The following is a 72,089-nucleotide window of genomic DNA, read 5'->3' as shown; positions in this document are numbered from 1 at the left end:
TCAGATCATTAAAGCACTGAGGAAGTTTTTCGATCTACTTCCGTTATCGGCGAGGAAAACAGTTGCAGTGGCCTTAATAAGTTCTAGGCTGGACTATTGTAGCGGATTATATGTTGGAGCTAATAAAACTGTCCTCCACAGATTACAAATGGTCCAAAATGCGGCAGCCCGCCTTGTTCTGCATTGGCCTCGCAGGTCGTCAGCCTCAGCAGCACTTAACACTCTTCATTGGCTGCCAATAGGTAAAAGAATTTTGTTTAAACTTCTTTTAATTACCTTCAGGGCATTTCACCAACGAGGCCCAAAATATATATGCAATGGGTTTAAAAGATACCACCCGGCGCGCTGTCTGAGGTCTGGCAGCCAGAACCTACTCACTCTCCCCCGTTTTAAGCTTGCCACAAAAGGTGGTAAATCCCTCTTTGTATTGGGCACTAAGGCCTGGAATAAGCTCCCTCTCTCCTTACGCTCATTTTCTCAAGAAGCCCCCTTTAGGAAGGCATTAAAAACTTGGATTTTCTCTTTGCCTGATGCCACATGTAGGACTCTGGTGTAATTGTGGTGTAGAATGCAGGACATACCTTTTCCTTCCAACTCTTCCATCTGAGTTGTGCGAGCGCCAAGATACTCCCTGGAGTGAAAGTTGCGCGATAGAAATGTCTCTTACATTACAGGCCCTGACATGGTCAGGTTGCCTGTAGATCTTACTCTTCACAGGCAGACTGTTACCAGTGTCCACCTCATGGGTGCACCAGTTAGTCTGACTAGGTGTCAAGAAAAACCTATGTCTGAAGGACTGTATAACTTGTCTGCAGTCCTGTTGCTGCTGGCCATTGAGGCTGCCAGCTAAGGCCACACCATCAACTGAACCATCATCAGGGTTCTGAGTCAGCAGGTCTGGGAGAGGGTCACTCTCTTCCTCCTGCCCCTCATCTGTAGCCATGAGCAAGCCCATGTCTGCCCAGTCAACATATGCTTGAGTCTGTTGACATGGAGCACCCTGTGGGGGCTCCTGGGAGTCCCAAGGTCCACCATGTAGGTGACCTCTCCCTTTTTCTCAACAATTGTGTGGGGTCCAGACCATTTGTCTTGGAGTGCTGCTGGGGCCACTGGCTCCAGCACCCACACCTTCTGTCCTGACTGGTACACAGTCAGCACAGCCTTTTGGTCATGCAAAACTTTTTGGAGTTCTTGGCTAGCCTCAAGGTTTTTGGAAGCCTTCTTCATTTACTCAGCCATCCTGGAGCGGAGACGAAGTACCTAGTCCACTATGTCTTGTTTAGGCTTTTTGAAAGGTAACTCCCATCCTTCCTTCACCAGACATAGGGGTCCCCTTACACGATGTCCAAACAAAAGTTCAAAAGGGCTGTAGCCAACCCCCTTTTGTGGGACCTCTCTGTAAGCAAACAGAAGGCAGTGTAGAAGGATGCCCCATCTTCGCCTAAGCATACCCTTTAAGGTCTTGTTGAATCTTTCAACAAGTCCATTGCACTGTGGATTGTAGGGTGTAGTGAATTTGTAATTTACACCACATTCCTTCCACATTGCAGTCAAGTACCCAGACATAAAGTTTGCACCTCTATCTGAGACAACCTACTTCGGAAAGCACACTCTTGAGAAAACTCCCAGGAGGGCTCTTGCCATAACAGGAGCTGTTGTGGTCCTTAGGGGAATAGGTTCCGGATACCTGGTGGCATGATCCACTACCACCAGTATAAATCTGTGCCCAGAGGCTGTTTGGGGATCCATTGGTCCAACAATGTCAATCCCTATTCTTTCAAAGGGTACCCCCACCATAGGTAGTGGTATGAGGGGGGCCTTTTTTGTGCCACCTGATTTGCCACTGGCTTGGCAGGTCACACAGGAGCGACAAAACTCCTTGGTATCTTCTGACATATGGGGCCAGTGAAAGTGAGGGACAAGCCTGACCCAAGTCTTATTCTGGCCCAGGTGTCCTGCTAAGGGAATATCATGGGCTAAGGTAAGAAGGAAACCCCTAAATGCCAGAGGTATGACCAACCTCCTGGAAGCACCAGGCCTGGGGTCTCTAGCCTCAGAATAAAGTAGTCCTTCATCCCAGTAAACTCTGTGGGTACCTGTAGCATTCCCAGCAGCCTCAGAAGCAGCTTGCTGTCTGAGGGGTTCAAGAGAGAAATAGTCTAACTGTGCCTGCCTCAAGTCTGCCATTGAAGGTCCCCCTGTCCCAAGAAACTCAACCTGGTCAGGTTCAAGTTCTTCGAGAACAGTTCCTTCAGGGGTCTCAAAATCAGCTTCCTGAGAAGGCTGATCCTCACTTGCAGGCAGGGGGAAGGCACTGCCTTAACCCTACTGCTCTTTCTCTTGGGTGGCACTTGGTCCATAGTTTCAGGAACCAAGGCCTGTTCAGTTTGGCACTTTTTGGCCTATGACCTGGTCACAGCAAGGACATGTGCTGATATACCTAACATCTCTGCATGAGTCCTATACTCCACTTCTGACCATACTGAGGATTCAAGATCATTGCCCAACGGACATTCAACTGGGAGATCTGCACTTACCACAACTCTTTTCAGGCCAGTTACCCCTCCCCAGGAGAAATTAACAACTGCCACACTATGTGTAGTAGTGACATTGCTAGCATTGGTTACCAGGAAATTATCACCCAGTACAATTTGTCTAGGGTAAGCATGGGCGGAAAATCCGTTTCGCTCGTGGATTTTGTGGATTTTCGGTAAATTCGCAATCCGCGAGATTCGCAAATCTCCCGCAAAATCCGCAAATCCGCGAGCAGCGGATTTTGCTCGCACTGTTCGCGTGAGTTCGCGGCTTCCCAGTACAACTTCGCGCCCCGCGAATAAGCGCTAAATTGCAGAAATACGATCTTAGCAAAACTGAAACTACTTACCAGGTTCAAAAGTTCAGGCTCATCATTAGTAGCCATTTCCTGTAGTGCTTCCTGAGGGGCCCCTCCAGAGTTCAGTTGCCTACTTGCAACTATTATGTGACCCTGCTCTGAACCTCAGAATAGTTGCACATACGCCGCAAAGGTCCTGAATTACAGCTAAGGGAGACAAGCAGGAGCCAGGCTGGAAGTTCAAATCCATTAATCAGCCCCTAATTCATTATTGTCAGTTGGGGCAGGGCAGGTGTTGTAACTAATTTTGCAACAATGAAAGCACTTAGCAAGTGCAAAAGATCACTAATCAGGAAGCACTAAGGAAGCAGGTGCCAGCTAAAAAAATATTCTGTGACACATTAATCAGCCCCAAATTAATTCAGGTCACTTGAGGCAGGGAAGGTGTGCTTTGCTTTGCCACAATAATGTACACTGACTGGACAACCAGAGGGTGCTGTGATGAAACAGAGGGTGGCATGGGTGGGCCAGAGGGTGGCATGAGTAGTCAGAGAGTGGCAGTGGTGACAGAGAGTGGCAGTGATGAAGAAGAGTGTCCCAAACAGGCTAGACACGTAGAAACAACAAGTTCGCAAAACTTGCGACCCGACAGGTAAGTTCGCGTTTGCGAAAATTGTACAAAACCCTCGCGAACTGGCAGAAACCCGCACGAACACAAAAAAAAAATCCGCAAATTCGCGAGAATTCGCGGATTTTGCGAATTGCGAGTTCGCAAATCCTCAAAATTTGCGAACGCGAGATTCGCAAAATTCGCCCATGCTTAGTCTAGGATCCACAAAGTCAGGTGTCACCATAGTGACACTGGCACATGTGTCCGTGTATGCTTGAGCCACTTTGTCATTGATCAAAGGCGTTTGTCTGCATTTGCCCAGAGTACTGGGACTTACAGTAGAGGACATAACCATGTCCCCATTACAGACAAGAACAGCCTGAGTTGGAATCCTGACTAGGCCAGAATCCATCTCAGTACACATGGTTAACCCCACTATAGCCTTGGGTTGGGAACTACCACTGTTAACTGTACTAGGGGGTGCAGATGCCTTAGGGGCTACAGTGGTGGGGGCTGTACCTTTCTTGGTGCACTCACTAAACCAGTGACAGGCTGATTTACAATAATTACACCAAGGTTTCTTTGGACCGTCTTTCTTCTTCTTAGAGTTTTGGGACCCCCTTCATTAGACTTTTGGGGGCCCGTTGAAGACTTCTGGTCTTTTGGTTTCTGATCCCCACCTTTTGGGTCTGCCTTTTTCTGATCACCACCTTGGACCAGGTTTTTCTGCTTAACCCTGGTTCTGACCCATTTTTCTTCCTTCTTATCCAATTCTTGGGGAGAGGTCAGATCTGGATCAATCAGGTGTTGGTGCAACAACTGGTTCTGACAATTGTGAAGTATTTGCTCTCTCATGATCAAATTATACAATCCTGTATAGTCCTTAATTAACTTCCCAATAACCAGCCTTCCAGGGCCTTAGTGGCACAATCAACAAAATCAGTCCAGTCCTGAGTCTGTGTCTTCTGGGTATCTCTGAACATCAACCTGTACTGTTCAGGCATTAGGCCAAACCCATCAATCAAAGCACTCTTCAGGACAGTGTAATTGTTGGCATCATCATCACTAACTGTGAGGAGCTTATCTCTACCTTTTTCAGAAAAGGAGAGCCAAGAGATTGCTGCCCACTGACTTTGGGGTGCCTGCTGTACTTTGCAGGCCCTCTCCAAAGCAGTTATCCATTTGTGGATGGTATCCTCAATTTTGTAGGGGGGCACAATCTTACTCATGTTTCTATTGTCATAGGACCTGTCTTTATCCTTAGGGATATTGCTGCCACCAGTGGGTTCTGACCCACTCACTTCTTTTCTCTAGCAAAAGCAAGTTTTACTTTAGCTAGGGCAAGTTCCTCTCTCTCTATTCTGAGATTGACCTCCCTCATCCTAGCCTGGTGTTCTCTTCTCTGAGGGCAAGTCATTCCCCTCTGAGAACCACTTGAAGCACTGGAGTGAAGAGATTCACCTGAGTGAGATCTATTCCTCCTATACCTCTGGTTAAGCCCACTTGAAGGCCTGAATGGGGCTATCCCATTCTCAGCCCCAAATTGGCTTAGGTTAGCCTGACTAAGTCTTCTGACTGGTACCTGGCTGTCTACCTCTTCCTCAGAATCTTCCTAAACCCCATCCTCCTCATCTTCTATGACTGGGGGGTCAGTGTCATCATCTGTTGAGGGTAGGACCTCATCTGAATTCTATGTAGGTCCTGAAACAGAGGCATTAGGAACTTCAGATTCCTCTAGGAGTTCTATCAGTTGCTGAAGGGTAGGGTTAGACCCTTGTTTCAGCCTTCTTGTGGCACACAAGTGCCTCAGTTGCCTGAAGCTAAGTATATTAAATTTGGAGGGTGCTCTGGGAGGGTCACTCACCACAGGTAGAGATCCACTTGGTTCACCTGTGCCAGACATGATCTAGTGAGGTGTGGCGTGTCCACCTACCTACACTAAGTGTTTTCCTACTAAACCTCCCTAGGAGTTGTAGTCAGGGTGTGTTAAGCCCTTTGGTCTACAACAACTAAGTTCAGTAGAACTTAAGTATTATAAGTATTGTTATATGTACCTATAGGTACCTATGTGATCTTTGAAATGATATCTTAAGATTACAATTGGTAAAACAACAGCAAGCTCTTATCCCAACCGCTGCACACCAATGTGAGAAGTTGGCCTGATACGTGATGTCCACTATTCTAGTGGGCACCCTGTATCAGTCCAAACAACCCTTATGGTGATGGTTGTAGTCAACCTTATAGACCAGCTATCCTAGAGGTAGCATGGACAAAGCAGTCTTAGGCTAACACTTCAGAGGGCATGTAAAGCCAGCTGTTTTACCATATGTAACCCCTTGAATACCAAATGAAAGGACACCACATAGGATATATATATAAAATATATATGTATTTATTTCTAAACAACCCCTCTGAGCTCCTTATGAGATCAGGGGCCCAATCAAATAACGAGATACTCAATTATCATACAATAAGTTGCACAATATACAGTAGCACCCTTGGGGCACGTCAAACCATAGACTAAAATAGTGGTATAAGAACCACGTCACGAACAAAGGATAGGCCTAGGCCCTAGGGAATCACTTGGGCTACACTGTACTACCAAAGGATAGGAAGTAGGAGGCCCACGGGAGGCGTGTGCAGTGTCTTTACACACACGCAAGTTACCATAGAGTTAGAATGGGAACGAAAGAATTGAAAAGTAGTTCTTATAGGTCACTTCCGGATGGACTAGGAGAAAGCTACTTGAAAGTTAGACACTAGGATAGTTAATACCCACAGGAGCACCGGAGTACTCGCGTTACCTCACCCACAGGAAGCGGGTGCATAGGTGTCAAAGTGTGTCGGGTTTTGTCGCTAAATCCTATGGAACCTTGAAGAAAGATGCTGCAGGCCACCAGGAGAGAAGTGTCTGGTTGGATCCAAGGGCGGATCGAGGATGAAGAGTACCTGAATGCAGAGGGGACGGAGTATGGCTCACGAGCCAGTGACCAGGAAGGAACCAGGAAGGAACCAGGCGATGTGGTGAAGCAATCAGGCGTTGTTGTGAAGCTTGTCTCTGCATCCAGGTGGACCAGGAGGAGTCGACGACAACCAGGAGTCAGGCATGGACTGTCCCACAAAGGCTCTCGCTGTCGGAGGTGTCGGCTTCCGGATTGGAGTCAACAAGCCTTGGCTACGGCAACCCATGCAGGAATCAAAGATGGCTTCTTAATCAGACCAGCAAGGTCTGATGGGCTTCTCCTTTTCAGGGAAGCAAGGGCGAGTCTGGAGCAACCATACCAGTGGTGTAGATTCAAAGTTTCGTCATCACAGAGGCCACTAGCCAATGGGCAAGTGACCGGACAGACACGTCAAGCAGGAAAATGCAGAAGGGCCCCACACAGAACTCGTGGAGTGTGGAGGGCTGATATTTGGTGCCGTGAGCTTCTCAATCCCGAATGCACAACTTCGAGGGTGCCTCAGAAGTTGCACGGAAAGCAATTAGCTGGCTTTCCAAGATGGCAGTCCCACGTCTCACGTCGCCTCCACGGGTCTCTGCTTTGCTGTGGCTGTGGATCGGGCTGAAGGAAGTCTGGAAGTCCAGGTCTTGTCAGGCTCTGTGTTCGGGCTCCGGCAGGAGTGACGACAAAGCAAACCGTTGATCGCTTGATTGGGCCTGCTTGTGCAGGGTGGTCACTCCTTGACCACAAGGGAGATTCTTCAGTCTTCTATCTTCAAGTAGAATGTCGAAGGTCCAGAGTTTCGTTTCAAGTTTCAGTCAGGATTAATCTAAAGTCTTAGGACTCAGCTCCTACCTATATACCCAATCTAGGGGCTGGATTACCTGCTAGGTCCCTCCTATGGGTGGGGCCAGGGAAAGGGGTGGTTACACCCCTTTCCCTTTGTCTAGTTTCGCGCCAGAGCTGGGGCTGGAGTGCCCCAGCACCGGTTTGAACTGGATTATGCATGGGACACCTTGTGTGCCCCAGGCAGTGTCTCATTTCTTTCAGCCTTCCCTGCCCCAATACACTAGAGCCTGTCTGGGGTGGTGCTAGCACCTCCCAAGACAGGAAACCTATTGTCAAAGCCTCCCTCCCTGGAAGGACTCCCAGCAGCAGGAGGTTATGTTATTTTATGTTATGTTATGGGATCTTGTATAGCGCATGGCTACCCCAGCAACGGGGCGTCCCAGGGTTGCGGACATGCCTAAAACTAGTGTGACAGAGGGTGTGCTAGATGGACGTAAACAACCAAGTTTTTATGAGTTTTCGGAATAGCAGATGGTTTGAAGTGGCCCGAGCTTTTAGGGGGATGGAATTCTAAAGCTTAGGGGCCAGGTACCTGAAGGAGCGGCCGCCGACTCCGCTCCTCCGAATCTTGATGGTACGCGCTAAAGAAAGATCCGCTGAGCAGAGAGCGTGCGTAGGGATATAAAAGGAGCAAAGTCCTTGAAGAGTTTGGGGGCCAGCGCTGTACAAGATTTTGTGGGTGAGGCAGAGGGTCTTGAATTGGATGCGTTGCTTTATAGGTAACCAATGTACTCGCCGGAGAAAAGGGGATGTGTGACAGGTTTTGGGTAGGGCAAACAGAACACCGGCAGCGGCGTTCTGTGCTCTTTGCATCCTGTCTATTGTAGTCGTGTTAGAGCCTAACATGAGGGAATTGCAATAGTCCAGGTGAGAAAGGACTGACGCCTGGACTATGAGCTGGCGGGTAGGGGGCTAAAAAAAAAAACAGAATGGGTTTGAGAGAGCGCAGACGCCCGTAACAAGTGCCCGCCACTTTTTTGGCATGGGATTCCAAATTGAGCGAGTTGTAAAGCATCACTCCTAGATTTTTCACTGACTCCTTAGGTATAGGAGCTGATCCCAGCGCAGGAGGCCACCAGTGCTCGTACCATGTCTGCGTACCATTGCCAATCAGGAGTACCTCTGTTTTGGAGGAGTTTAATTGAAGACAGTTGTTGGATAGCCACCTAGATATGGCCAGAATGTCTTCTTGGAACTTTATTTGGTCTACCACATTGTTGTCAGAGAAATTGAAGATGAGTTGCGTGTCGTCCGCATATGATATTAGTTGAATCTTGCGTTCCCGAGCCATCACGGCCAGGGGGCGGACGTACACATTAAACAATGTGGGACTGAGCGCAGACCCCTGAGGCACCCCACATTCAAGGGGGAGCCTGCTGGATGAGTACGGAGGGGCGTGCACCTGGAAGGAACGGTCAGACTTGTGTCTGTGGCAGCAGCATCCATTTTGTGATGCTGAGGCTCTGGTTAACTTTAACCAGGATTAGTAGGAACAACATGTCTTCTCCCTCTAGAAGGGTGAAATGCTACCCCCGTTGCAAGAACTAGCGAGGGGGTAGTAGTCCAAAGCATATGACACCTTACACGACATGTTTTGATAAAGCCAAACCAGAGTTAGCATTTAACCGCGAGGTTCATAATGCACTTAAGAGTATATGGTATGGCTATATCCTAGAACAACTATAAGGACATGGTCTCGAAAGCTGCAGACATGCTCAGCTCATTCTAGAGCCTCCTCATCTCACATAAAACCAAGCACTCTGCCTCCAGGATTGTTAAGGCCTGCCATAGGAGTGACTTATAGGTGTATATGTGTCTAGATATAAGGTTAGATATAGGAATACTATATCTAAGCAAGGGGTGATTACACGACCTTGCCCCAGCTGAGTGATCAGCCAGTTGTGTCAATGTGAGTGGCCAGCCAGGGGTGGCATAATACATGCTGCAGCCCCTGGTAGGCCTTGGATGCACCTATGCACTGGGTACCTATAGTACACTGTACAAGGGCTCATAAGGTGACCCAATGTTCAATTGGTAATGTACCTAAAGTACATTGTATTGAATTTAGAGAGAGCACAGCTGGGCTGTGGGTCTGATTAGCAGGCCCACAGCCACATTAAGTCGAAAGCCAGTGAAGCAAAAAGCAAAAAGTGGGGTGACCATAGGAAAGCAGACCCTATTCTCCTACACGCAGGATATGTGCTCCAGACTTTCGGAATGGTAGCCGCATTCCCTGCATTCGATTTTGTGACTAAGGCGCTGCAGTTGTCGTAAATACTTTAAATAGGGCCATTTGCCTAGCCTTAGGGCCATAAATTTGACCTTCCAGAAGAGTGAATAAATACTTGATAGGTAGGATGACTCTACACCCCGGTTTCTAATCGGAGACAACGATCCAAGCGTGCTTCCTTCTGGATAATTTTGCTCTGTCGGAGTGGAAAGACCAGAACCAAAAGCTTTTCTTGATTACACTCTGCAATGCCTGTTGCGGAGGATTTGTTCCCCAATATTCCGAAACTCCGAGGAGCTGTAGGGATTGGTCCAAGTGGTGCCAATGTTTTTGTCAAGATGCACTGGTCGATATTTTGTTCCAGAGTTTGATCTCAAGACTGTTGTCCGGGGATTTGTGCAGTCTGTTGCAGAACTTAATAAAAGCACCAGCCTCGACACCATTGTGATCTAGTAGACCGAGTTCTAGTCTGACTTGTGCTTTCTCTTCCCCCACAACGCTCACTAGGCATAAATTCAATCCGTAACTTCTCCACTAGTGAGAAGTGAGCAGTGTGAGCAGGAGTACATCAATGTACCTGCTGTCACTGCACTCTGGGGAAAAAACAGACCATCTATGCCAGTGCACCAAACATAGCCCGATAGAGACACATTTTGAGACCCCTTAAAAAACTGCTGGTGCTCAGGACCGGTAAGACCCAGCCCACTTAAAGCCCTGAGCCTCTCTCTTCCTAGAGGAAAATAACTTGTACTCAGCAGGCGCATCCGGTCCATTGGGGTCATGCCCCTCTACCTTTTGCCCCTCACAAACAGTGTCTGTCAGGCTCCACAAAGGTCAGCCTGACAGAAATGGTTCACTTTCAGTTCAAGCAGCCAGGAGCCACACATGTGCAAAATGCGCAAGCTTCTGGTTGCCTAAGCTGCACTTTGCTGGCCTGAGGAAGTAACAGCTCCTGTGGGAATGCTCTCTTAAGCTCAGCAAAGGTTCCTGAAGCCCTCCCTTCAGTGACGTGGAGTAGCGTTACTGATTGCCTCGCACCTGGACGCTTCAGTTTTAAGCCCTGAAGCGACGTCCTTCTCCACCGGTAATCTCCCTTCCAGGTAGGCTCCAGCGGGGGACCAGGAAACTGCACTCACCAATCCTGGTGCATCTATCAGCATGAGAGTGCTTCCGGGGGCCGGTTTCTGGCATTACAGCCGTCTTCGGCCCGGCTTGCTTGAATCCAGAGTGGGCTAAAGAACGGTGATGGATTAAACCCAGATCTTTTGACTGGGTGTGAGTGTTTGATTGATTCAGATGCTCCCTCCTTCACCACCCCCTTTTGTACCGCTTTTGGCCGCCATATGTGTGGCAGGGTATGCTCAGACGTGAGTCCCTTGCTCACTTTGCCACTGGATTCAAGCAAGCTGGGCTGAAGACGGCTGGAATGCCAGAAACCGGTCCTCGGAAGCTTGTTTCCGGTCCAGGGAAGACATGGCTTGGCAGTTCGGGCTGGACTGTTCCCATGAGGCACAGGGTCAGACTGATTTGCATATAACCATGTCTGAACTGGGGTGGCAGAGAGGGCTAAAGAACGGTGATGGATTAAACCCAGATCTTTTGACTGGGTGTGAGTGTTTGATTGATTCAGATGCTCCGTCCTTCACCACCCCCCTTTTGTACCGTCATTGCAATGGAGGCTGTCTGTTTTCAAACAGGCTGGACATTCCGTCTGGCTTCTGACGAGCTCAAGGAGCCCATCAGCCAGTCGAAATCTGCATGTAATCCCTATGGACAGCATTTTACACAGTCCGGATTATGATGTCCGTTTCCGGTATGGACCCTTCAGCTGGGAGGGTGAGGGGGCACCTATGGTACCCCCTGTTCATTCCTGCACCTCTCGGTGCCTGCCAAGTGGAGCTGGGATGAACACAAACTCCCTTTTCTTTATGGGAGTTTGTGCTGCTACAGGTTTCGGAAGACAGCAAAAGCTTCCATACAGAAAGGGAGCTTGTGACTGCACCATGTATTGTCTTATCAGAGTCCAGCGATAGGGACCGCCAGCCAGAGGTTAGTCAGACCCATATCGGCAACAGTGTTGAGGGGACACAAGTCTGCCTGACATCTAAATAAGGCCCCTGGTGTGCACAGCACCCATATATGGGCCTACCTGTCCCATTTAGGGCAACATACAAAGTGATGGATGGAATGCTTGAATCAATCTCAGCCATTGGTAATTGCTTAGGGCTGCATCGCAGTCCATTGTCTTTGTGCACAGCATGCCACTTAAGTTTGGACCCAGCTATATGCAAGTCAGTCTTTACCCTGCTCCAAGCCACCAAGCCAAGGGGAAAGGTCCAGCCTGAGCTACAAATGCCAGCTCCTCCCTGAAATAGGACACAAGGAACCCAGGACCAGTTTCATTCTAGTTAGGGCTCAGAAGCTAGGAACAGCTTGGTTCCAGTGACACAGTTATGAACAAGACACAGATCTGGGCATACCTGCTTCACTTAGGGCCACACTTTAGGAGAGTGCAAGCATTCCATCCATCACTTTTTGTATACTTTAGTTTTTTGTACACTCTGGTGCAGCATAAGGCTTGCCACAAAGTGTTTGGCACAGTCTTTTAAACCGCTCCCGCTGTTTACAGAAAAGGCGACACTATAGTTGTAAACCTACACAACCCACAACAATAAATGTGATAGCCTCAAGCTCGAATTTACAGAAGAGATCTTCGGGGCTGTGGTATGAAGTACTATATAAACTTCAAATTAGAGTACATTATAATAATTAATCTAGTTGGCTGCTGAATTAACGCATAGGCGTACATCTGCCTGCTTCAATACTCTACTGCACCTTTTGTGTATGAGCAGCAAGGTGCACTATGAACTGATGGCCCATGTGTCGCAGAGCTGCCAGGTCATAGTCAGGGTCTGCTTTGCCCTATATAGGGCAGGGCAAACATTGCTATATTTCCCTACCCAGGACCAGGTAATGATTCGCTCAACATCCAGTAATTCTGGGCAAATCGCTTAATCTATCCATGCCTAAACAAAATGTAACGTAGTTTGGTTCTCTTGTAAAGCACTCAGGCCAAGATCATGATATATAAAATTCAAAAATAGTAAAAACGTACATAGAGAATACTCCTTGCGAATCATGGTCATGGGCAATTTACCTTTCCAATAACAAACTCTTGCTTTTGGAGTTTGTGAAAAAAACACTTTGCTGAGCTATTGAAAAACATGGTAATTACTCAACAAACTTCTCTGCCTGGTGAGATAGCAGACCACTTACCAAATTCTAAATTACCCCCTTAGCATTCAGGTTCTCCATCTGGCCCTATTTTGTGGTCCGGGGAAACCATTTTTCATCAATGAGCCGCATTTCCTTTGGTGTATAATTTGGTGCACCCGAAATTATTCCGTTTATTATGTACTCTACATAAAACAAAACTCCTGCATATTTTTTTAATGGTCTATATTTTAATCCTATATGATAGTGCGTATTACTTATATGGTACACAAACATCAAAGTGTAATTGTTTTCTGACTCGCTGGTGGACAAATTGTTCAGTAATCATGCATTTGAATAAATGTCCCTGAAATTAGTATCATAATCTAATGCACTGAAATGAAACACATACATATTACAAACATAATTGGTTGAACAAATAGTTAAACATTTGATATTTTTACTAAGAAAAAACAACCAGCAGATATTTCCTGTTTTAGGGGGTCATTTATAGTGTGACTGAAAAAATGTATCCACCAAAAAATGGTGGATTCACCAGTCCACCAAAAGTGTGGTTCCTCTGCCTCCATCAAAGGTGGGTAAACCATTGGGATTCCAAGAGAGGACTCTCAGCCTTCCACACAGTAGAAACATTTGACCTGGCGGTCTGTCCATTACAGAACCACTGGGTCGTAGTGGCGTTTGCCTCACGTTTTTTGGGGTCTGGCGACCGTCACTCTTTTTTCCTATCTGGGACCTCCATGTTTAGTGGCTTTGTTGAAGGTACAGAGATCCCTGGGGAATATGTTTTAATGTTTTACTGTAAGAATATAAATATGTTAAACACTTTGGGGCATATTATCAACAAAGGGCGTTACATTTTCGCCGCTTTTATCGGCAGGAAACTGCCGATAAAGCGGCGATAATGGGCTGGATAATATGCTCTATGAATTCCAATCGAAGCCCATGCGGCGATAATGTGACGCCCTTTGTTGATAATATGCCCCTCTGTCTTATTTAGATGGAGGGCACTCACTTGCAAATGAGGCATCTGCCCGCTGACAATGCACTGTCACTTACCTGCTGTTAGTTCACTCACTGTGAAGAAGAGGCCTTCTGAGAGCAGATTAGGCTTTGAGGGTTAGAAAAGTGTTGGTTTTGGAGTGAATTCTGGGCATGCGCACAACATGCACTATAGCCACGACCGCAGCACAAATGTATGGATGAATGCAACAGGAATGTCTGTAGTAAAAAAACGAATGGCCATATTATCAAGAAAGGGCGATACATTATCGCCGCTTTTATCGGCAGGAAGCTGCCGCTAAAGCAGCGATAATGCGCTTGATAATATGCCCTTGTGAATTCCCATAGAAGCCTAGGTTAACACCAGAACCTGGGCTTCTATTGGAATTAATAAGGTTCCTGCCGATAAAACCTGCGAAAATGTATCACCCTTTCTTGATAATAAGGCCCGAAGTTCCTAAAGTGTCTTTTTTCTCCCTGGAAACACTTTATGGTGTTTCTTTACAACTTAAAAGCAATGGCTATTGGAAACTGGCACGCAGAGGCTCAAATAGCTGTCGGTCTTCCTAGGCAAGCAGCAGGGCCATTTCATATTGTGAGAATATTCAGCCAGTTTAACAAATGCAGCCTAAGTGTTATTGCTTTATTGCACTTCGAGTGTGAAGAACATTCAGAAATATCTAAAGGCATGTGATGTACCGAAACAAAACGACCGACCTTGGTCCCAAGCCTTATGCTAAATGGCAGATGGCCGCCGGTAAGGGTGTTCAAAATGATTGATTTTCCCTATACTGGAACACATTTTATCTTGTTACAAACAGTCGGAAAGAAAATTACATCAAAAGGGTACACGAGGTGATGTGCCTTAACTGAAAACATAAAAATCACTATTTTATTCTTAAGAAATTGACTATTTTTCACAGTTGCATTTTATCTCTTTTAAAATGTAAGAGAGTTGACACGTCTTGATTTCAAGCAGCATTTACCCACTCTCTTATAAGAAGGTCGGGAAAAAAGTATATTGGAGAACATTATGGGCCGATGATAATTCAAAGCCTGGAGCTTTTCCAAATGTGGCAACTCACACGGTGCAACCTTGTTTGAAACGATATCGGCTCCCTTCACACCGTCACCCGGTGAGGAGTCGATATCACACGGTGGCCTGGAATACGAGCTAGAAATCACTGCACAGAGTGAATTTCTAACTCGTCGTTATCGACTCTGATTAGCCGATGTTGATTAAGGGGGGTGAACACACCGCAGACCATTAGAAAGCCTCTGCACGGTTTTTTTTTTTTTTGGAGGGTGTGCATGGAGTAAGGGGGAAAAAAACCTCCAAGGCCCCGCACTCTCCTACACATAGTGAAATTTCGTCTTTTTAGTTGGTAGTTCTGCTATCCCCGTGTAGATACCGCTCAACCCAATCACAAGTGTTCTCGAAATACTACACCGGAAATTACACTCTGCAGGAACACTGGGCAAGGTACCAGGGGGGAAGGTAAATCGAGTGGTGGTCATGACTGGTACAGTGGATATGATATAAGCGTAGCCAGGCCACCAAAACTAGACTCACCTATAAGATGGGGAAGCACGTGCAGGCAGGGCAGGCTTTGGGCCAGCTGAAGGGAGCAGAGAATAATGGTCCCTGTAGTCGGCCCTAACTCTGCCCTGCCCACTGACAGCCTCCCAACCCCTGAATCCACCCCACCCCACAATCCTCATAGTTCCGCCCCTCTCCTATTTTCCATCTGTTCAAAGCAATGGCGGTCGAACTTTTCCCCAAATTTGGAAAGAACGTGTCAAAAAAAGACCTGGGGGCAGATTTACAAGCCCCTTGTGCCTCTTTTGCACCGCCGCTGCGCCACTTTTGTGATGCAGCGGCAGCGCAAAAGATGCGCCATGGTGCGGTGTATTAACAACGTGACGCATCTGGGAGATGCGTCACGTTGTAAAACCCTGCGCCATAAGGGGGCGTTCCTGCGCAGGGGGGGCTTTCCTGCGCAGAAACGCCTCCTAAAAGTGGCTGAGTGAAATCTACAAGATTTCACTCAGTCACTTTTAGGCCAATGCTGCATCAAAACCCTGTGACTGCTTGAAACAGGCGTAAGGCTTGAGGCAGCATTGAAAGAATAGGGCCCCCCAGAGCATTGTTGGAGCTGCATCGCGCTTGCGACGCAACTCCAGCAATGCGCCGCTCTTACGGCACAGATGCGTCACGCATCTGTACCCTTTCGGCCCCATGGTGCGTGTTAGAACCAGCTGTCTCTAGTTGGCAGAGGTATGCACTTCTGACAAATAGGGACACACCTTTTCTAGTCAGGGCAAGGGGATCACACCCTTTGATAACCCCTGCTCACCCCCTTGGTAGCTTGGCAGAGCAGACAGGCTTATCTCAGAGGCTGTGCGTTAAGCATTTATGACCACATACAGTAATAAAGTGAATACGCTACAAATGGACTCGACACAGTAGTATTATAAAAATAAGGATTTTTATATAAGGCTTAGCACAAGACCAAATAACGACAAAAATATACACAATCTTAATAAATACTCTTGGAAGGGAAAATAATAGTTCAAATGTAGTTTCTTCTTAGCACAAAGTCTTTTCGTATCAAAGCAACTCTTCTTCCTGGAAACACAGTTCTTGGCAACAATGTAACCCACACGGGAGTTACACGACGTCGAGGCAAAGTTAATCCAAAGGTTCGGCGTCAACCGCGAGGAGCGCTACGTCGAGCCCGGAGTCACACGGACCCCCTACAACACAGTACCTTAGGAAAATGAAGCACACGATGATCAGCGGCGTTGAGCAATCCGGCGTCGCGTCGTCGGTGTCGATCAGGCCTCCGTAGTCGTCGATGTCGATGATGCTGTTGCAAGTGTGAGCAGCGCTCACGGCGTTGAGAGGGCTCGAAGTCGATGCGATCAGCAGCGGTGCAGACACGAGGTCCCTTGGAGCTGGAGCCGAACTCACTACTCACTGGCGTTGCTGCTGGCGTCGATCGGGCCCGGCGGCCGGCGTCGAGGAAGGGGGACACACGAGCCGTTACTCACTATGTCGAGCTGGATTCGGCGACGTCCGTCGGCGTCGAGATTGCTGGATTCTTTCAGAGGTGTTGGATTCACAGGTTCCAGCAAATAGCACTTTAAGCAGGTGAAGTCCTTTAGCCCTGTGACTACAACAGGAGACTGGCACTCTTCCAGTCCTTGGAGATTTTCTTAGCAAAGCTTGAGAGTACACACACAGTTCCTCTCTCCTGGTTCCTTGGCAAAAATAAAGAAGCAATGCAGGATTCCCCCCCAGCAAACAGCACACTGGCAGAAGGGGTAGGCAAGTCCTTTGATCAGCAGGCTTCTTGTCCTTGGTTTCAGGGTTCCTTGTCAGAAGTGATCTAAATTCTTGGTTCAGGGGTCCTTCTCTTATACCCCTTTTTGGCTTTGATCCCTTTGTCCATGCAGGGGGATTTCCCAACATCCTTGGTCTGTTGTGGGTGGAGCCAGGCAGAGGCACCTGGCCTATTCACTGAGCAGGGCTGGGTCCTCAGACGCCCAGCAGGAGGTGGAGCCAGCATTGTCACTGGCAGGAGCAGAGCTATCGGCCTCCTGGTAGGAGGTGGGGCCAGGATCGTCCATGGCAGGCACAGAGCCATCAGTCGCCTGGCAGGAGGTGGAGCCAGCATTGTATCAGGCAGGGCAGGCTATCAGCAACTACTCTCCCCCTACTCTCAACGCAAATGTCCCACTCATCCCACACTGACTCATCCAGACCTCTGGAGCCACCCAGCTCCTGTCACACACACACCAAACCAGCAGAAACCAGAAATAGTTAGACAAGAAAATAGCCACTTTCTAAAAGTGCTATTTTCAAACCCAGAGTCCAAAAACCATCCACACCAACGGATGCGTAATTAAACCCCGAGTTCAGGGATACCAAACTCGACATTGCACCATGCTCCCCGAGCCCGCTAGGATTATAGCATTAATAATCCTGACAGCCCATTCTAACTAATGGAGAGCAGGTTACCTCGCAATAGTGAAAAACGAATATGGCGGTGATTCACTATTAGGACATGCCAACTTGGTCAGGCCTGTCCTACCTTATACTTACAACGCACCCTGCCCGTGGGCCTACCATAGGGGTGACTAACGTGAAGTTAAGGGAAGGTTTTAGGGACTGGCAAGTAGGTGTACTTGCGCAGCCAGCGTGACAGTCCTAGACTGCACGTGGGTCTGGCAATGGCAGACCCTCAGACATACTTTTACTAGGCCGCTCTTGTGGGTGGCACAACATGTGCTGCAAGCCCACGAGCGGTATTTGTATTTACAAGCCCCGGCACCCCGGGTGCACTAGACTAGGGACTGACAGTAAACCAAATAAGCCAAACATGGAATTCAATCAATACAGTAATTTAACATAGGGAGCACTTGCACTGTGGCACTGATCAACAGTGGCACAGTACCCAAAGCATATACCAGCAAAAACATCGTAAACAGTGGAGGCAAACAGAAAAAATGGAGGAGAGACTCAAGCCAATGATGCCAGCTCTAACACGTGTCCCCTCCAGCTGAAATGTGGGGAGAACAACCCTTGACCTAGGGAGTCCTCATCACTAAGGCGGAAAAATCTGGACAGACCATCAGCATTGGCGTGATCTGTACCAGGGCGGTGTTCCACCGTAAAGTCCATCCCCTGTAGGGAAATGGACCACCTCAACAGTTTTAGTTTCTCACCCCTCATCTGCATCAACCATCTGAGGGGCCTGTGGTCTGTCTGAACCCAGAAGTGAGTCCTAAACAGGTAGGGTCTTAGCTTCTTCAGCGCCCAGACCACAGCAAATGCTTCGCGCTCTATCGCACTCCATCTCGTTTCCCTGGGAAGTAACCTCCGGCTGATGAAGGCTACAGGCAAGACTCGGCCCTCTTCATTCACCTGAGCTAGAACAGCCCCCACGCCATGCTCTGAAGCGTCCGTCTGGACAATGAATTCTTTCAAAAAGTCGGGTGCCTGGAGTATGGGTGCTGTGCACATTGCAGTTTTCAGGGTGTCCAAGGCCGTCTGACAGGCATCAGTCCAGATCACATTTCGTGGCTGCTTCCTGGAAGTCAGCGAAGTCAAGGGGTGCACAATGTTACCGTAATCCTTGACAAACCTCCTGTAGTAACCCGTGAGTCCTAAGAAGGCTCTCACCTGCGTTTGGGTTTTGGGCGGTGCCCAAGCCAGGATGGTATCAATCTTGGGTTGCAGGGGGGCAACCTTGCTGCTCCCTACTTGGTGCCCCAAGTACACCACAGAACCCTGCCCAATCTGGCACTTACTGGCTTTGATTGTGAGGCCTGCTCTGCGCAGGGCCAACAACACTTCCTGGAGGTGGCGCACGTGTTCCTCCCAGCTGGCGCTGAACACTGCGATGTCGTCCAGGTAGGCGGCACTGAAATCCTCCAGTCCAGCCAAGACCTGGTTGACCAACCTCTGGATGGTGGCAGGGGCATTCTTCATCCCGAAGGGCATTACCCGGAACTGGTATAGCCCATCTGGTGTGGAGAATGCTGACCTCTCTTTTGCCCCATCAGTTAAGGCGATCTGCCAGTACCTAGACGTTAGATCAAACGTGCTAAGGTACCGTGCAGCCCCCAACCGATCGATGAGCTCATCAGCTCTGGGGATGGGGTGCGCGTCAGTCTTGGTGACTGAATTGAGTCCCCGGTAATCCACGCAGAACCGAAGTTCTGGTGAAGCACCAGGCGCTGCAGCCTTCGGGTCCAAGACTACTGGGCTGGCCCAAGGACTGCTAGAGGACTCAACCACCCCTAAGGCAAACATTTTGGAGACCTCCTCCTTAATGTATGCTCTGACCTTGTCAGTCACCCTGTAAGCTTTGTGCTTCACAGGAGGGCTGTCTCCGGTGTCAACATCATGGACACACCAATGAGTGACACCCGGAACCAAGGAAAACAGATCAGGGAATTGTCCCAACAGTTGGCGACAATCCTGCTTCTGCTCAAGGGTCAGTGTGTCAGAGAGGACAACACCGTCCACTGACCCATCTTGCTCTTTAGCACACAGGAGGTCAGGAAGAGGCTAACTCTCCTCCTCCATTCCAGCATATGTAGCTAGGAGCATGCCCACTTCGGACCTTTCTAAGTGGGGCTTCAACCGGTTGACATGCAGGACCCTCAAGGGGTTCCTGGGAGATTTCAAGTCCACCAAGTAGGTGACATCGCTCTTCTTCTCCACAACCTTAAACGGTCCAGTCCACCTGTCCTTGAGCGCACAAGGTTCCACAGGGGACATGACCCAAACTTCCTGACCAGGCTGAAGCTCAACCAGAGTGGCATTCCGGTAGTACCACCGCTTCATCTCTTCCTGGCTGGCCTCCAGATTTGCCTGAGCAAGATCTCTGAAGCGCCGAGTCTGGTTCCTAAAGGCCAGCATGTAACTGTATACATCCTGGGGAGGTTTCCTGGGAGATTGCTCCCAGCCTTCTTTGACTAGACTCAAAGGTCCTCTTACCGGGTGACCATACAAAAGCTCAAAGGGGCAGAACCCTAGAGACTTTTGCGGCACCTCTCGGTAAGCAAACAACAGGCATGGCAAGAGGACGTCCCATTTCCGCCTCATTGGTTCTTCAAGACCCATGATCATGCCTTTAAGGGTCCGGTTGAATCTCTCAACCAGCCCATTACCTTGAGGGTGGTAAGGAGTGGTGAACTTGTAGGTTACCCCACATTCCTTCCACAGAGACTTCATATAGTTGGAAATGAAGTTGGTGCCCCGGTCTGACACCACCTCTCTGGGGAACCCCATTCGGGAGAAAACACCCATCAGTGCCCGTATCACCACGGGGGCCGTCACTGTTCGGAGAGGGATGGCTTCCGCGTACCGTGTGGCATGGTCCACCAAGACCAGGATAAACCTGTTGCCCAGGGCTGTCTTGGGGTCCAGGGGCCCAACAATGTCAATCCCCACCCGGTCAAAGGGGGTACTGACCACTGGAAAAGGTTGGAGGGGAGCCTTCTGCTTCCTTCCGCTTTTCCCACTTGCCTGGCAAGTGTGACAAGTCTTACAATGGATGTCTACATCCCTTCGCATCTGAGGCCAATAGAAATGGGTGACAAGACTGTCATAGGTCTTGTCCTGCCCCAGATGTCCAGCTAATGGAACGTCATTAGCCAACCCCAGTAGGAAGGCTCTGAAGCGCTGGGGTACCACCAGCACACAGGCTGACCCAGGCTCAGCAGCCTTAGGCTCGCTATACAGGAGGTCGTTCTCCCAGTAAACAAAATGTGACCCTGACTGATCACCTGAGGTTTGGGCTGAGGCCTGCTGCCTCATACCCACAAGAGAAGGGCACACTTTCTGTTCCGCACAGAATTCCTCCCTGGAGGGACCACCATCCTGCTGCCAGTGGGTCAGCTCGGGCAGGTCTCCCAGTTCGGCCACTTGTTCCCCTGTGGGCTCCAGGGCATCCCCCTCAGGGTCTACCTCCTCCTGGACCACGGGAACTACGGGGGCCGGTTTCCCGCGCCTCCTGCCTCTTCTCTTCACAGCTGGGTCCTGGGCCATACTTTCAGGCTCCGGGACCCCATCAACACCCTTACTTGCTGTCATCGATCGAGTGGTTGCACACACCCACTCTGGCACACCCAACATTTTCAAATGCGTCTCCCTCTCCACCTTAGCCCAAGGGGAGTCTTCTAAATCATTACCCAGGAGACAATCAACAGGCATGGCGGGCCTTACAGCAACTTGAAGAGTACCTGAAACTCCCCCCCATTCAAAGGAAACCTGAGCTACCTCATACTCTTTCTGGGAGTTGTTGGCAGCTATCACAGGGTAGAATGCGTGGGGAACCACCTGCTCTCTGGACACCAAGTGACACTTGACAGCTGTCACACTCGCTCCGGTGTCTCTAAGAGCTTCCACTCTATGGCCATTAATGGTCACCCACTGCCTATATTTCTTAATGTTACTAGGCAGGGGGGGGTGGAGGGACCATTTCCATGACTCCTTGCGAGACCAGGGACATTTCTGCGGGACCCCTCCCACCAGGGACAATCATCTCCTCCCCACCCAGGGCTACACTCGCCAACTGATGGGGGGTGCACGCGGCGGTGCATTCGAATTCTTCATGGGACACTGAGGGTCATAATACCGGTGTCCCACCTGCCCATAAACGTAGCAGGTTAGGGGGCCCCTATGAACAGGTTTACCCGTCGGGGCCCCTGGCTTCTTCTCAGGGGGAGGCTGGGAACCTTTCCCTTGGTTCCCTTGGGGATTACTTTGGGGCCCTTTCTGGGACTCCTTCTGTTTACCCTTGTCCCCCCCACTCTTCTGCTGGGGACCCTGCCCACCTTTGGCTGAGTCTCCCACTGGACCCTTGTGGACCCTGGTACTGACCCAGCGGTCCGCCTCCTCAGCAAGTTTTCTAGGGTTAGATATCTTGCTATCAATAAGGTGCTGGCGCAGCTCTGGAAAACAGTTATTAGACAAATGCTCCCAAGCAAACAAATCATAAAGAGCTTCATAACTTTCCACTTTGCTGCCCTCTACCCAACCATCCATGGCTCTGCAAAAATAAGACACATATTCAACCCACGTCGTACCAGGCAACTTCTTACATTCTCTAAAAGCTTGTCTGTACTTCTCGGGGGTTAAGCCATACCGCAACATTAAAGCATCTTTCATATGAGCATATGACATCCTATCCTCAACAGGCATGTCTAACAGGGTATCTCTCCCCTCATTCACAAAGCGGCCCCACAACCCCGCTCCCCAATTCTTCTCAGGGACCCAGTGGGCCAACACTGCTAACTCATACACTTTAAACCACTGACCAATATCTTCGTTCCTATGATAATCTTTTATCACATCTTTGGGAAAATAAAACCTACTTTCTGCAGGCCCAGATGGGATGCTGCCACCTGAGGGATTCAATTCTAACTTCTTAGCTTGGATGTCCAACTCCCTCAATTTGGTATCACGCTCCAAAGCTAACTTCTCTCTTTCAAACTCCAACCTTTTGGTCTCCAAATCAGCTTCTCTTCTACCTCTTGCATTTTCTAACTCCAACTGCCCATTTATCTCTAGCCTTGCCATTTCCATGTTGTATGCACGCTCCTTCGCCCTTTCTTCTCTTTCTTCAGGGGAAAGACCTTTGGAGGAAACACTGCTTCTGGGAGAGGACACAGGCCCATTCACTGGCGCCTCCTCATCCTCTTCTCCTGGCGGTACCACCACCGCATCAGAGGGATCTCTGGCCTCTAACCAGGCCTGCAATGCTTTGAGATATTCCTCTTTTCTCGAGATGCCTTTGGTAGGCACTTTCAACTGCTTGCAAAAGGATTTCAGCTCCTTTAAGCCGTAGTCGTTTATCTTTGCTCTGTCAAATTCCTCCACAACAACAACAGGGGTAGTGACTCCTGTGTCACTCATGGTCAAAACTGGCAGTGTTCGAAAAATCAAGCTTCAGAAAAGCGAAGAACAAAAATGAAATCCTTCCAAGTTAGATTGTGGCTGCGCTATGGTCTGCTTTCACTATGTAGCGCACACTAATCACTGCACATGGGTCATAAATGCAAGGTTCAAATCCCACCGCTGCCGCCAATGTTAGAACCGGCTGTCTCTAGTTGGCAGAGGTATGCACTTCTGACAAATAGGGACACACCTTTTCTAGTCAGGGCAAGGGGATCACACCCTTTGATAACCCCTGCTCACCCCCTTGGTAGCTTGGCAGAGCAGACAGGCTTATCTCAGAGGCTGTGCGTTAAGCATTTATGACCACATACAGTAATAAAGTGAATACGCTACAAATGGACTCGACACAGTAGTATTATAAAAATAAGGATTTTTATATAAGGCTTAGCACAAGACCAAATAACGACAAAAATATACACAATCTTAATAAATACTCTTGGAAGGGAAAATAATAGTTCAAATGTAGTTTCTTCTTAGCACAAAGTCTTTTCGTATCAAAGCAACTCTTCTTCCTGGAAACACAGTTCTTGGCAACAATGTAACCCACACGGGAGTTACACGACGTCGAGGCAAAGTTAATCCAAAGGTTCGGCGTCGACCGCGAGGAGCGCTACGTCGAGCCCGGAGTCACACGGACCCCCTACAACACAGTACCTTAGGAAAATGAAGCACACGATGATCAGCGGCGTCGAGCAATCCGGTGTCGCGTCGTCGGTGTCGATCAGGCCTCCGTAGTCGTCGACGTCGATGATGCTGTTGCAAGTGTGAGCAGCGCTCACGGCGTCGAGAGGGCTCGAAGTCTATGTGATCAGCAGCGGTGCAGACACGAGGTCCCTTGGAGCTGGAGCCGAACTCACTACTCACTGGCGTTGCTGCTGGCGTCGATCGGGCCCGGCGGCCGGCGTCGAGGAAGCGGGACACACGAGCCGTTACTCACTATGTCGAGCTGGATTCGGCGACATCCGTCAGCGTCGAGATTGCTGGATTCTTTCAGAGGTGCTGGATTCACAGGTTCCAGCAAATAGCACTTTAAGCAGGTGAAGTCCTTTAGCCCTGGGACTTCAACAGGAGACTGGCACTCTTCCAGTCCTTGGAGATTTTCTTAGCAAAGCTTGAGAGTACACACACAGTTCCTCTCTCCTGGTTCCTTGGCAAAAATAAAGAAGCAATGCAGGATTCCCCCCAGCAAACAGCACACTGGCAGAAGGGGTAGGCAAGTCCTTGGATCAGCAGGCTTCTTGTCCTTGGTTTCAGGGTTCCTTGTCAGAAGTGATCTAAATTCTTGGTTAAGGGGTCCTTCTCTTATACCCCTTTTTGGCTTTGATCCCTTTGTCCATGCAGGGGGATTTCCCAACATCCTGGGTCTGTTGTGGGTGGAGCCAGGCAGAGGCACCTGGCCTATTCACTGAGCAGGGCTGGGTCCTCAGACGCCCAGCAGGAGGTGTAGCCAGTATTGTCACTGGCAGGAGCAGAGCTATCGGCCTCCTGGTAGGAGGTGGGGCCAGGATCGTCCATGGCAGGCACAGAGCCATCAGTCGCCTGGCAGGAGGTGGAGCCAGCATTGTATCAGGCAGGGCAGGCTATCAGCAACTACTCTCCCCCTACTCTCAACGCAAATGTCCCACTCATCCCACACTGACTCATCCAGACCTCTCGAGCCACCCAGCTCCTGTCACACACACACCAAACCAGCAGAAACCAGAAATAGTTAGACAAGAAAATAGCCACTTTCTAAAAGTGCTATTTTCAAACCCAGAGTCCAAAAACCATCCACACCAACAGATGCGTAATTAAACCCCGAGTTCAGGGATACCAAACTCGACATTGCACCATGCTCCCCGAGCCCGCTAGGATTATAGCATTAATAATCCTGACAGCCCATTCTAACTAATGGAGAGCAGGTTACCTCGCAATAGTGAAAAACGAATATGGCGGTGATTCACTATTAGGACATGCCAACTTGGTCAGGCCTGTCCTACCTTATACTTACAACGCACCTGCCTGTGGGCCTACCGTAGGGGTGACTAACGTGAAGTTAAGGGAAGGTTTTAGGGACTGGCATGTAGGTGTACTTGCGCAGCCAGCGTGACAGTCCTAGACTGCACGTGGGTCTGGCAATGGCAGACCCTCAGACATACTTTTACTAGGCCGCTCTTGTGGGTGGCACAACATGTGCTGCAAGCCCACGAGCGGTATTTGTATTTACAAGCCCCGGCACCCCGGGTGCACTAGACTAGGGACTGACAGTAAACCAAATAAGCCAAACATGGAATTCAATCAATACAGTAATTTAACATAGGGAGCACTTGCACTGTGGCACTGATCAGAAGTGGCACAGTGCCCAAAGCATATACCAGCAAAAACATCGTAAACAGTGGAGGCAAACAGAAAAAATGGAGTAGAGACTCAAGCCAATGATGTCAGCTCTAACAGTGCGCCGCATTGTAAATGCAGCGCATCATGGGTGGCGGAGCTGCGGCGCACAATTACTGGCGCATTCTTGCTAATTTGCAGGGATGCGCCAGTAATTGTAAATCTTCCCCCTGGTAATTACAGATCCTCATGTTTCTTTTCCATCTCAGGGAGAGAAAAATCATAATTTCACAGTATTCACAATATACATGGTAATTTTAGCATCACCCCTGTGCAGCTCGCAATCGAAGGCTAAATCTAGTGTTTCGTCTTGTAAGCAATGATATTGCAAACATTTTAAGCAGGCAAAGCCTAGAACTGTAAATCTTGCATAAAAAAGTTTTTGAAGGACAGGTAAGTGCAACGTTTTCAAATGTTGATTTTCCATGCTTCCAAAAGTGTAGGAGCGAACTGAAGGGGTTTGTGGAGTAAAGACTCAACCAGCAAAGGAATGTGAAGTTTACAACATGTGCATTGTAAGAAGATGTTAAAATTATGAATTTTGCACATCTTGCCTTGGAACAAATCAGTGTTTCCCTGCAAAATAATGTAAACAGTAATTTTCTCTCACAAAATCTATTATTAGTAGTTTTTACCCAGTGCTCAGCACAATTTGCAAAGTTCACTATTTTTACAGAGTTGATGAAGGTTAAAAATAACTTGCGCAACAGAATTTCCATAATTTCGTGCAGTCACTATAAAATAAATTACAAACCTTTGGGTGGTACGCAAACGTTTTTACTCTCTGTACAGTCAATCCACAAATATTTGCATTCCAGCTGTATTTAGACAGTGTTAATGTATGATGAGATGTTGAAATAACCAGCACACAAATATGAATTTGGCCCTCCTAGTTTTTAGGTCGAGCATTCAAGACCTCTCATATATACTTCAGTATATACTTTAGAATATACTTATATATGTATGTACTTTGTGGGCTCTGGAGATCAGCCCTAGGACTGGTCTGCTTCCGCTTAGGGACTTTTTTTTACTGTTCAACTGCCTCTATTTAACTGTCTTGATAGAAAACGACCAGCAGAGGTCAGTAAAACACCAGACTTGCTTTCTGCTGAGCGGCTTCCTTTTTTTCTTATTCTGGCAACTGCCTCTATTTAACTTTCTTGACCGAAAATGACCAGCAGAGGTCAATAAAATTCCAGAATCACTTTAGCATTCTCTAGATTCCAGTCAATAGAAATCGTCTTCCACGAGCACCTGTAGACAATAATATTTTTTTCAAATCTTGCATTTCTATGATATGACCACCGAAGGCCCTGCTTTTATATTAAAAACAGAGCTTTGGACTATACCATTTCCCACTGAAAGGCAATATTTTTCTCCATGTGTTCCCACACCTGGCGTGTCATGGAGTTTGGTACTTACTATCCCTCCATGTTAAAGATCAGTAGATGTTTCAGCACCCAGGCTAATGTGCTGCATAGCTAAATACATATAAGGTCCCAAAGGTGAGACCAATTGCATTGCAAATGCTTCCTTTGTTTATGTAGCCTAGGACCTCCTGCTCCCACTATGTTGCCTCTGGCCCTTAATTTTAGTGCAGACTTTGCTGGTCTCTCGCCGCTCAAGCCATGCCGCCATGTTTTGAAGTCAAGGAACAACCAAGGGCCTTGACTCTACTCAGTAAGGCTGAGCCAATATAATACAAACCGAAACAAGTGCCAGTACTGAACACTATTTGCAACTCACTTTAACACTAACCCTGGGCGAAGCACTACGCTACTTTTGCGTAGTTTGCGAAGTTTGCGCAACTTTGCACTACGCGAGCTGCACGTAGCACAGTGCGAACACGCGTAGTGCAGCGTAGCGTAGTGCAGCGGTCATTTTTTCTTGTTCGCTGTCCTCAACGTCATGTTCGGGACCGCGAGCAAGCAAAATTACACCCCGGCGAGATTCTCAACGTGAGGAGGTCAGGTTTCTCATTGCGAGTTGTTGTGCGTGCTCGCGACCGCTCGCGATGAGAAACTACCAGTTTGCGTTGAGAAAGCTGCTGTTTGAGTAAAAATCTACTCGAGCAGCAGAGAACTACAGCTCGCACTGTGCAAGATGCTGTTTTCGATGATTGCACAGTGCCGGATGCTTGTCCACACTGTGCAGTCATTGAAAACGCATCTTGCACAGTGCGAACATGCTACTACGCAGTTGGCGTAGTGATACGTGAAGTTCGCGTAGTGCGAAGTGCACTTCGCGTAGCGCTACTTCGCGAACTACGCCCACCCCTATTTAACACTGGTCCTATTACAAATTCGTCACTGGTTACATGAATACTCAATTTCAGAAAAACGTTTTATTTTTATTTTAGTCTTTACCTTATTTTGCAAATACAAAAACAAAATTAATGACAAATATAAAGGATACAAAAAAAAACCTTCCCAATTGCACAACTTATCAAGAGACACCACAAACACTCAATCCTCTCCTTCATCAACAAAATCAGCAGAAAATCATGTTAAAGTGCATTACAGACAACAGCTTAATTTTAAGTATGTTTGTTTGACTCGAAAATGCACAAGGTCAAAATGTTTTGAAGTGTCGCATTGACAACTTCTGTCTGCTGTTTCCAAGATGCCAGTTATCCTCTGGTTTGGTGAAAATCTTGCTAGTCTCTCTACATAGCCTCCATATTTACCCTCATTCATCAGTGTATTAGCTACTTTTGATAGCCCCTCTCTGCTGTGTTCATTTTCCTTATAACCATCTAGCATGGTGCCATCACTGGCCTTCCTTTTTAGTAACTTTCCTTTTGTCCCTTGTCCCAATGCTCCAACCATATCCCAAACCCTATATTTTGGAGCATCCATTTGTCTTCCACTCTTCGTTTCCACCAAGTTACTCAGATATTTATTTCCATGCTCCCCTTTCTTGTCCCTCCCATTATGATGCCCCTTATCCTTCAATTTGACCCTACCCCTTGCTGATGCCATCGTCTCCTAGCATGCATCTCCAGTCATGCCTTTTCTACTCAGTATCTCACAGGCTGCAGCAGGCAATTCCAGACCTTAGCTTTGGTAATCCTCTTGCTGGTCCCTGTCTAAAACTACCATGCTGCCTCTTACCAGTCATTACGTTGAATCGCCTTGTAAGTACATTCACACTGTGACATTATAATAACACTGTCCCTCCGTTTTGATACTTACCTTTGCCTGTACCCCAATCTATCACCAATGTTTTTTCTTTAGTGACTATACAGTGCTTCCCTATGCTTTGCAAGGATCAAAGCACTTTCAGGGTGATCTGATTGTATTATTTACGAAGCGCTTCAGTTGAGAAACATCAAATTTCTGGATGACCTTCAAGGTGCATGAATGCAAGGTTAATTTGGGCTTGTTTGTAGTTTGTTCTCCATGGGCATGCTGGATGAGGTGATGGTATTAGACAATGTGGTAAAGAAACAATGGGGCCTCAAAGACAAAGATTTCAGGGGTGAAAGGGGTGGTTCCACAGACAAGCCAGGGAACATTGGGTCATGGAGACAATGAGCCTAGGGTAGGCTACGAGCCAGGAATTCCTTTTCAAAATTGAGCCCCATTTCTACCGCTCGCAATTTGATAATCCACTGTGTCTCTGTTCTTCTCAAGGTTAGTGTTCTATCACCCCCCCTCGGCCCACTCATAGTGTGTGAAACACCGTGAAATCTGATTTTTCTCATGTCCTCCAATGTATGACTTTGATTGAAGTGTACCGCAAATGGGTAACTACAGTCGTTGTTTCGCACTGTCCTTATGTGTTCCTGTATTCTTTCCCTTAGGGGTCGAATGGTACTCCCCTCATAGCTGAATTTGCAGCAACAAATAATGCAATAAACCACATAGTTGGCATTACAGTTCATTCATTGGTTAATGCAATGTCTGACTGCTGTATTGTATTGAAAATCAAAGGTCTTATTTGCTGCAAACTGGCGGATGCTGCAGTTAGTACATTTGAAAAAGCCCATTGGTTTAGATGGCAGAGTGGGCTAAAGAACGGTGATGGATTAAACCTAGATCTGTTGACTGGGTGTGAGTGTTTGATTGGTTCAGATGCTCCGTCCATCACCACCCCCTTTTGTACAGCTTTGTTCGCCATAAGTTGGCAGGGTATGCTCAGACGTGAGTCCCTTGCTCACTTTGCCACTGGATTCAAGCAAGCCTGCCTGAAGACGGCTGGAATGCCAGAAACCGGACCTAGGAAGCTTGTTTCTGGTCCAGGGAAGGCATGGCTTGGCAGTTCGGACTGGACTGTTCCCATGAGGCACAGGGTCAGACTGATTTGCATAATGCCATGTCTGAACTGGGGTGGCAGAGTGGACTAAAGAACGGTGATGGATGTAACCCAGATCTGCTGACTGGGTGTGAGTGTTTGATTGGTTCAGATGCTCCGTCCATCACCACCCCCTTTTGTACCGCTTTGTTCGCCATAAGTTGGCAGAGTATGCTCAGACGTGAGCCCCTTGCTCACTTTGCCACTGGATTCAAGCAAACCTGGCTGAAGACGGCTGGAATGCCAGAAATCGTTCCTAGGAAGCTTGTTTCCGGTCCAGGGAAGGCATGGCTTGGGGGTTCGGGCTGGACTGTTCCCATGAGGCACCGGGTCAGACTGATTTGCATATGGTCATGTCTGAACTGGGGTGGCAGAGTAGGCTAAAGAACGGTGATGGATTAAACCCAGATCTGTTGACTGGGTGTGAGTGTTTGATTGGTTCAAATGCTCCGTCCATCACCACCCCCTTTTGTACCGCTTTGTTCGCCATAAGTTGGTAAGGTATGCTCAGACGTGAGTCCCTTGCTCACTGTGCCACTGGATTCAAGTAAGCCTGGCTGAAGAAGGCTGGAATGCCAGAAACCGGTCCTAGGAAGCTTGTTTCCGGTCCAGGGAAGGCATGGCTTGGCAGTTCGGGCTGGACTGTTCCCATGAGGCACAGGGTCAGACTGATTTGCATATGGCCATGTCTGAACTGGGGTGGCAGAGTGGGCTAAAGAACGGTGATGGATTAAACCCAGATCTGTTGACTGGGTGTAAGTGTTTGATTGGTTCAGATGCTCCATCCATCACCACCCCATTTTGTACCGCTTAGTTTCAGGATGTGCCAGTGTTTTCGGAAGATATTGTAGATTTGGTGACTATGTGTATTAAAATCCGTCACCAATGCAATTTTGAGTTCCCTGTTCTTTCTCTTGTCATTATTTCCTGATTTTAGTAGACATGATCTTTGTTTCTGCTGTATCTTGTTCTTTGCACAATCCAATATTTCTTTCGAGTATCCTCTATTTTGGAATCTTGACTCCAGTTTTTGTAACTCCATTAGGAACACTGTGTTGTCACTGCAGTTCCTTTTGAGTCTTGTCAATTTTCCCAGGGGGATCGAATTTATTTGAGACTTAGGATGAGCACTACTTGCTTGCAGCACTGCGTTGCAAGTTGTGGACTTCCTAAATATTCTGTAAACGCTCTTATTTTCTTTAGTGTATAAGATTACATCTAAGAATTCTATTTCCAGTTTGCTGATCTTATGAGTGAATCTGAGATTGTATGTGTTAATATTTAGATGTTCCAGCAACTCTTGGAGACATTGGTCGCTACCCGACCAAAGAATGGAAATATTATCGATGTAGCGACCCCAATACACTAATATGTTCTGTGAGTTTGGTATTTGACATTTTCCACAAGTGTTGCTGTTCAAAAGAGCCCATGTAGAGGTTAGCATAGGACGGGGAAAACTTTGATCCCATAGCTAACCCTGTCGCTTGTCTGTACCAGTTTTCCTTATGTAAGAAGACATTATTTTCTAGAGTGAGACGTGTTAGATCTAATAACATCTGGGTATGTTCAAAAAATGTTGCATCTCTATTTGATAGGCATTCTGCTAGAGCTTGTAGGCCTTTATCCAAGGGTATACAGGTGTACAATGAACAAACGTCCATTGTGACGAATGAGAGATCATCAGTCCATTCTACATCTTCTAATTTACTTACAAGATCCCCTGTGTCCCTTATGTAAGACGGTAGATTTTGTACTAGGGGTTGAAGGAACACATCTATATATTCTGAGATGTGTTCCGTATGGGAACCAATGCCGGATATTATCTGTCGACCCTGGGGAAAAGTACTCGGTTGGTGTATCTTGGGTAAGATATACATACAGGGTGACCTAGGCGTAGGATTATATAGATACCTAAATTCAGTTTCTGAAATTTGACCAAGTTCCCTCCATCCTGTAAGTTTAGTACGTATCAGGGATCTGATTTCTTTTAAGGGATTCCCTTTAATTTCACATAGGACTGATCTCCAGTTAGTTGTCTCTCAATTTCTTTAATATAGTACATATCTTGCATAATGACTATATTTCCCCCTTGTCTGTCTGCCTCCTTAAAAATAACACCGGGAACTGCTGCTAGGTTTTTTAGAGCCTTATTTTCCTCCTTGGTTAGATTGTAATGTATGTAGCCATGATTTGAGTTATACCTATCCTCAAGTTTGTGCAAATCTGATGTTACAGCTTTATAAAAGGTGTCCACCAAGTTGTCTGATTGCAAGGTAGGGGTGAACACAGACTTACGTTTGAGACCACTGTCTAAAGTGTGGTCTGGCATAATATTCAGATGAGTGAGTATATCAGTCATGGCAGGAGGTGCACTGAAGCACCTCCTGCGATGAATACACAGGAACAGATTGGTTCTAAAAAATTTTTTTTTAGTTTAAGTTGACGGACAAATTTGAACAGATCAACATGGATACTCGTGAAATCAGGGAACTTGGTCGGACAGAAACTTAGTCCCTTATCAGTACATCAGTGTCAGAAAGGACAAGGTCAGACAAATTCACAATTGAAACATCTTCCATGACAGCAGTCGAGCGATAACCTGCACCCTAAAAGGGATGCCAGCCCAGGGGCACACCTGAAGAACAACAGATGCCATGGAGCTACTGATCATGCAGCTCGGAGCCCCAAGAGGGTCACAACACCCACCGCCAACACCCCCAGGCCCGCCCCCGCTGTCTCCCCTGGACTACCACAGAGGCAGTTCAGACAAAGACAGCATGCCTTCAGAAAATGTACCAGCCTCACAGACTTAACACCAGAGGATGTCATTGCCCACTACAGGCTCAAAAGGACAACCAGCCTCAGCATTCTAAACATCGTTGCCCACAGGCTGACGGTACCAAAACAGCGGACAACCAACATCCCTCCGCAGACAAAGCTGCTGGCTGTGCTGCATTTGTTGGCCTCTGGTACCTTCCAAGCAACAACCATGAGAGTCAAAGGAGTCTCACAGCCAGCCCTATCATAACCACTGTCTTGGATGCCATCATCAGCTTGGCACCCCATCACCTTCACTTCCCCCAAACTGCGCAGGAACAACTGGAGACCAAGCAAGGTTTCTAGGCTATAGCTGGCTTCCCGCACGTATTGGGGGCAATTGACAGCACACATTCTACTTGTGCCCCCTGCCCCCCTGCTAACACTGCACACAATTAACGCAACAGAAAGCACACTCATTCCATTAATGTGCAGGCAATACCGGACCACCGTGGACTCTTCACCAATGTCGTCGCCAACTACCCAGGCAGTGTGCATGATTCCTACATCTTCTGACAGTCTATCATCAACCAGCACTTCCAGGATGGCACCTATGGGAATGAACTGCTCGTTGGTAAGTACCAACTGAACACACCCCACACCTCAACTCCACAATCCTGCAACTTACAACTCTGGGGATGCACATGTTACAAACTCACATACAACAGACAAACAACGTGCTCACCTACCAGACAAGATAGCACAACTTACTGTGGTAACCTGGGCTAGAGCGGCAAACCCTGATGCAGATGTCTGGCCCGGACCAGGGTTCAATTCCCGCCTCAGCGGGTCTTGGGCTCAATTTCCCCGGACCTGATCATTCTCGCCTCGGTGCCTATTCTAATCATGTGTCCCACTCTGTGACTCTGGGCAATAGCTTGCTTAATCTCCACAACGGCCCCAACAGCGCTAGGATGCCTGGCCTCACCTTGGGGGTGCCCAGGAGTGGGCACTTCACAGGGAAAGGCCAGGAAGGGTTCCACAGCGGTATGTGTACAGCGCCCTGAGACCCCTTCGGGGGTGATACGTGCGCTAAATAGGCACTACATTTACATTTTTATGTACATAAGCCATCAACAGCATGGCACCTCAGCCACACAATAGCAGATTGTGGGGAGAGGTGGGTACCAGGCATGTGCGAAGGAGGCAAGTGACCCATGAATGAGAATGTACACAATGCCAAGTGTGGCGTGGATGTGCTGGACAGACTGCAGTATGCAAGCCACAGACAAATCCATGTCGACATACACTGCTGATGTTTGGAGTGTAGTAGACAGAGGACACAACCATGTTACCTCAGTGGGGAAGATCACGGAAATGCAGCTTGTTACATCCCCCCCTGTAAGCGTGAGCGGAGTGGGCTGGCCCAGCGTACGCCAGGCTAGCGTAGGGGTATGAATAAAAAGCGCATTGCTCTGGATGTCGTTCTCTTGCGGAATGGCCAACGTGTCTGCCAGGTCGGCGCCTCTCACCCCGCCACGAGGCCAATGCCATGAGCGATGTTGCCTGCGATCCTGTGCGCCTGCTGCACCCCAGCCCGCTGGTCCCCAAATCCGCTTTGCCCATCCCTGCACAACCAGGCCTCACTGCTCACCTGCTGACACCGGCGTGTGTTAAAGAGGGCCCACCACGTGCCGGTGCAAGCTCCAAGCCCATGGCCAGCGACCTTGAGAGCCTCCTCATACCATCACGGCCTCTGCGACACAGGCCCCCAGCATTCCTTTCTCAGTGACGTACTCCACCGCTGCCTCCAGCCTACACTGTGGTCTAGTAGGTCACACATTTGGAACTGAGTCTTGATTTTTTTATGGCAGAGTTCATATGTTAATGAGACGTTTGAAATCACTGTAGTCCCTTCGATGTGGTGCCATCAACTCTGTGCATAGCATTCCAACGACAGCTGTCTGTGGTCCCTTGCTGACTACTTCCTTCGGCCTACACTGCGGTCAAGTAGGTCACACATTTGGAACTGAGTCTTGATTCCTTTATGGCAGAGTACATATCATTGTATGCAAGGAGAGGAGTAAGAGGAAGACAAGGTTCAGTGCGGAGGAGAAAAGGATAATCATTATTGAGGTGATCGAACACTACCAACAACTGCTCTGGTGCCACTAACTCTGTGCTTCGCAAGTCAGCGACACGTGGCTGTGGGCACTTGCTGACTACTGCCTTCGGCCTACAGGGTGGTCGAATAGGTCACACATTTGGAAGTGAGCCTTGATTTATTGATGGCAGAGTTTATATCATTGTACAGGTCTCATCACAGACTGTATCCCCTTTCAGCTCCGGTGCCACAAACTCTGGGGGTTGTCTTCATTATCATGTAGGGTACACAGACAAAATATCGATTTTTAAATATCGATATACAAAAATATCGAAGTTTAAATATCGATGGGACAAAATATCGAAGGTAAGTAATATCGACAGTCTAAATATCGATATTAATATGATATCAGTAATATCGAAGTTGTAAATATCGATGTCAATAATATCGAAATAAATAACTTCGATGTTACTAATATCAATTTTTAAATAAATTTAGTGTATATTATATTGTATTTATTATGTTTCATTATTTATTTTTAATGTAATTTAATTAAATATTGTCTTTTACTACTGTAGCGGGTTGTGGGTTTATAGGGGAATAGGGTGGGAAGTAATTTAATTATGTTAAATTAATTATTAATTAGTAGGAATTATTACTTAATTAATTGAGAATTAATTTTTTATTAATTTTAATTATTGATTATTTGATAAATATGTTCTGTAGCGGGTTATGGGTTTATAGGGGAATTAAATTAATACTTAAATGGTAATTAATTTATATTAATTAGTTAATTAATTAATATAATTTTGTACATATTTTTGATTATTAATTAGTTGGTAATTAATTAATATTAATTAGTTAATTACATTAATTATAGTAATTTTTTATATATTTTTTTTATTCTTAATTAATTAATTGGGAAAAATAATATTAATTATTAAATTAAATTAATTACAGCTAATGTGCTAATATATTTACTTTATTGTTATTGTTAATTAATAATTAATTGGTAATTAAATAATATTAATTAATTTTGGGTAAAGGAGTATTTTTAGGGTTCAGGGTCAGTTTTCAGTTTTTGGGTAAAGGGGTATTTTTAGGGTTCAGGGTCAGTTTTCAGTTCTTGGGTAAAGGGGTATTTTTAGGGTTCTGGGTCAGTTTTCAGTTTTTGGGTAAAGGGGTATTTTTAGGGTTCAGGGTCAGTTTTCAGTTTTTGGGTAAAGGGGTATTTTTAGGGTTCAGGGTCAGTTTTGGGTTTTTGGGGTACAGGGATATTTTTAGGGTTCAGGGTCAGTTTTGGGTATTTGGGGTACAGGTGTACAGTGTAAAAACAAAAAAATATTACATTAAATCAATTAAATAACATTAAAAAAAAAAAAATTACATTAAATTATTAAGTGTTTTATTTATTTTAAATGTATATGTATTAGTTTTAATTTTGTTTTAATATTTTTATTTAATATTTGTAAAATTATATGTATTTTAAAATTATTTTTACATTATTATTAATACATTTAAAAAAACGATATTTTTAATTCCGATATTTTTGTACTACGATATTTTTTTTCCGATATTTTTGTACTTACCTTTATGAAGATAGGATTCCGATATTTTTGATGTCGATATTTTTGTTCCGATATTTTTGTAGTTCGATATTCTGTCTGTCGATATTATGTCAGACATTCATCATGTAGCTGATATTGACATGGTGTTAATAATTAGTCTGTAGCATTCATCTCCTCCTATATTGCCTGTTTCTGCTTGGGTCTGCCCTCTGCATCATGCCCTGGAAGGACACCTTTCACAGTCCCCCAAAAAACTCTACAACATTCTCCTTTGACATCGACGAGGATCCGCTCAGCTCTCGTGGCCCTACCTCAGTGCACCGCAAGTCTACGTCCTGTGGTGGTTCTGCCTATGCCAGCTGCAGTGCATCGGTGGCCACTAACTCTGTGCAGCTCAAGTCATGGACCCTTGCTGTTTGAACTTTGAACTTCTGCTTGTCTGATCACTATTGTATTTGTTGCCAGCACCAACCCTCCCTGAGGGCTGGCTTACACTCACCACACACCCATCCAGCACAGGTGTCACTGGACATGTGACTCTGGCAATAGAAGGGGCCGGGCGCAAGTGCCCGTAGCCAGTTCCACAAACTATCTAAGTGTGCCCGTGTGGTTATTATGTAAGCATGAGGGCCCGGGCCCTACCACATTACATTGTGCTGTGTACAGTGGATGCAACCATGTCACCTTAGGCAGTGGGGTAGACCTGGGATATGTAACTGTGTCATACCCCCTTTTAAGTGTAAGCGGAGTGGACTGGCGTACAACAGTCCAGCGCAGAGGTGTGGTTCATCAACGTGTGGCTCTGGGCGTGTTTACTTTTTGGCCTTGCCAAGGAAGTAACTAATGTGTGTGTCTCTGTTGTAGTGTCAGCTCCACCCATCCCACAATGAAAATGTTGCAATGTAGCATGCCCCAGGAGTGCCGGCTCAAACTAAGGGGTAAATGAAGGAGCGCAAGCTCGCTTAGGGTCTGGGATCATTCATGCCAACTGTTGTGTGTGTGTCTATTACCGCAGCATGAGCCAAAAGTCTACCCTCAACCGCATCGCAAGTTCAGCCAGCCATGAACTCGACATCTGTGTCCACCCCATCCTTACCAAAGGCCTTCACACATATGGCCGCCCACCTTCAACGCACAATAACACAGTGTCGTTGTCAGGCTTGTGGACATGTGCAGACAGGCATGACAATGGTGTGCCATAGGGGTGCAAGTGATGTAACCGCGCTGCGCACACTAGTAAATAGAGGGAGGAGCAGCAGTGAGGCTACGTATTACACATTGATGCCTCTCATTTGCTACACGCGGTACAAAAGGGGGTGGTGATGGACTGAGCATCTGAATCAATCAAACACTCACACCCAGTCAAAAGATCTGGGTTTAATCCATCACCGTTCTTTAGTCCACTCTGCCACCCCAGTTCAAACATGGCTATATGCAAATCAATCTGACCCTGTGCCTCATGGGAACAGTCGAGCCCGAACTGCCGAGCCATGTCTTCCCTGGACCGGAAACAAGCTTCCGAGGACCGGTTTCTGGCATTCCAGCCGTCTTCAGCCCGGCTTGCTTGAATCCAGTGGCAAAGTGAGCAAGGGACTCACGTCTGAGCATACCCTGCCACACTTATGGTGGCCAAAAGTGGTACAAAAGGGGGTGGTGATGGACTGAGCATCTGAATCAATCAAACAATCACACCCAGTCAAAATATCTGGGTTTAATCCATCACCGTTCTTTAGCCCACTCTGCCACCCTAGTTCAGACATGGCTATATGCAAATCAGTCTGAACCTGTACCTCATGGGAACAGTCCAGCCCGAACTGCCGAGCCATGTCTTCCCTGGACCGGAAACAAGCTTCTGAGGACCGGTTTCTGGCATTCCAGCCGTCTTCAGCCCGGCTTGCTTGAATCCAGTGGCAAAGTGAGCAAGGGACTCACGTCTGAGCATTCCCTGCCACACTTATGGCGGCCAAAAGGGTACAAAAGGGGGTGGTGATCGGCTCATTTGCTACAAGCAGTACATGTCAAACAGGAATCACTAAGTCATATATAACACACACACCAATAAACCAGTGAGCCTGCCAACACATCATGCAGAACCAACTATTGACTCATGTCTATCTACACTGTCACAGGTGATGAAGGATATGCATTCTGCCCTTGGATGATGACACCCTTCCGAGCCCCGAACACACAGGCCCAGAGGCAGTACAATGCGGCCCACAAATGCACCAGGGGCATCGTGGAATGCACATTTGGTGTGTTGAAGTCACGTTTCAGATGCCCAGACATCGTGTGCAAGATGATCGCTGCATGCTGTGTGTTGCATAACATATGTGACTCATCAATGCCCCATGGATACAAGTGCCACATGCACCGGACGATGATGAGGAAGATGAGGCAAGTGGACCACACCCCACTTCAGCCGCAGCAGGAATAGCCCGTAGGAACACCATCAATGACAATTTCTTCACATGAGCACGTCACATTTTCACAGTCCTTAGCAATCATGGGGCAGTACAAAATGACCACAGGCATAGCATGTGCAAATGAATACATTACAACACACATTCCCTAAGTGCATGTCACTCCTCTGTACAAGCACATCGCTCTGACAAGCGTAAGTGCAACATGTAGTGCTAACAATCTCAAATTTGAAAATAGATGGTGGGTGTGTCACCTATGTACAGCCAGGCTGTTTAGGGTGTCACGTATGAGAAATTCCATTTCTGTGTGTCAAAGATAGTACAGAATCCCAATCATCAGCGTTTCACATGCGTCCCTAATCATTACATATTGGCTGTCATTTGTGACCTAAAATTGACAACAGACCTTCTTTTGGGGTCAGATATCTACCACCATGATGCAGGGATGCACCCTGCAATTCAAATCCCATGAGCAGCATGGACTTAAGGGGGAATCACTGCCCCTACATTCGTCCATGCTTTCATACCTCATTAATTATAGACATGACACATCTGTGTGTATTATTATGTATTATTCACGTTCAGTGGCATGTTGAAGCTGTCTTAGTACTGGGCCATGCAGACAACACTTTACAATGTTGCCCTGTGGAGGGCCAGCCAGGGACCTTTACGAATTGACAAGTTACTCGGAAGGGAAGAGTTCAGTCCGCAGGCTGATTGCTCTGTCATTGTTAAGCAAACAAAACATGTCAGTCCATGTCGAGGTCCAAGGTTAGTGTCGCAGAGTTTATCGGGGGACATAGGAAGGTGTTATTCCAGTGCATAATGCAGAGGGCATAACCAAGCAGAAACAAGCCATATGGTGAAGATGGGTGCTGCTGCTTCCTTCTTACCACTAAGGCAGATTCATCCTCGTCTTTGTCCTCTGATGTTTCATATCCCTCACATGTGGTTGGTGGTGTTTGGTCTGCAGCACTGTGTGAACCTGACACATCAGGGGCCAGAGATGTGGGTGTAGAAGTAGCAGCAGCATTCATATGAGCAATGTCTTGTGGCATCGCTCCCATGATGAGGATCTGCAGGGCATGGAAGATCCCATCTACAGCTTTCTTGTGTGCAGCAGTGGTAGCCATTCTTTGCGCCTGCATCCGCTCCATGTTCTCCATGACCCTCCTTATGTGTCCCAAATCATGGATGTCATTGCTGTAGCCACTCTGACTAGACAGTTGTTGTTGTCTCTGAGTCATGACTCCAGCGACGCCAGCCATGGATTGCTGGAGGGCAAGGGGCGGACTGGGGGTGTCCGTTTGGAAGTGTAAGTGGTCCCTGATGGGACTTAGACACCCACGTATGGCATCTAGTTTGGCTGCCATGAGGTCAAACCCCACCCGCACCTGTTCATCCAGCTCCTTCTGGCGGTCTAACACACGGCGTTACAACGCCATGTGTTCTTTGGTGAGGTGCTGGGCGCCAGACGTGGTGGCGGGTGCTTCCTGCTGTGTGGTCTGTGCAGGGGGTAGGCTCACCTCGATGGTGCTGGACTGCCCTGCTACCGGAGGTGGGGTGCTATACAAATCTTGACTTGACTTGACTTGATAAACCGTTGGGGTTTGTTGGAGACATTGTCCTGGGGATCGTCTCCATCATCAATGACGTGAGCTGGGTCTGCTCTGCAGGAGGCGTTAATTGCCCCTCTGCAATGTAAAGGGGAGATGCAGTTTCACAGTATGTTCCATGTATGTTTACGCATTGGCGAAGTTTACATACAGACTGCATGACAATGTACATTGTGACTGTTTTGTAAGGAGATGCCTATTTGATGCCGGACAGTGGACATTTGTACTATATCACGGATGTGAAGTTGTACTCGTACATTGTCATTTCACAGTTTTTTTTCTATGCTTTTCAGGTGCATTTTCCTGCATGACGTGTGGGAATTGCAGGCCTGTCGCTGGTTATCGCAGATTTTTTTTTCGTGGTTTAGGACATCGATGCTCCTGTCGGATTTATTATAAAACTCAACATAGCGATATGTGTGCTCTAATAACAGTTACAGCACTTATCACAATTAACAGGGCAGCTCGTAAAAAGGGCGTAAACATGTAATTTATAAAGGGAGGCTTTCTAGTTTTTAACATTATAGATGTATTTGTACCATGCTCTTGTTTCTGTAAAAGTGTTTGCCTCATATATAGCCAAGTTATCTCACGTTTACATCACACATTCTTTCGTTGCTAGGCAGTGTATCAAGCCGGCCGCGTTCTGAGAATGCTGGCTGGAGTAAAGTGAGATTATCTGGCTGGTTTCTGCAAGAAATCTGTCTTAAAACGAAAACCTTTTCCTGAGCACGGTGTAAGGTGAGTTGCTAGTCTAAACCACTTCACAGCAGCTTAGACTTGCAAATATCCTTGGGGCAAACTTCCCCGTGACTCAGTTTGATCTTGTGTTCCATGGCTTGTCACTTGATGTGTCAGGTGCAGGAGTCATAAGGAACAGGTGACCTTTGTGCAATAAGCCAAGCGTCTCAGAGTGTACACAAGACGATAAGTTATTCTCATAATATTCTGTATAGTATGAAAAGTGTGTATGCACAAGAAAAATATCGCGGGCCGGTCATAAACTATCACATGCTGAGATGAACTACGATATCTTCACCAAACAAATTAATAGCACAGACTAATCACACTTCACAAATGAAATAATTTATGGGAGGCATCACTAAAGAAAATTTATATTTACTTAGTGGCGTAAGGAAAATTGAGGGAGCCCCCGGTAAAGTACAGGGAACCCCCTAAGCTTCGGACCCAGTCCGATGCTCTCTGGCGAGGGACCTGCCAGAGGGGGCCCCTGGATCTGGGGGACCCCCAGACCACAGAGGCTGCAGGTGCGTTTGTTGCACCACACATATAGTTAATTCTATTCCTAAATGTAGCTCTACACATTTTTGCTATTCGCCATTTCTAGGTGTGCACCTACGTTTAGTTTTACTGGTATGTCTCCACTACTTCAAATAAGATGTGGCAAATAAGATGTGGCCACTGCTTAGTACAAGTAACTTTTCACACATAGGTGGAGACGGACCTCTGTCACCAAGGTGGCACACTTTGCACTGAAAAAATATGGAGGCAGAGGTCTTGCACATTTTGTAGTACATGAGTAGTACGCTTCTACTACTATTTTACACACTACAAAAATGCAGTTTTCAAATAGGCCCTTAACTGTACATCTTTTTCTTGAAGCCAAGGCTGTATTGTTTTCTTCCTCCTTATATTAATCATTCACTTTCTCACCCGACTCACTCTCCTCCTCCTTTCAGTCAGGATCAGGAAATTGAAATATCTGGTTGTTCCCCACTTTCCTCAATCTTCCTGACTGCATCTCTTTTTTTTGGGCCTGGTGAAGGACGGTACTGAAGGACTAAAGAAACCAGCTTAGCCATAACCAGTGGCGGGTGAAGGGTTTGCATTTGCATGTAAAGTTGAAAATGGTCAGGAAAACTTTCTCATTGAAGACAGGCAAGATTGCACCTAACTTCACCAAGATGAAGTTTAAAACGTAGTCAATACACCACGAAAAGACTGCTAAAGGAAAATAAATTAGTAGGCTATTGAGTAGAGAGGCAACATTCATAATGTGAGCGTTGCCTGAGATCCCATATTGTTGACCAAGATTTCCGAAGAGGTACATTGACTTCTGATACAAAACTCTAATCTCATATTTGATAGCTTGACCTGAAATAACACATGCAATGTGTTGTGTTTAACAAGTAAAACAACAACATTACAGAGTAAAGAAATAAACAATTTAAAGACACACACCAAGTGTAAGTAAAAAAGGAATAAACAAATACAAAAATTAAGAAAAACGGTTAAGGGGTTAACATTTTTTAAAATCAAAAATGGGGAAGAGGAGTCCTAGTTTTAGCACTCTGAATCTGAGTCACATAAACAATTTGAACAAGAGGGCAGCAATACACAAGCGGCCAGACTTCCAAACACTACCTCACATTAGTGTTAATTATTTTACGCAAACCTCACACAAAGTGTTGTGGTGGGATTAACAATCCAACGCAAATAGCAACTTTTTTTGGATTGCAACCTAAAGTAATGCAAAGCTTTGCAATGGGGATGCTCAATGGGTCGTGCATTGCATAACCATGGGTTTCGATGCAAATCCCTGTCTACAGGTAACTGCAGACAAGGATGTGCACCAGAAACGTGTGCATCCTGGAAACAGGCATAAGCAGAAGAAAAGTTTTAATTTCTCCTCCTTTTTCTCTCTTTGCATGTGTGCCAAATTCTACAGTACAAATGCAAAGTTGGAAATCCCTTAAAGCATAGTTTTTGTACTGGAATTGACCATTTCACAGCACGTGACCCCTTCACAGCACAACAGTGCGATTGTGTCTGCATTGGCATATGGCAGCCAAAAGTGAGCGAGTGCAGAGAGAGAGCAGAACAGGGCTATTTCTTAGTAGATATGGAGCTGCTCTGCTCTCTCCTGTTTACAGAATGTGTTGCAGCAACTTCACTTTCTGCACTGTGTTGCATGAACTGTATTTATATCTGGGCCAAAGAACATTACCTAGGGAACCTCGATGTGGGGCCATCAAACTAGTGGGAATGATAACCACCTGCAAAGACAGCATCTCAGTACTTAGAAGCAATATCTACTCTGCCATCAGGGTGATTACTTAAAATGGTTTATTAAGTTGGTATTTTACAATTAGTGTTTGAGATATCACTCATCTAGAAATCATTTACAAGGGCTCCACAATCCTCTTAATAGAATAACATTTAACTAAGATCCAATTAACTGTCCAGCAGCTCAACTGCCTCTTTTGTTAGAACAGCTTTTAAAAAAAAGCATTTTATTGGCATCTATAACAAGAAAAAAAAATACAGACATTCCATCTGCATTTCATCATCATTCAGAGGCTACCAAAGCAAATAGCCTTTTGAATCACTTGAGTTCCAGCAATATGTATGGATCCACCCTCTTCAAGGCAGACACTGATACTGCATATTGCTTTCCCATATCTTGTGATGTATTTAGGAGCATCCCTTGAATCAGTGCTTTCCAAACTTTTTAGAACGATAACCCACTTTTTAGAACACCAAACTTCCATCTCCCACTTACCATTAAAGGACATGAGGCTGGTGATTTTTTTATGTAACTAATGCATTGTGTGGTAGCGCATTTTGATTTACTTAAAGTACAGCTACCCTTGAAAGTGCCACTAACTTTGTACAGACATACAGTTTATACCGAGAACACTACATAGCACACAAATTATAATGTGTGGAAATCAGTTTTCTGTGAATATTTATCATTTGTATATCATCAAGTAAAGTGTCTTGATTCCTTTTGATCCAATTGAATTTACAGATATTTTCATTTTGTTGGGTGATGCATAAAAACAACATCCTACAGCCTTTCCTTTTACACTCCATGTACCCCAGCAAAATTGTCACATAATTCTCTTCAAAACTCCTCTCACTTTGCAGTCAAAGAAAGAAAAGTAAACACAAATCGGCATGCTGAAAAAATAAGCAGAAAATTGCCGGGAGAAATAGCCTGACATTTGACATCTGTCTTTGTAGCACTGGCAAATGTCATATGATAAACACAGAATTTAAAGGTGTCTTTATGTATTATGCATATTTACCAGACTCACCAAAATCATCTAGCCACCCATAGATTGGATACATGAATTGGTGGTTTCAGTATCATATTGTTGACCTTGTCAGCTCTCCAATTGTTGACATAGGTGCTCTGGTTGCCACCAGTTTTGTTAATTTGTCGGTTAACCAAAATATGTCTCAACCCTAAGAATGGTTTCGCATATCTGTGGATACCCAATTGTTCCAGGATACTTAACAATGCTGCCTGTGGGGTGAGTGTAAAGTGCCTGCCAAGTACCCCTGCTACAATATGTGCACAGAATGCTATATTATGTTGATTTGTAGCACACACTAATCATTCACAAGGGTATCCAGGCACTTAAGTTATCCAAAGAGACAGATCTTGAGGTCCTTCCTGAACTGGGGCAGTGTGTGGGGTTGCCGGAGGTGGACGGGGAGGTCGTTCAAGGGGTTTGCTGCGAGGTAGGAGAAGTACTTTCCTCCTGTTCTGGTCTTGTAGATTTGTGGGATGGTGGCCAGAGAGAGGTCCACTGATCGGAGGTGTCTCTTGGGTGCGTGGAAGGATAGGCAGTTGTTTAGGTATGATGGTCCGATTTTGTGGAGGGCTTTGTAAGCATGAGTGAGGAGCTTAAAGGTTATTGTTCTTTTGACGGGGGCCAGTGGACATTGCAGAGATGTTGGGTGATGTAGTGGTGGCTGGGGATGTCTAGGATCAGTCTGGCTGCAGTATTCTGGATGGTCTGGAGCTTGGGAAGTAGTTTCTTGTTGATTCAGGCATAAAGAGCATTGCTGTAGGCCAGTCTGCTACTGATGAGGGCGTGCATGACAGTTTTTTTGGATTCAGGTCGGATCCATTTGAATGTTTTTTAGAGTATGCGGAGGGTGTTCAAGTTGGCAGAGGATACAGCATTGATCTGGCAGTTCATCGTAAGCAATAAGTCTGTATGATGCTGAGGTTTCATGCATGGTCCGACAGGGTGAGGGGGTTTCAGAGAGTAAGTGGCCACCAGGTCTCATCACAGGCGGATGGGATGGACCCAAGGATGAGGCCTTCTGTTTTCTTAGGGTTGAATTTCAGGCAGTTCTTCGTCTTCCAGGTGGCGACGGCTTTAATCCCTTCTTGGAAGTTGTGCCTGGTGATGTTGGGTTCTTTTGTGAGGGAGAGGATGCATTGGGTGTCGTCGGCGTAGACGATGATATTGAGCCCATGGTGTCTGATGATGGTTGTAAGGGGGGCCTTGTAGATGTTGAAAAGGGTAGGGCTGAGAGGGGATCCCTGAGCCACTCCACATTCGGTTTCTTTTGGTTCCGAGCGGAAGGGCAGGAGTTTAACTCATTGAGTTCTGCCTCTGAGAAATGAGCATATCCAGTCAATGGCCTGCCGGTGGATGCAGGTGTCGTGTAGTCTGGTGGTTAGTGTATGGTGGTAGACGGTGTTGAAGGCAGCTGAGAGGTCCAGGAGGATGAGAGCTGTTGTTTGGCCCTGGTTGAGTAGGAAATGGATGTCGTCGGTGGTGGCAAGTAAGGCGGTTTTGGTGCTGTGGTTGCTATGGAATCCAGATAGCGAGTTATCCAGGACATTGTTGGCTTCAATGAAGTTTGCTAGCTGAGTGGTGATGGCCTTTTTGATGAATTTGCTGCGAGTGGAAGCAGGGAGATGGACCTGAAATTCTTGAGGTCTGTCATTTCTGCAAATGGTTTCTTCAGGAGGGGGTTGACTTTAGCATGTTTCCAGTCTTCGTGAAATGTGGTGGTTTTGAGGGAGAAGTTGATCTTCCGGCGTAGTTAGGGTGTGAAGGCCGTGGCGGTTGTGTTGAAGATGTGGGGTGGGCAGCGGTCTGAGGGTGCTCCACAGTGGATGCTCTTCATGATCTTTAAAATGTCTTCTGTCGTGACTGGGGTCCAACTGAGCTGGGACTCTGGGGGTAGGAGCTAGAGCGGTGCAGCGGTCTTGGTTGTCGAAATTGTCATAGATCATCTTAATCTTGTGGTAAAAAAGGTGCTGAATCAATTGCAGAGGTCTTCGGAGGGGGGGATGTCTGTTGTTTCACTGCCAGATGTGGTCAATTCCTTGATGATCGAGAAGAGTTCTTTGTGGTTGTGGGTGTTGGTGAGGATTCTGTCTTAGAGGAAGTTCTTTTTAGTGCATGTGAAGAGGTGGTGATGTTCTGTGGTGGCTGCTTTGTAGGCAATGCATGTGTCTGGGGTTTTGTTGTTCCTCCAGGTCTTTTTGAGTCATCAGCAGGAGCGCTTGGGTTCTTGGCATGCAGGGGTGAACCAGCTTCCTTACTTGATGTGACGCCCTGACACTTTCTTGAGGGGGAGAGGGTGTTGGCGCAGTTAGTTATCCAGCAGTGTAAGTTGCATGCTGCGGTGTTAGCATCTGGCGTTGTTGGTGGTGGGGTGCTGGTGAGGGTGGAGGTGAGCTGGTCTTCTGTGACTGTGTTCCAGCTTCTACTGGGGCAGCAGAGGGCGTGCTTATGTACAGTGGGTTTTCTGAAGGAGAAGGGGATGCAGTGGTGGTCTGTCCAGAGGAGTTTCATGGTGTGGCAGTAGGAGACACTGTTTCCTCCTGTGAAGACAGGTTTGAGTGTGTGTCCCTCTGTGTGCATGGGGGCAGTGACAGATTGCTTCAGTCCCATGTTGGGGAGGTTCTACAGGAGGGCGTGGGGCTATGGTACTCATGGTTTTCCAGGTGAAAGTTTAGGTATCCGAGTAGGATATAGTCTGTGGAGGCGAGGGTTTGGGGTGCAATGAGATCAATAATGATGTTGGTGAAAGGAGCTCGTGGGGTGGGCGGCCTGTAGATGAGGGTTCCACAGAGAGTCATTTTAGGGGTGATCTGAATCTGGAAGTGGAGATGCTCAATGAAGGTGGAAGTGTCATCCGGGCTGGTGGTTGTCATGTGGAGGGAGTTTTTGTGGACAATGGCGATGCCTCGTCCTGGGGGGGTGGGGCGGTCTTTTCCCAGGACCGTGTATCCATCGGGAATAGCAGCGTGATGTCAGGCGCGGAGCTGATGTTGGTCCAGGTTTCTGTGAGGAAGGGGACGTTTGGCATGTGGGTGGCAGGTGTTGGTGTGGGTACCAGTTCTGTCAACCACCAGGGGGCATCCTATAGGGAGTAGTGTTTTTCTAACTACCTGTATTTCAGGCTTTTTCAAAGATCATTTTCAAGGATGTGGTTTTCATCCCTCCACTACCAGGGTCATGCAGTTGGTTAATTTGGATCTGGTGGTGGGTGTCTTGTCGGTCAGGGAGGGAATAAGGAGGGTGTCATCTGTATAGTAGATGATGGTAATGCCTTGAGACCTAATGATACTGGTGAGTGAAGCCATGTAGCCATTGAACAGGGTTGGGCTGGGAAATTAACCTGGAGGACTCTGTATGCATGTTTCTTGGCCTCCGATGTGAAAGTTGGCAGTCTGACTCTGGGCTCACCCTGTGAGGAACAAACAGATCCAGTCGAGTGCTGGTCCTTGGATGCCACTCTTGCGGAGCCTTCTAATGAGTGCGTTGTGGGTGACTGTCTCAAATGCTGCAGAGAAGTCAAGCAGGTTGAGGGCAGATGTTTCTGCTCAATCAAGAATGGTCCTGATATTGTCAGTGGCTGTGTGGTTTCTGTGCTATGGTTCTTTCTAAAGCCTGATTCTGTGTTGTCCAGTAGGTGGTGGAGCTCGAGGTGGATTGTGAGTTGTTTGTTGATGGTTTTTCTGATTTACTTTCGCTGGATAGGAAAGCAGGGTGAAAGGCTAAAACTTGGCCAGTTGGCTAGGGTCGGCTGAAGTTGTCTTGAGGAGGGTGTTGACTGATGCATGCTTCTAGGCTTCTGGAAAGGTAGCAGGGGGTATGGAGGTGTTCATGATATGGGTAAGTGCTATGCTATCGTCCAAGGTTACAGATGTGGTGGGGCAAGGGTCCAATGATGCCCCACAGTGGATGATCTGCATGATTGGGGCTGTTACCTCGCTGTTGAGGGTCTTCCATCTGATTAGGTTGCCTTGATTTGTGATAAGCAAGTTAGTGATGACTTGGCTGGAACCTGTTTAGTGCACAAAGTTGCTGTTCATGATTTTACTGTGGAAGAAGCTGTATTCTTTGTTGCAGAGTTCTTGAGAGGAGGTAATGCCTCGTGAGAAATGCGCATGTGCGGGCAGCCGCACATGCGCATTGGTTATCAAGACGGCGGTGTGAACGAGCAGAGGGAGCCCCGGGACGCAGCGGACAAGGTAAGTGCCTTTTATTTATTTCTCTTTGCCCATTTACTAAAATTAGGTATGTAGGGGAGGGGGGAATGCGGCGCGTAGTGGGGCTACGTGAAGTGCATAGGTGGGCATAGTTTCTCACCCACTTTGCGTAGCTTCGCGTAGCCCCACTACGCATACTACGCCCAGGGTTAATTTTGGATGGACTCAGAATTTCTGTTAGAGGCTCAATGAACAGATTGAAGAGAGTGGGTTAAAGTGAGAAGCCCCATGAGACCCTAATGAGACCGGAGTGGTCTGTGATAGTGAGTGGTTAACCATGACTCTATGAGTCCTGTTTTGGAGGTAGGAGGTGAACCAGTTTTAGACTTATCCTCTTAGCCACATACAAAGTTCCAAAAGGTCTAGTAGTTTGTCATGCTTAAACGTATTGAATTGCGACAACATGCGTCATCTGATCGGATCATAGAGGCAACCATTGGTGACATTCAGACGCATGGCATTTTCATCATTTAATATACTGAACTTGCAATGCTTGATGAAGGAATCAAGCCTTTTGACAAACTCATTCATCGTTTCGCCAGTTTGCTGTCTTGCCTTTTTGAAAATGTTCCTTTCATTATCGACATTCTGCATTGGATTGAACTTGGCTTCCAACTTTTCTTTGATTTGATGGTACAATACTTCATCAGCTTGTGATATTTTCTTTATCAATTATTACACTCTATCACCTGCATGGTTCTTTAAGTAAGTAATGACATTATTGTCATCCACTTCTTCTAGAGCATCTTAAAAGTCATCAATAATCTTTATTTGGTTTCAAATATTGAACCCATAAAAGCACACAATAAATAATAAATCCAACAATAAATCGGAAGAAACAGACCACACCTGGTGCAGCCGATAGGTTAAAATAACTTGAGCCATTGGAAATACAAGCAGACCATGGGCTACGTATTGCATAAATTGTACATCATTAAGAACAAGACAACATGTGATTTGCAAGTGGTACTATTATGGGAAACAGGGTAGTTAGTCACAACTAGATCTAAGTCTGATAGCAGATTAAAAAAATTAAAGTAATAAAGAACACAATGCTGTCTCCCAACATCTGTAGATAAATAAAAGCTGGGCGTACTTGCGTAAAATTAGCTATTTTCCAGATTGGGATTATAAAAGACTTTCTGGGGGCTTCATAAAAATTACAAAACATCATAAAAAGAGTTATGTCCTGTGGAGATTGACCATCGCAGTCACAGGTCAGCATGGTTTGGCCCTTGTACAGCCCCTAGGATGATTAAAAAGAAGATGGAAAAGGTTCTACCGGAACCTCGAGAGCAAGAATCTATCATGCAAATTTGTGAATCCCAGTAGGTAAGGCTCATCTGTCTTGGTAGTTTTGAACATGTATAAAGTCATTGAACATTTTGGTCCACGCATCTGGCACCGATATTCTACTTTTGGAGAGGTCACATTTTTGTTGGAACTTATTGTGTTGAGAGTATATGCTGTCTCAACAACAGCTGCTTCTCACTTGGACATGCACCTTCTGTAAGCATCAGCTGTGTGCTTAAAATCAGGGTCATCGTGCCCAGTGTGATGTCGTATGGTGACATCTTTTTTCTTGATCGTGAGTAACTGTTTTGTCTTTTGCAGATGTTCATCACCACTCTCAACTTAGTGCATCATACCTGGTTATCGTTGTCTGTGGCACATCTCTTTGTGCCTTGTTGTCACTGCCTTTAACACTTTCTTGCACCTGGCTGTCACTGCCTTTCTTGTTTCTACTTTGTATTGATGATGGCTATGTGTTACACTGTGGCACAGTATCTCTTATTTCAGCCTTACCAGTAGGCTTCTGGCAGGCTTCCTAACTGTACTCCTCTGTATGGACTTCACATTCTTCGAGGGCCTTGTACAAGCGAAAGGTGCACTTTGACAGTACATATGCCAACTGTAGCTTGCTTCTTGGGGCGCACGTGGCATGTATGAGCAGTTTGCTGGACCTCAGCAGACTCTCAGGAAGAACAGTCTTTTTTCTTTGGGGCATGTATCCCCTACTCGTCACCAGTTGTAGCATCCACCCAAGTTCTGGAGCACGTTAATGACTATGCCACACACGGAGCTCTTTAATACAGGTCTTTATTCTTCGGCATGCAACTGTTAACTGAACACACTGCATCATAGACTTTATTGACCACACCTAGGTGCACCCAAATACCTCCCAACTGGTCACATAATTTGGAAGGAGTCTACCTCAGAACCCAAGGGTCCTACTGCACATGATCATACAATACTACAGTAACTCGTTACATATTTCTGCCATCCTTGCTTGCAGGGGGGTTATGTGCTAAAGCTGGGCTTGGTTTGCATTTCATGATTGCTTGGTACCTCCTTTTCCCAGGGGCTCTTTTGCTTCCACTCGTGAATGCATTTTTTATTTTACATTGCATTATGCAGTTTCCAATCCACACTGTGTACAGTATAATATTAGCTACTGTTTGTGATCTCAAGCAGTTTACTATTGAGCCCGTTTATACCCACAGGTAATGTGCAATTCTAAAAACGTCTGGGTGGAACAAAAAATGTGCATAGGGTATCAGGTTTGTTTTTCCATCCAATTTACAGGAGTAATGGGATTGAAAGAATAAACAGCATTGGTGCAATTTTTCACATAAGTAGTACTGCATTTGCACCCCTTTAACAGAAGTGCTAAAACAGGTGCAAGTACCATAATTAACAACTACAAAGTCGATATTTCTGAAGGTGCAAGCTGCACAATCTCGCTATTTACAAAATCATCCCGCTGATTTTTGTTTCCACTTAAAGATTGAAATATATGAATATTACAGCTGTTCCTCCATTGCTTGACACAGATATTTGAATTTTTCAATTACATCAGTATCAAACAAGCCCTGTTTTTAGACTTAGGCAGCACGCATGATCTGTCTGCTGTATTCGGTAAACGACTTTGCTCCCACCTGCTGCTTATGATTTGTTATATCCAGTCTTGCTTTTCTTTGCTGCCTCAAAACTAGTTTTTGCAGTGACACCTCACTTCCATTTTTTGCAAAGGAGCCCTGGCCAAGTACAGTTTCCTTCCACTTACATTCTTCATCTTTGTTTCAGGAACTCTTTTTTGTAATTGTTGCAGCGTGGAACACTGTGCTTTATTAGGCCCGCATTTTATTCAAGCACTTCCATTAAGTGTCTGTATTTATTTGGCTTAATTACCGCAGCATCCTCATCACAGATGCCGCGTGTCGTGAGCCTTTCTTTTATTTTATACTTTTTTTGTTCAAATTTGTTATGAGTGTTTCACACTCAGCGCAAGGAAGTTTTCTTTTTTACATTTTGAACGAGCATTTCCAGGTCTCTCATCTCCCACCTGCCTGGAGAACAGGTGCTTCAGCCATGATGACCTGGTGACATATATCCCAGAATTTCTCTCTAAGCAGAAATCGTCTTCCGCGCTCCTCTGGGTGTTGCCTCCACCCCCTCTGCTTCATCACGACACAAGGTCCATCGAAGGAACCTTTGTTTTGCCTGCTCTTTCAAAACAAACAAGGAACTAAGGGGCATATTATCAAGGGCTTTATCTCCGCTTTTTTGGCGTTAAAAGCCGAAGAAGCGGAGATAAAAATATCGCCCTATCAAACAACAGGGTGCTAACATGCAAAATCGCATGTTAGCACCCTTTTCCACTTCGCTTCCCTTTCCATCTCTAATGAGATGCAAAGTGGGCGTCTCAGAGCAAAATAATAGGAGAAATGTCGCTAAGCTACATTTCTCCTATTGTCAAACTTCACGCTAACCCTGTTAGGGACAAAAAAAGGAGCGCTAACCACGGTTAACTATGCTTTTTTACGTCCGCTAATTTTCAGACTTAGCCACGTAATCCAATAGGAGGTGGATTACATGGCTAAATCCACCATGGGCTATAAACAAGGATATCCCTATCCTTGTAGTTTTATTGCTGGATTACCAGCGACAACCTCCCAAAATGCCGCTATCGCTGAATTTTTTATCGCCTAGGCGGTTAGCGTTGTTAATAACGCGATAACCAGGTGATATTATCCAGCGATAGCGGGCGTTAATAAAATTAACGCTAATCGCCCTTAGAGTTAATTTTCCCTGTTCCTTGTTAATATGCCCCTAACTGTTCCCATCAGTTTATAATCAAACATTTTATTATGCGGCAAATTCCATACACAGCCCAGCTGTTCCCATCAGTTTAAGTCTCTCTGACTGCATTTGTTTAATATAATCAGGAACAGCAGACACAGGCAGCAAGAAACCTCCATCTTCCATTCTGCGACCCTGGAGAATCTAAGTACAGAGCAGCAAAGTGCTGAGGCCGAAGTTAGAGGCAACTGTTATTCACTTTCACTGTACAGTACACGGTATGATTTAGAGCTCAGAAGCATCCTATCCGTAATGTGCAGAGCTCTAGCTGCCCATGCTTAGTATCTAGGTAATATTCAGAGCTCCTGATCCCTATGTTCAGCTTATGGAAAATCCAGAAGCGACACCTAGCAGCACATGGTATCTTTCTGTGGATTGGTGCGACTCAAGCCTCTTTGAAGCAACTTCTTTGCACATTGATCAGGCTGTGTGTGCCTCTAATTTTTAATTATGTGTACAACTTGACTGCAAAACTCCACTACTCATGACACAAACTCTATCCTACCCCTTTACCTACAATGTATGGTCCGAAGGGGAATTTGCGGCTGCAGTGTTCCACTTAACACTTCATCTAGGGACCAGCAGTGGTATTACAGCAAGCTTTACCTTTTCCAGAAGGGACACTTAGTGGCGAAGGGCCTCCCTAGCAGCTTTCAGAAGGGACATCTACTGGTAGATTGGTGCCCTAGAAGCCTCTTTGAACAGATATATTTGTACACGGAGTAGGCTGTGTGTGCCTCTAGTTTTTAATTATGTATACAAATTGACTGTAAAAATCCATTCCTCATTACACCAATTCTAGCCTACCCCATCACCTACAAGTTATGGTCCAGTAGTGAAATATATTAAAGATTTTTGACTGTTGTGCTCCACTTAACACTCCATCTAGTGACTAGCAGTGGTATTTCAGCATGCTTTACTTCTTCCAAAAGGGACACCTAGCAGTGAAGGGTCTCCCTTGCAGCTTTCAGAAGACACATCTATTGGTGCATTGGGGCCATTGCAGCCTCTTTGGAGGGACATCTTCGTACACTGAGCATGCTTCGTCGGCTCCACTATGTTAGTCAATACTCCATCTGCAGGGAACCTTCAGATCTGTGGGTGTGTGTAGAAGTTATGGATGGGCCACCTAACGTGGAAGGGTCTCCTTTGCAGCATTAAGAAGGGACATCTATCAGTAAATTGGTGCCATTGCAGCCTCTTAGAAGGGGCATCTTTGTACCCTGAGCAGGCTGTGTACACATCTAGTGTTTAAATATATACACGAGTTGAATGTAAAACTCCACTCCTCGTGACTCCAACTCTGACCTACCTCTTTACCTACACTTTATGGTCCGAAGGTGAAATATATGAAAGATTTGCAGCCCCTGTGTTCCACTTAACACTCCATCCAAGGGACCAGCAGTGGTATTACAGCGTGCTTTACCTCATCCGGGAGGGATACCTAGAGGTAAGGGGCCTCCCTTGCAGCTTTCAAAAGAGACATCTATCAGTGGATTGGTGCCATAGCAGTCTCTTTAAATGGACATCTTCGTACACTGAGCATGCTTCGTCTGCTCCAGTATGTTTAGCAATACTCCGACTGAAGTGCACCCGATCTGTGGGTGTGTGCAGAAGTTATGGATAATGTGCTGCATGGCTAAACACTTATAAGTTCCTAAAGGTAAAAACACATAGCTAAAAGTCCTAGGCCTAGATGTAGGTAATTTTATTTTACCACTTCTTAAATATCAAATTTTACCGATTCGGTATTTAAGAAGTGGTAAAATAGAAGGGGGGATGTAGGTATTACAGAATCGGTAAATACCGAATCGTTAAGATTTGGGGCCAGATGTAGGTAAATCCGATTTACCGACTCTTAAATACCGAGTCTTACCGATTCAGTATTTAAAAGTCGGTAAATTGGAAGAAGGCAGATGTAGGTAAAAAATTACAGAATCTGTAAGAGTCGGTATTTACCGATTCTGTAAACACCAATTCGGTAATGCCCATTGATTCCTATGGGCATTGAAGCCCATAGGAATCAATGGGCATTACCGAATCGGTATTTACCGATTTGGTAAATACCGATTCCAGCAAGGGTGCAGGGGGTGTCACTTTGACACCCTCTAGCACCTCAAATACAGGCATGTGTGCCATGTGGCACACAGACATGCCCTAAAAGCATGTCTGTGTGTCACATTGCACAGGTATGCATGCACAGATATGTATGCACACCTGAATTCAGTATTTTACCACACAATAGGATTGTGTGGTAAAATACCGACTCTTAGGGCCTGTGGCACTGTAAACTGTGCCACCTACATTTGTAATTACAGAATCGGTATATTTACTGATTCGGTAATTTACCGAATCGGTAAATATACCGATTCTGTATTTTTCTGCCCCCTACATCTGAAAACCCTAATACCGGTCGGAAACGGACGAAATCGGCCGTTTCCGACCGGTATTAGGGCTCCTACATCTGGCCCATTATCATTTACAATGCCAATAGCTCTTATTCTCCCAAACGCGAGACCTATTGCACTGCAAATGCTTGATATATTTGTAGATAGGTCACGAGGAGCCTTTGAATTCCATCTTAACTTAAACATTGATCTGAAAGCTCTTTTGACAGGCAATGCTGAGCTACCTACTCCTCTTTATGTGGAAGCAGTAACGCACTTCTTAGTTGCGCGTCCCGCTGACAATTAAATGAACACAAGTCATGTCAGAAAATGTCACCCCGAGGGCCTTAACTTTATATGCTTGTTCCTGACGCTCAAAGTAATGCCCTCCGAGGCAGAGTATTTGAAGTCCTTGCTTTGTGGTACCTTACCAACTGCCTGCACATGTCTACGTTTGAAGCACTGACATTTAATACAGCAGCTGTCTCTTTAATGCCTTGACCTGAAATTGTATTTTCAAGCGCGCGGGATTGCTTGTCTTTTTTTCTTTTGGAGTCAGTTTACAAGCCAATTCCCCCAACTACTCTGTTTCTCTTCATTGTCACAACAGTCTTTGTGCTGTTGTGTGGGAGCAGGGTAGGTGGGAAAGGGGGGGAGGTTGCTCGCACAGGTGCTGCACACAGGCCCAGAGACTGGACGTGCGGGTGACCCAGGACCCACTCATCCCTCTCCCTACCAAGCATATAGCTTCCCCTTTTTGTCATAAACCCTGTGTGCACTTTAATGTCCTCCTACCTCCCTGCACCTACGTTGACCTCTTCCTCTCTCACATCTGTATCTCCCTGTCACCCCCTCTTCAAAATCTTCCACCCTTCACTCATGTGAAGAAGTGAAGATTTCGTGTTATTAACCATCCCGGAGAAGTCCCAACCAGACCGAAGTTTGGAGAGGCAAGTTCCGTTTGCTGGGTTCACAGCTTATAAAGTGTACTGTGGTCGTTTGGAAGCAATTTAATGGGATAAATGTGGACGAGAGGGCGAGCGCCTAGGGGAAGCTGCGTGCCAGCACTAGTGTATTTTATCAACAGTAAGTAGGGATTAACAGTCCAGTGCTCAAGAGGAGACATTGCTAATTGGACCCTAAACCCACCCACGTGCACAAGTCATATCATGCAAATGTCTGCTTAACCAATAGGTTCTACGAGCAGTGCATCCAAATACTCGGGAAATCGCCACTAGTGACATGTCTGATGCACCTGTGTTACAACTTCATGCATGGACACTCACAATAGATATGCACGAGTGTGCATCCTCACCGTACCTGCACTCACTGCTCACCCTCGGGAGCTGAACATATTGGTATCTGCACACATGGAACCCGCTTCGGCTGCATCCATTTCCATTTGCTCCTTCACACACTGGTATCAGTACTCGCACCTGCCTCCTCTGAACCAGCAACCATTACAAACACTGCACTGGTTTCCTCTGGGCCCTGTTATTGACTTACATCCAACAACACCTACACTGAGCCTGCACTCACTGTATTTTAGTAAACAGCAACTCGAAACTCAGCCTGGCACACATAGACACATCAGCACTTGTAGGTACAGCCTTTTAACCTGTGTCACTAGAGTGGGACCTACTGGCCCATTCATGTAAAGTTCTGCTCCTGTGTCCTTAACTCCCCATTGGCCTACATTAGGATGAATATAGTGCTGCACAGTGCACCCATGTCTGCTTGTGCATACTGAGATGTATGACTACCTTTGAGTGGTGTCAGTCTTAGAAGATAGTTTACGTTTATGTGAGGACTCTTAGATATATGTGTACCTGTGAGTAGTGTTGTGCATGGAAGACAGTGCATGTCTCCGTGAGATTGCTGGGATGTATGTGTACCGTGAGTGGTTTCGTACATTGAAGACAGGCAGCACATGTCTGTGTGAGTATGCCAAGATGTGCATGTGCCTGGGAAGTGGTGCAATAAATGGAAGCATGTGCACGTGTATTACATATCCGCGTCTGGATATGTGTGTGTTTGTGTGTGTGTGTGTGTGTGTGTGTGTGGGTTTGTGTTACTATCATTGTGGGGACTTGGGTGTGATAACACACTCACGCTGTTGGGACTTGATTGCACTGTGGGGACCTGAACCCAGGTCCCCACAAGGCAATGTCCTTTAAATGATAAAAAATGGCATCAGGAACATCTGTGCCAATTTTTACAACTTTTTAAAAAATTGTGTTGTGGGGACCTGTGTTTCATAAAGTGTGTTTATATTTTTGCTCGCTCTGCCCCTGTAGACAGGAGGCTGTACTGCAGCCTTAAACACACTTTGCATTTTATTTCATTTCATTTCATAAAGCTTTATTCGGAACAAGAAACAGGTCCATAAAAGCACAACATACAAGAATACAGTTAAAAAGCGGTGGCCATATTAGCGCAAACTATACAGATAAGTTAATACTGGTTAAAACTGCATACTTTTCCTGGCATTAATTGATTTTAAAAGGAAGGTAGCTGTGTAAAAACACACATCAGGGTGTTGAAGGTTAAAAAGCAGTCTCATGGAGTCCTTTACAGTCCTTACTCCAAACTTTACAAACACAGGTTTAAGATAAGCAATCCGCAGGTGTTTATACAGTTGACAAAACAAAAGGAAGTGCATAGTGCTTTGTAAACTGATGTTATCACATGGGCATGGGCCAACAGGGGGTAAACGCTGTTGTGGGAAGGCCACTAGGTTGTGGGCTATCCCAGTTCTCAATCTAGTCAGCACATACCTGTGGGACTTCCAGGTCACCTGCGATAAATACGGTTGAAAGCCCGAAAAGTCATTTAAATCATGATATAAAATGCAAGAGGAAAGTTCAACATTGTCTTGGTGCCGTCTGTTGGCTTGGTGATTTAAAAAAGAGTTCTTGATTTCATGTTTAGCTAGGTCAGAGGCACCACAATTGTTAGTAAAAATATCCAGGCCAAAAATCTCCTGGAAACTATCCACATTATATTTTATCCATGGTATCCTTCGATAGTTGTCCAGGGACAAACAGTCAGAAATAATTGATCTACACAAGGACGTCTCTTCTTTCATCCATATCGAGCGCCAGAGCATAAGTGGTCTCAGGAGAACTAAATCGGAGAGATGGAAAATACCCAACTCTTTGTGCACTAAAACGTTGGAAACTGAGCTGGGTAGACACAAAAGTCTCTTTAAAAAGGTGTTCTCCTCTACCTGGAGCGATCCCGCCGGGGCATGGCCCCAGACACCTGCCCCATACAGGGCCGCGGAAAGACATCGGGACTGAAATATTTTAAGCATATCATAGACACGCCTGTCACCCAACTTCGTAGCCAACGTATATATACCGCTTGAACTCCTGGCCATCTTAGACCTTACGTTATTATGCTGACTAGACCATTTGTTATATTTATTGTTTGAAAAGGTTACCCCTAGATAGGAAAATTTATCAACAAGTTGAACCTTGTGCCCATCGATGAAATATGAAAAGGGCTTCTTTCCGTTCCTCTTCCCACATTCCATTACAAAGGTTTTGGATTTATTGATCACTAGCTTTCTTCCTTTGATAAATAGGGAAAAACCATCCATCAACCGTTGGAGGCCTATGGGGGTGCGTGAAATTAGAACCGCGTCGTCCGCTTATAATAAAACTGGGATGCCATCACCGTGTATTGTTGGAGCATCCACTGCCATAGATTTTAGAATGGAATCTATCTCGTTGATGAAAAGAATAAAAAGCAGTGGGGCCAACACACATCCCTGTCTGATTCCACGCCCGATTTTAAACTTGGTGGTACATTCCCCTTTGGTACCGTAACGTACACAAGCCCGTAATTTGGAATACAGTCGTGCCAAGAAAAATACGATACCCTCAGGAGCCCCCATTTCAATAAGCTTGGCCCACAGGATGGCGTGATCCACTAGATCGAAGGCGCTACTTAAATCCGCAAAGCAGAGATAAATAGAGCCTGTTTTAGCTAGGGTATATTTGTCGATGAGCAAGTCTAGATTAAGACATTGCTCAATCGCACCACGGGCTTTCCTGAAGCCAAATTGACTATCAACCAGTATACCGTTTTCCTCCACCCATTCTTCTAATCTTAACATGAGAACTCGGCTCATGACTTTTATGGAAGAATCCAACAGGGAAATCGGGCGATAGTTCTTAACATCCCCACGATTGCCTTTCTTGAATATTGGGACAATTATGGATTCTTCCCCATGTTGGAGGCACCTCATAGCGGACTGTAGCATTAAAAATATTGGTTAAAAGTGGGCCCCATACCTCGGATACTAATTTATAAACATCGATTGGGACCCCATCCGGACCCTGAGCTTTCCCCCCTTTACTAGCCTTGATACTATCTAAGACCTCTAGAACAGAGATGTCGAGTGGCAGATGGGGCCATTTACCCGCCGTGTCCTCCCTTACACTGCCTGAGTCAAAGATTTTAGAGAAATGAGAAATCCACTCTTCCCTAAGAACATTGGTTGTTAGTTCAGGGATTTTTTCATCTTTAAGGAAGGGGGAATTAATTTTTTTCCAAAACAGGGTACAATCATTCAATTCAGCAGCCTGGGCCAGGTTATCCCACGCATCCTGCTGGAGCAAATATATTTTAACCTTAATTATTTTAAAAAACTGCTGAACGGATTTAAACCTAATCACACTTTCTGGACAAGATCTAGTTTCTTGTCACATATGGTGTAACCCTGGTGTGTGTGTGTGTGTGTGTGGGGGGTGTGTGTGTGTATGTGTGGGGTGGTGTGTGTATTTTTGAGGTGGTGTGTGTGTGTGTGTGTGTGTGTGTGTGAAGGGCACAATACATGGAACCTCCGGGTTCCAATTTGGACATCCAGGACCTGTTGGCATGTTGAGGCAGAAGAGCCCCCCAGACAGATTTGTGGATTGCTGAATTTCTGGGATTTGTGAGCGACACACACTGGAACAGGAGCCAGGCTCTTTAATACACTTACAAATGACTCATAGAAAGAGGTCAATGGTTAAAGTTGCATGGACACATCCAAGAAAGGAGGTGGTACTGATAAGTAACCCTGGGCAAAGCACTACGCTACGCTCGTGTAGTTTGCAAAGTTTGCGTAACTTCGCACTATGCGAACTGCACATAGCACAGTGCAAACATGCGTAGTGTAGTGCAGCGGTCATTTTTCGCTTGCTCGCGGTCATCAACGTCAAGTTGGGGACTGCGAGCAAGCAAAATGACATCGTCGTGAGACTTTTTCCTTGTTCGCGATCAGCAACATCAAGTTGCCGATTGCCAGCATGGAAAATAAACCTCCTGGCGAGATTCTCAACGCGGGGAGGTCAGGTTTCTCATTGTGAATAGTCGCGCATGCTAGCGACTGCTCGCGATGAGAAACTACCAGTACGCGTTGAGAAAGCTGCAGCTCGAGTAAAAATCTACTTGAGCAGCAGAAAAGTACAGCTCGCACTGTGCAAGATGCCATTTTCAATGATTGCACAGTGCCGGATGCTTGTCCACACTGCAATCATTGAAAATGACATCTTGCACAGCGCGAATATGCTACTACGCAGTTCGTGTAGTGCTACGCGTAGCTCGTGTATAGTGCGAAGTGCACTTTGCGTAGCTACGCGTAGTGCTACTTCGCGAACTACGCCCACCCCTACTGATAAGAGAATCATAAAAGGTAGCGCTGGGATGGGGTAGTAACTTTTGGATAAATGTATAATTGTGAGGCTTACATCCAGGCATGATCCTCTACTCACTCCCATGGCTTGTTTTTTTGGGGTTGTAAAGTGTGGAGACCTTTCAGCTGTGATACACTGATTACTGAAAGGAAGAGGAGTGGTTTCTTCAAAGTGGGCAGCATTGTAATACAAATTTCAAAGATTCAGATTCTATATTACATTCACACAGGCTGTAAAAATAAAATGGGAGCTTGATAATCCCAATTGTTTCTAATTTAAGCTGTTCATCAGAATGGAGAAGCCCAGCATTAATTCTTCCTGTTGTGGCAAGGACTTGGGACTGGGAGTCGGCCAGTCTCTGTGCTGGGTGAGGGGACTTCATCTCAAAGAATCAAGAACACTAACTCCAAGCCTGGAGCCCCCCCTTCTGCCTGACCCTAGACCAGGTTCAGTGGAGAGCCTGTTGAGTGGATCCCGGGGAGCGAAGTGTGAAATTGTGCCCGTCAGAATCACTGCTTGCTAGCCATGTATGCTGTGTCAACCCTGTATGCCAGATGGGGGCCACGGAGAATATTGTACATCTGCAGCAGACCATTCTCCTGTGCACATAGTCTGCAACCTGTGTGTGCCAAGTGGGGGCCACAGTGAATGGTAGGGGTCATTGCCCTAGTGCTGTGCTGTGGCAAGAGAAGAGCAATCTTCTTGTGCAGCATCATGCACCAAAGTGGACCACTGCTCTACTGTGCTGTTGCAACTCCTGTATATCAGATGGGATCTGTGGTGAAAATTGAGGGCCATCGCTCTGGTGCACTGATGTAAAAAGAAGTGTGCCATAGACATCTGCAGTGCTGTGACCTGAAGGGACTGTCTTCACATGTGCTACTGTGTGACCCCCATATGCCAAAAGGGGGATGTGGTGAAGTGAGAAGGCGGTCGCCTGTAGCAGCAAGCAGCTGTGAAGAAGTGGGTTGTGACCCACAGAGGAAGAGCAGCAAGTCATCCACCTAGTCCAGGGATGCCCAGGACCTGCTTCCAAATTGCGAAAGGCTTACTGCAAGACTGGTGGTGTGCTGTAGATCCCTGGCACCTCAACTGCAGCATCTGGACCTCTTATCATTGCTGAGTCACAGACACATGTCCAAACCAACACTCCATTGAGACAGGGTAAGACTGAGTGGCAGGCATTTCTCACAAGAAATGCGCATGCGCGGGCGCGCGCATATGCGCAGATCACCGGGAAAAGCAGAGGAAGAGGAGGACGTCAGGAACAGTAAAAGTTAGTATTTATTATTTTACCTTTAATGTATATTTATGTAATTCTTAATAGGGGGGTGGAGGCAGGGACTGGCCAACTCTGCTCCGCCACCGAGTGTGCGGAGATTTGCCTACTCCGTGTTCTCTGCGGAACGCGGAGTAGGCAAATCTCTGCATACTCCGCGGATGGAACAGAGTTCTGGGCCCACGGTTAGTCCTCACAACTGCAGCGACAAGGTCACCATCAACATGTCAGAATCATCCAGCATTGATGGGCATAGCTCTTCCGTGCTCCCTGGTCACTCCTGAGTGGCATGGACTCTGCCCCCTCTGCTTGCTGAATCCATCATTGGATTCCATCGGACTACTTCACCTTCTTCTCCTGAGGCACTTTTCTCTAAGTCTTCCATTGTCGTCTACATAGGTTTCTCACATCTCTCTTCACCCCTATGCACCTGGCTTCCCTGGTGTAGGTAACCTGGTTCCTGGGGCATTCACAAGTGGGCTGGCTCTCTAACCTTCTGCCCGCCAAAGAAAATCTTTGTGGTCCTCTGGGAATGGTCCTTCTTTTGCAAAACTGCAACTGTGACTTCTCCATTGACTTCCAAAGGGCACAAGGTTGTGTTGCCTTGGGTGGTTCCTTGTGTCCCGGGTTCTTCTGGGTCATCTGGTCCAAGTCCCATCCTCTTCTGCAGTTTGTATTCCACTTTCTTCATGTATGGTTTGGTCTTCTGCTGGAGTCCACTGTATTTTGTGCTACTTACCTTATTGCAATAGTAGTATTTTTGTATATTGTGTTATTATTTCTGGGTAGGAGACACACTAATGTGTTAGTGAGTGTTTTTTTTTTTTTATAAATACAGTGTGGTTATTTTTCTTTTAACCTGTACTGCATGATTAAACTGGTAAAACGAGATGCTTAACATGCCTTCAAGATATGCCTGGAGGTTGCTCTCCACAGCTACCAACTTTGAGAGCTTTTTATGGTTATCAAAGACCACTAAACCCCCCATAGGGTTGCCTGGATTAGAGCAAGGTTTATCACTTAAATAATTGTGCACTTTATACTAAGCCAGCCTCCTACAGAGGGCATATGTGCAGACCTGTACTCTGTATTTCCCAATTTACTGTTAAATGGGTATGTTTCAACTTTATGTATGGCATACACATTTATGTTGGGTTCTGGAATAAAAAATGATTTCAGACCAGGCATAAAATTAAGCACATGCCCTGAGAACAGACAACCTAACTTAACCACGCCTCCTGCAGAATCTATGTCCCAGAGCAGTGCTCACCGTGACTCACCCCTCTCATGGGCTTTTATAACATACCAAGGAAAATTAATATCTACTGAGTTCAACATCAATAAGGGAAAGCCTAAAACCTAGGAGTTTTGTGCGTGCCTTTTTGCCATTTTAGGCACTAAGGGGCAGATTTACAAGCCCTTTACAACACTTTTGCACCGCCATTGTGTCACTTCTTGTGACGCAACAGTGGTGTAAACAATGCGCCACATTGCAGTGCATTTACAACTTGACGCATCTAGGGAGATGCGTCATGTTATAAACCCCTGCGTCACATTATACCTGCGTCATGTATGATGTATGGAGGGTGGGTGTTCCCACGCAAAAATCCATGTAGAACTGAGCAGTGAAATTTGCAACATTTCACGGCGTCAATCTACACCTTCACAGCGTCAAAATCCCTACGCCTGCTCAGACCAGGTGTAAGGAATGACGCAAGGCTTTTTAACCCTTTGCATGCTGATGACGGACCCCAGCCGTCATGCACTACGGCGCTCGTGTGCTGATGATGGCATGGGGCCGTCATAAACCCTTGCGATTTTGCCGCACAGGCGCAGAATCGCGGCCGCATGCAAGGGGTTAAATGGGACTCACCTATCTGTTGTGGTGCAGTGCTGGAGTTGCATCACTTTCAAGAGCAACTCCAGCAGTGCATCACTTTAGGATCAAAAGATGGGTCAGTATTTCTGACGCATCTGTTAATCCTTGCGCCATGGTGCGCTGTATTGTAGATATGGCACATCCATGGTGGAACGATGGTTTCGTACACAGGCGCAGGGAAACTGATGGATCGGTACAGATGCGTCAGTTTCTTGTAAATCTGCCCTTAGATATGTAAAGCTTTTTGGGAGAAACCACAAAGAAAAAGCAGAAGACACTCAAAACACTGGCCTCAATTTGTTCGGCTTTGGCTTCGTAGAGACTGCAACTGTACAAAAATAGTAAGTGGTCGTTAGATCTGGATTTTTGCAGCACAAAGATGGACTTGCCCCCACTGTCCTGACCTGGGAGGATGATGACTGTCTGTTTTCCTTTGGAAACGAAACCTGAATCCATTCAGTGTGAGTAAGACATCTTTCTCACATATCAAAACAGAGGGGAGCAGGCATATCGTGTTGCGTCAGAAGTTCATCAGGCAGATTGGTTTCACTGAATAAAAGACACTACAAAGAACTGTGATGCTTCTCATTCGGCTTCACGGACATTTATGTAAAGTGAATTACCAACGCCTAACTGTGGCTAAGGTCTGCCTCCATTTGAGCAACGAAAGCCTTTTATGGTAATACTCAGAATTACCCTAGCTGCAAGGGCCGCACCAGCAGCGACAAGTGGGCAGAAGAGTCTAAAGGTCTCTCTTCCAAAAATATCCCCCCCTGAGGCGGTCTATGTTCATGAGGAAGAGCGTGGATTCCTGGAAGACATTAGATCACTCTCCGGAGAGCGGTCCACGCTGCCATTCAAAGGACGTCACATGTGAAGCTTCTGCCATCAAAGGCCGCCGAAACCAGAGTCCCACGCCGACATAAAATAGACGGCTCTTTCAAACAGGTAAGTCCTAAAACACAGACCTGCTCCGATTCCAGGAATTCTTTTCAAATTGATCGCTACAGTGATCACAGGCGGAGGGCCGTAAATAGGTACTTTTTGTTGAATGGAATATTTGAAGTCCCCTCCTCACCTGGGAGATAATAATTGAATCCGTGCATACAATTCCCGCACACCACGTGCTTGCATCTGAATGCTTCCTATGGAAAGAAGTTAAGTCACAAAGGCATTCCTTTCCCCGTATCTGCTTTTGCAGGTGTCTGCACCAGAATTTATCAGGTACTGTCATTGAATGTTCTACTGGTTTGGGGTATAGCAAACCATGTTGTAAATTTACAACCTTCACGATCAGAACAGAAAAAAATCCTACTTCTTGAATCAAAACATCTTCCGCCATTGTACCTCAAATATGCCCCATACAACATATAACTTGCTATAGTTGCACCTGGCATATAGCTCAATGCACATACTCCCCTACAGCGCACCAGGCAGAGAGAATGGCATAGAGAATGAGCAGTGCCCGAAGGGCAGGAGTAAGATTCTCTGAGAAAAGCGCACGTAGCGGGGTTCCTTACACAAAGCTGCCACTATTTATTGGAAGTTTGATACTGTTTAAAGAGAAGCTGATGCTGCAGCTTCAGCATCATAGTGACGAATACTGTGTGTATTCACTCCAAGACATTCATGCACTTGGCCTGGACCAGACTGTCCCTGCATTCTTGGGGCCTCATTTATGAGGCAGTGCGTCACTTTTACGCCGCCGGTGCGTCACTTTTTGTGACGCACCAGCAGCGTAAAAAATGTGCCTTGTTGCACCATATTTACAAAGTGACGCATCTAGGTAGATGCGTCACTTTGTAAACTCCCTGTGCTCCATTATACCTACGCCCGGTATAATGTATGCAGGGGGGCGTTCTGACGCAAGACAGGGTCATTGAAGTGACGCAGTGAAATCTATAAGATTTCACTGCGCCACTTCTAGGACACAAATGCGTCAATTTCTTACGCCTGCCTCACAGCAGGGGTAAGACTGACGCAGGCCCTTTCACATGGGGCTTGCCCCATGTGAAAGGACACATTGCAGGAGTTGCGTCACTTTTGTGACACACTCCAGCAATGTGTCACTTTTGCGCCATACAGATACGTCAGAAATACTGACGTGTCTGTAACTCCTTGCACCATGATGCGTCATACTGTAAATATGACGCATCATTGGTCTCGCATGGAGGGCGCAGTGAAAAGTGAAGCATCGCTTTTTTCACGCAGCGATGCGTCACTTTTCATAAATGAGGCCCTTAGATTTTGAGTTCCTCTAGAGGGAGCCTTGGCAGGAGAACAGTAGCTATTATTCTGTCTTTCTATTTGAAACAATGTCCATTCATAAAATATCGAAGTATTATTGGCTTTATTAGCAGCTCCAAAGCACATACAACTTACTCGACACAGGGAAGCACAATCCACATCATTTGGGTGCTTGTTAAGCAGGATACAGCTCTGCCGATGTGCCATCACAGTATGCCCTGGGACAGAAGAATTACTCAAAGGATTTCCCTATTTCCTTTGTACTAGGACAGACAGTAAGATGTAACATTCATGCTTCTTATGGGAGTACTTAATTTCTTTTTGTGTAATCACATTACATTTCGGGGAAATTATGCGGTTATTCGGAATTCAAATCTGGCATTTAGTGATATATGTATATATTTTGATGCAAAAATGAATGTGGGGATCAATCAATCAATCAATCAATCAGGGAATTTGTAAAGCGGGCTACTCACCCGTTAGGGTCTCAAAGCGTCGGTGGGGCTGTGGGGGGGGTGGGGGGAGAACCGCTACTGCTCGAAGAGCCAGGTCTTGAGCTGTTTCCTGAAGGAGAGATGGTCCTGGGTCAGTTGTAGGTAGGTGGGGAGGGAGGTCCATGTCTTGGCTGCCAGGTAGGAGAAGGATCTTCCTCCGGCGGTGGTTCTACGAATGCGTGGGACGGTGGTGAGGGCGAGGCTGGCGGAGCGGAGCTGACGGGTGGGTGTGTAGAATGTGAGGCAGTTGTTGAGGTATTTGGGTCCCATGTCGTGGAGGGCCTTGTGTGCGTGGGTGAGGAGTCTGAACGTGATCCCTTTGCTGACGGGGAGCCAGTGCAGGTCTCTCAGCTGGGGCGAGATGTGGCTGTGGCGGGGGATGTCCAGTATGAGTCGTGCAAAGGCGTTCTCTATGCGCTGGAGTCTTTTCTGTAGTTTGGCTGTGGTTCCAGAATAGAGGGAGTTTCCGTAGTCCAGTCGGCTGGTGACGAGGGCCTGGGTGACAGGCTTCCTGGTGTCGGCGGGGATCCACCGGAAGATCTTTCGGAGCATGCGCAGGTTGTTGAAACAGGATGACGAGACGGCGTTGATTTGCTTGGTCATCATGAGGGAGTAGTCCAGGATGAAGCCCAGGTTGCGTGCATGGTCAGTTGGCTTGGGGGCGGTGCCCAGGGCAGGGGGCCACCAGGAGTCGTCCCAGGCGGAGGGGGATGTTACCAGGATGAGGACTTCCATCTTGTCTGAGTTCAGTTTCAGACGGCTGAGCTTCATTCATTCCGCAACGTCTTTCATTCCTTCCTGGAGGCTGGCTCTGGCGGTGGCGAGGTCGTTGGTGAGGGAGAGGATCAGCTGGGTGTTGTCTGCGTAAGAGACGATGTTAAGGTTGTGTTGGCGTGCAATGGCTGCGAGGGGGCTCATGTAGACGTTGAAGAGGGTGGGGCTGAGCGAGGTTCCTCTCGGGACGCAGCAGATGATCTCGGTGGCCGCGGACCGGAACGGGGGTATGCTTTTCGTGCTGAAAAAAGTGCAGAAAACACAAGTGTCTCGAACAACAGCTGCTCGTATTCTGCTTGTCCGTGCTGTTCCCGTATTCCCATATTGAGATGTTACCCAAATTTGCAATTAGTCAACCTGGTGTGATGTTGGTGAAATCTGCATAAGTGTATTTAACGATGCTTGCATTTACATGAAATCATGCCAGCCTAATTTTTACCCAGGCATAGTTCTTAACACTGCATAATTCCAGTTTACTCGCAGAGAGCGTTCAAATGGGGTTCCCTCAAAGGTAGGAGTGGCGCATTTCCCCTGGTTGTCCCAAACCCCAAGTGTTGCAGCAGGAAAGATTATAAACTCATCACCTGGACAACCGAAGAGAAGCTTTGCTCAATACCTCACAGAGTATGTCCTAATGGGTTGGCACCTCCAGAATATTCAGTAAGGCAGTTGCCTTACAGCACCACAAGAGGGAGAAGATAGATGGCAGCAGTCTATTACAGCCTGGACTTAAAATAGTGGCATTTTTGCTGCAGCAGTGGGATGGGGTGAGTCAGGCAAAATGTGTATTTGCCTGTAGCACTGATAACCCAGGTGCCGTTCTTTATACCCAGTTTGGTTATTCAATGGATATCAGTGCATGACAATTAGCACACAAGGGGTACATGAAACTGTGAAGCAATGGGCGGCCTCCAGTAACACATGCATTTTAAAGGAGCCCAAGGGAGTTAGACTGTTTCAGATGCATGCAACTTGCACCAGCTGGGGTGCAGATCCCTGAGACATGTTGCAAGCTATTCAATGATTGGAGGATGCAAAGGCATGTCAGTCAGGTAGATGATGGTCTTGTGATCACACCAGTATCCTCCATGCATCCCCTTCATGGGGAAGGGAATGTGAGCTGAGGTAGGAGGACAATGCTTTCTAGAGCGCTCTTGTATTCTTTCAAGAAAAAAAATCACTGCAACCCAAGCCAACGTTTGTGGTCAAAGAGTTTAAAATGAAAACATAGTAATTTGGGCTTGTCAGACAAGGCTGCCGGTGTCTGCAGAAAGCCCCTAAGCTGGGCGTAAAATAATTATAATTATCATTATCATCATCATCATCATCACCGTCATAATAATAACCAGAGCACTGGCATGAAGCGTTTCAACCCACACAGTGCTTCCACTTGCAGTCATGGCCCCATTACTCCAGGGGGCCTAGCATGAACAATATGGATCGTGGGCAGCATGGCAAAGAAGCACAGGAAGATCTCCAGCCCTACAGGGAACAAACTGTTGTCAAGGAAGAGCTCTTTTCCACTATGATTTAACATTTCAAGTCCGATCTGCAGAGTATCAACATGTTTCGGCCCTTCATGCACCGAGGCTGCTGAGTTCTGCCAGCATTCAAGTGCTCTTTAGAGGCAGGTAAACCCAATGTTTTGCCTAAGCAGTAGTTGCTTGACTACAGTGCTGATTCCATAACGTTTAGATATCTAGCCTAGGATTAAGGAAGTCACCGTTATCCTGCGAATTTTGACATGGTTGGATACCATCCATCGTTTTATTTAACTATACTTGTTGAATCTTGTATTTGTGACATGTATATTTGCTCAAAGTCTATTCTGACCAGTTTAATTTTCAATCCCCAAGCAAGAATTACATCTCCTTTATTAATAGCATTTAAGTGAAATCCAGCGGGCCTTTTCCAATGCAGATCGACCATGGTCCCAGAGCGTCAAACCTCTTTATATAAGCACCAGTGTAGGTTACATTGTTTAGGCATAGGAAGATTTGCCATTATTAGTGGAAGTTTAACCGGTGCAGGACTCAAACTTTGTTAAATAGTTCCAAGGTTGGTAGAGCTAGCCAAAATGGTGTATGTGCTATGGAGTACCCCCAGTGTTAACATAATGCGTTCTCTATTTGAATTGGCGACAATAGCAGTTCAAACCATTACTGCAAATATCTTTTAAGTAGATGTGTTGCACCCACGGAATCTTTCACAACACTCCGAATTCAAAACTTCAGAAATAAATGCCTTTGTTTACATCATGTCAATTCAACATATATATTTTAAATATATTGAAAATGTAATTATCCAACAACTGAAAAAGGTTAACAAAACAAAATATATCTGAATTTTATGCTACTCCAGTCATATTTTACATTCTAATGAAAAAAAAATATGATACACGCAATGAGATTATGTTTCACAAGCAGGACCCTCTTTTCATGGGTTCCTTGTGATCCACGCATTGGTAAAGTCAAAAGGGTTGTACTTTGTGACTATTGGTTTTGCCACTGCTTTTTGCGGATGCTGTGGCCATCAGCAAAAAGAAAAATGTCTGTTGCAAATGCTGTGTATTATCAAAAAACAAGAGGAAAAACAAACAGGTGCAAAACCTTGGACCAAGATGAAGGCTGCACCATTCACTAGGCATGTGCAGGCATGGTGATGTTTATGGATGCATGCATCAATATTAGGGCTCCCGGTTTTATGGTATTGATTTTTTTGCCATTTCCGTATTTATTTTGGGTTTTGTGGAAAAATTAAGCTGAAATGTTTATTTCTGTCTTTATGTAACGGATAAATATGCACTCATGCTAGGATGTCTGCCAGGTTTCTGTGCTGTAAACACCAGCAGCAGATAAATTAGTGCACTTATATGAAAATATTCAAATTTCAGTATCAACCTTGTGCCAATCTACTGCTGTCAAAGCCTCATTACTAAAATTCCTCTCTTTTTTAACCCCTTTATCTATCAATCCACACATATATTGGCCTGGCAGTCATGGCAGGCAGCATTTAGAAGTACTCAAACAGTAACCCAATTTCCGTTTTTATTCAAATTTAAAAATGAATACAGACAAGAAAAGGATTTTTTTCTGTCTGTATTTATATGCAAAAATCAGTAAAAACGGAAAACAGGGAGCCTTAATCAATATGCATGTGCACATTTATGGAAAGACTGGGTCACTTTTTTATTAATAACTTACTGATAATTTGGATTGAGAAATTAAAAAATTAAAAAAATTAAAAAAATTAAAAAAATTAAACGGCTCTTCACTGCAAAGGGACGCAGCAGCAAATGACAGTTGCAGAGTCAATAAAAAATATAAATAAATAAATAATGTTATAGACTGATGAGTTCAAAGACCAATGGAGGAGCGGATTGGGGACCCAGGGAGTAGCAACGGGGAGTAGATGGACGGGAGAGGGAGCAATGGATGTGCCATGAGGCAAGGCCCATGGAGTCCCAAAATTAAAATAATAATCCATGTTTTAGCCATGTTGTACAGCAGTGTGGCTGCTCTTCTGCATGGCTAAATGTCAGTGGTGTAGAGGAGAATGGAATAGAGTAGAGTGTCATACAGAAGAGTGGTGTAGTGTGGGGTAGAGCATCGTAGAGTGTAGTGGCACAGAGTGATTTGGCATTCTATATAGTTGAGTGGAGGGTTGAGTAGTGGTGTAGAGTGTTGTGGAGTAGAGTGGAATAGAGTGGGGAAGAGTGGTGCAGAGTGGAGTAGGGTAGAGTGGAGTGGTGGAGGTTGAAGTCGTGTAGGGTGGAGGTGCATAGAGTGGAATAGAGTGTCATAGAGTGGAGTGGCATAGTGCTTTGTAGAGCGGAGTGGCATAGACTTGAATGGAGTACAGTGGAGTGGTGTTGAGTGGAGTAAAGTGGCATGGAGCAGCATAGAGGTCGTTGTGTGGAATGGAGTAGAGTGAAGTAGAATGGATTAGAGTGTGATAGAGTGGAGAGGAGTAGTGTGGAGAGGAGTAGTGTGGAATAGAGTGTCATAGATTGGGGTAGAATAGAATGCAGTAGTGCCGTGGAATAGGGTGGCTTAGGGTGAAGTATCGTAGAGTGTCATAGAGTACAGTGGAGTGTTATAGAGTGGAGTGATGTAGAGTAGAGGGGCATGGAACAGAGTGTTGTAGAGTTGCGAGCATAGAGTGGAGTAAAATGCCATAGACTGGAGTGGTGTATAGTATCATAGAGTGGAGTGTCAGAGTGAAGGGGCATAGTATGGAGTGTTGTATAGTGGAGTGGCATAGTGTGGAGTGGCATAGAGTGGAGTAGAGATGTATAGTGGAGTGGTGTAGAGTGGGGTGGCTTAGAGTGGAATAAAGTGATATAGAACTAAGTGGCCTAGAGTGGTGTAGAGTGCTGTGGAGAGGCATACAGTGGAATATAGAATAATCAAATGGAGGGCATAGAGTAGAGTGGAGTAGAGTAGAGTTGAGTGTTGTTCAGTGGAGTAAAGTGGCATGGAGTGGGATAGAGGTGGTTGCGTAGAGCAGAGAAGAGTGATGTAGATTGGAGTAGAACGGAGTGGAGTAGAGTGGTGTAGACTGGAGCGGTGTAGAGTGGAGTAGAGTGGCATGAAGTCGAGTGGCATAGAGTGTC

This window comes from Lissotriton vulgaris, chromosome 1_1 (genome assembly GCF_964263255.1).
Source record: "Lissotriton vulgaris chromosome 1_1, aLisVul1.2, whole genome shotgun sequence".
Classification (NCBI taxonomy): Eukaryota; Metazoa; Chordata; class Amphibia; order Caudata; family Salamandridae; genus Lissotriton; species Lissotriton vulgaris.
The sequence above is the reverse complement of the archived record's forward strand: the minus strand, read 5'-3'. Positions refer to the sequence as shown.